Source organism: Nicotiana tomentosiformis, chromosome 3 (genome assembly GCF_000390325.3).
Source record: "Nicotiana tomentosiformis chromosome 3, ASM39032v3, whole genome shotgun sequence".
Taxonomy (NCBI): domain Eukaryota; kingdom Viridiplantae; phylum Streptophyta; class Magnoliopsida; order Solanales; family Solanaceae; genus Nicotiana; species Nicotiana tomentosiformis.
In genome coordinates this window covers 69184455-69254514 of record NC_090814.1, presented here as the reverse complement: position 1 = coordinate 69254514, position 70060 = coordinate 69184455, and the positions used below count along the sequence as shown (strand labels likewise).

Sequence of the window (70060 nt, the reverse complement as noted above, 5' to 3'; positions counted from 1 at the left end):
TCATGTTTGGTGTCTTGGTAATAATCCAATTCATAAAGGCTATGTCATTTTCCCTATACATTTTGGTTCCATGTTAATTTTTTAGGAAAGATGTGATGGGGAGTGAGGATCTAGGTATCTGTTTGAATTATACAATTGCACATTCCCGTAATTATATAATATATTAGTCTGGATAAACTCATTATAACTAGTCCTAACTACGAGCCATTTTCCTGTGGAAGTATACTTTCAGAAGAAGAGAGGGATCCATACAGAATTCCAACTAAACATAATATAAGAATGGCAATGCACTGGCTTGTGCAAGGATGTCAAGCAGGGGATTCTCTGGTGTTTCATTATTCAGGTCATGGTTCACAACAAAGGAACTACACTGGAGATGAAGTTGATGGGTTTGACGAAACACTTTGCCCTTTGGATTTTGAAACTCAGGGAATGATTGTTGATGATGAAATTAATGCAACACTTGTTAGGCCTCTACCACGTGGAGCTAAGCTTCATGCTATTATAGATGCTTGTCACAGTGGTACCATGCTAGATCTACCGTTTCTTTGTAGGATGGACAGGTCTGTAACAATGCGTACTTTTTCTGCTTAATGCCAAATTGTGTAATAGGCTAGGTGTGAGGATGAGAATAGAATAGATATTATTTTGCTCAATGCGCAAATGTCTAATAGTCCGTAGGTTCTAAAACTAGAATATAATAGATGGCTCTCAGTCTAAAACATATTCAGAAATATTTAGTATACCTGTTATCTCATATTTGATTCCCTTTGAATGTAGAACTGGACGATATGTATGGGAAGATCATCGTCCTCGATCAGGAGCATGGAAAGGAACAAGTGGTGGAGAAGTTATATCCTTCAGTGGTTGTGATGATGATCAAAGCTCAGCTGATACGGATGTAAAATTCCTTTATCCTCTTAAGTTCTGAATTCTGGATATGGATGTTAATCGATTCAATGTAATGGGAGACAATTGAATGACCTTTTGATTGATGACAGAGTTTGTCCAAGGTCACTACAACTGGTGCAATGACCTTTTCCTTCATCCAAGCAATTGAGCACGGACAAGGAACTACATATGGGGGCATTCTAAATGCAATGAGATCTTCCATTCGCAGTTCTGATAATGGTATAGGGGGTGGCATTGTCACATCTCTTCTAACAATGCTGATTACTGGAGGAAGTGTTGGTATTGGAATGAGACAGGTATTTTTTGCTAAAATAATATGTTTGTGTGCTTTATTTAAATGTTTAAATCATAATTCTAGCAGAAAATTTTAAGAAGATTTTTAGGACTGGATATGAAATTGGTTCATTTTTAACCAATTGCTAATGGTACATAGAATTGCATGATTGATAGCTTTTACCCATTTTTTTCTTCTCAAGAAACGTGTTTTTTTTTTCAAATGATAGGTACTCTTTTCTTTCTTCTTATCAGTATCAGCCCAATCATAAACATTGAAACATAAATATCTAGTTATATGGAACTGATATTTGAATGTCAAACTTGTCGTTGTCCTCTTTGGTTGCAGGAGCCACAGTTGACAGCCAATGAACTATTTGATGTTTACACCAAGCCATTTTCATTATAGCATCTTATCAAGCAACACTACCAACCCAGGTCTCAACTTTTCATATTGTTTTGGGTGTAGAGTTCCTGTACAGTTAGTCAGTTACTAAGAAGGTACTTGCAAAGTATTAAGATTTCGAAGTTCTACAATTTCATACAAGCTATTCATGTAAAATTGTTATTGTTGTAGTAGGAATTTCATCTGTATTGGAGTATTAAGATTATGAAGTTCTTCAATTTCATACAAGTTATTCATGTAAAGCTGTGATTGTTGTATTAGGAATTTCATCTGTATTGGAATATTAAGATTCTAAAGCTCTACAATTTCATAGTACTAGTTATTCATGTAAAACCGTGACTGTTGTAGTAGGCAGTTCATCTATATTGCTGGAGTATAAATCCATATCTCTGTGCTTTCCCAATTTCACATTCTTCTTCTCTAGGCTTACCCCCGGGGAAATCAATAGACCATCTAATAAAAGCTTAAGTGTAACTTGAGATAATTTAAGTTTAATGAGCACAAAGACGCCCAAAGAAAAAATAGAACAGATAATCAAACATTCATTCCAAAAGAAAGTTTAAGGACTCCCCTAGATCAACTGCCTTCTTTTCATCATGGGAGAGCTGAGACCATATTTTACTCAGTCTATTGCTTGTTTCTCCAACTGAACAAAGCTTGACTTTACTCCAAGTTGCCATCACAAAGAATGAGTATGAATTGCAGGACTTAACTGGAAAATTACACCGTTCAAGAACTCTAATTCCCACAAATCCCCTTTTCCTCCTTTTTCTGTTCCTCGAAACCAAAGTAAACCTCCTTGTGATAGAGAACTGTAAACTTGAATGGCTTCTCCACTCAAGAAACCGCTTAACTGGAGAGGAGTAACAGAGTTACATGGTGTTGAATCCATAAATTTGGACATTTTTACAAGGGGGTGTGTCTACAATTGAATCAGAATGGTTCAATCCAAGATATGCGCCATTTCGCGGTAGTTATTACTACAAGAAAATAACTGATGCGTCTTTCCAAACAGAGCAACTCCTCAGCCCTCGGTAGCTGTTTTTAAATCGACCTCCTGTAATTCTTTTTTCTTTTTTTTTTTAAAATCCTTTTATATCGGCAGAGTCCATTACTCAAATGGTCACTCAATTATCCCAAATTATCTAACAAAGTCATTTTCCTTTTGTTTGTAACAACAAAGTCACTTAACTATGCATATAACACTTAGAAGGTCACTCAACTTAATTTTTCAAATTTTTTATTGTCAAATACATATTTTACCCTCTAAAAAAAAGAAAAGTGACTTGTAATCATGAATTTTAAATTTCTTAAATTTGGCAACAATGAAAAATATACTTACGAGGTTGACCATTGAATTCACTCAACTCTCGTGGGTGATCCTGTACATAGAAAATGAAGAAAATATTTGTTCTTAATCAACCAAAATAAACATTTATCTGACGTCGAGATCAAAATATTTCTGCTTAGATCAGTCAAAATACTACACCAAGCTACCACCACAAAATTAAATAATATGTAGTTCGTCAAAAATAAAAATAAAATAGATAAAATTTGAAAAGAGAAGAAATAAAAGAAGTAAAGAACTAAAATTATGACTCTCGATAAGCGAAAGTACACTCATAAGCTGGAATGAAAAAAGTAATATACTCTCTTTTTTATAAGTGTTTACTCTTAAAAATGAATAAAAATTAAATTTGTACGCGATTTAAAAGACACGTGATTTAATTCAATACGAATAATCTAAGAACAACAAGTAATTAAATTAAAGAGAGAATAAACGATCAAACCAATCGCAATGCAACAATCAAGCCTGGTCTCAAGTTGAATACTAAAATTTTGCCTCGATCGAACCCTCGATATGGGCTCGGTTGCATTTAAAGAAAAAAAATAGCTAAAGAACACTTTGAATGATAGTTAGAAGACAAAAATGAATTTTTATTGCTTTGATAAGCGTGTCAACCATGTGTTAAAATGAGAAATTCTCCCCTTTATATAGTAGGAGAATTTCAATCCTCGTACAAGTCTAAATAAGGTAACAAGCTTCTTTTTCGAGTAAATGTCGATCCGCAGTTGATATCAGACGGAATTTGCATCGTAATATCCGGTCGAGGGCGAATATTACGGCTGCCCAACTTGTCATGCACAACCGCTTCTCTTTTTACCGTGGTCTCGAGACTTTAATCTGTCCGGGTTCGTTATTTTGCCATGTCCGATCCCGGATGCATCGTTCATTCCTTTCGAGTTCCGATACGAGGGATTTTTCGGCATTGCTCGTAGTTGCGTCGGATTGTGCTTCCCTCTCGTTTCCTTATTGGCAAATCAGGAAAAACGTTGCCCCCGATTTTACTGTATATAGATAGTGGCCTCGCTTTTCGGAAGGCAGATTTATCGAAGTGACGAGAAGCGATTAATTGACCCTGGTTCTTTTTTCCGTACGCTATAACCGGATCGCCGGGTCAGTGAAACGTCCCATCAGTCGAGTCATTCTAACATCGGTCGCCGATTGACCGTCCTCGAATGCGAAACATCACACATTAATTACCTCTTCTCTATAAAAGCTTCGGTTATTTTTTCACTTTTTTACTTTCCGATTCCAGAACTCCTTAATTTACCCCCGAACTTTTCACTTGTTCTTAACTCCTTCAAATCTTTATATATTGTTCTTCCCATCTTCAAAGCTTCATACTTCATCCTTAAATCTTCAAGTTTGACCTTCAAACCTTCATCCTCATCTTCAAATCTTCATATTTCCTAGAAGTCGATAGTGAAGACTTCGAAATATGTGCCCCAACAGACCGTCTCTTTAACTTCTAACCTAGCCATAGATGCTAAGGTGGTCGTTCCTGAAGTGGCCCCGAAACCTCCCCTGAAGAACTTCATCCCTAGAGGATGTTCTATAGAAAATAACTTCAAGGTCGAGAAAGCCTCCAGTCAACAAGATCGAGGTGAGGAGGTATGGAGGTATATATGCTCCATCACCGAGGACACGCTCCCTACGATTCGGGAGGACTGGAAATGGGAGGGCAAAGAAGTGGTCTTCCATGGTCCTGGTGAGGACATCACCACACATGTAGAGGGGTATCTAAGTGTTTACACATATATACCTCTTCACACTTGCCCCGGTGGATCCCATAGTCCATGATATTTGCAGAAGGTACGAGGTCTACCTTAGCCAGATTCACCCATCCTTTTGGAGGATCGTGATCCTCCTCCGCCACTTCGATAATAACACTGAGGCACCTCGGTTAACCATCAATCACTTGCTTCGTCTCTACAGTCTCCGAATCTTCCTAGGGGGACTAATCAAGCTCGTTCACCGGCCGAAGAAAGCTCCATTCTCGAGCATTGATGAAGATAGAGACTGAGGCTAGCAGAGGAGATTCGTTCGGGTAAAAATCGAGGATCTTATTCCTTCTGAGTTCATGTCGTTCCCTGAAAAGTGGAATCTAACCTATAAGTTCCTCCCCTTCTCGAGTATCTAGAATTTCTTGTAAATTTCTATTTTTGTTTTTCATTGACCGTTTCTATCATCATGCAGCGGTCGCTCGAGTCCCCAATGCAGTTCCCCGCTTGAAAGAGTAGGTCGAGGGGATCTGTACGCAGGTGTCATATTTCGAGCACAAATGGCGCAAGCTCTCGAAGAGCAAGTAGGAGGCCAAGCTTCTCGACCAAGCTTATTTACATATTCAGTTGTTTTTTTTCTAAATCCCTCTCTTTCTTTCACAGATTTGCCCAAGACCACTGAGCTTCAGGCATTGGACGAGGATGAGGCTTCGTCCCCACCCGATAAACCCTCCGCTTTGGGACAGTGTGAGGCTGCTGCGAAGAAGGAGGACAAAATGAGAAGAAAGAGAAAGTCTTCGGGTTCTCCGAACGCCGAGGCCAAGAAGAAAAGGGTTGCAGACCGGCCCCCAAATAGCAATAACAGAAGTACCCGGGCCAGGGTACCGGACACCAATTCCCTCCATCGGTTCAGGGACTATCCTGAAAATGATGATCTGGAGTTCATCACCCATGGGCCGACCATTGACGAAGTAGAGCAGGCGGCGACCGGGGGAAGCGACCGAGAGGTCAACCCATCTATGGCTCGGGAGCTCGAAAGAAAACCAGTGGTTATGGCTTCCCGAGAAGCTACTCCTGCTCCGATGGAAGCCACTCGTGTCATTGATATCATAGGATCGCGGTCCCAGATGGAGTCTTTATTCGACGATGCTCAGGCCATCAAGGAGAAACCAAATGAGATGTCGCGGGCAGCGAACGAGGCCTCAACCTATTTTATGAGGGTATGGACATGGGCGCATTGGAGGATTACACCGGGTTCGGTCACCTGGGGATCCCAAAAATGACATGCCATCGGAAGTAGGTGGGCCAATCTTGAGCCCGAAGCTGGTGAAGCAGTTCCCTGCTTCGAGAGTGGACCCCAAACATAAAAGAATGATTATGTTTATGATCCCGGCGGATACCCGAGTACTGTCTGGACCAGTTGGCATGGCCAGTTATCTTCACTGCTTGGTGACCAAAGAGGATTAGGAGAAGATGTACGAGGTGAGCGTACCGAGCCTCTTCAACGAGGCACAACATGCATTGAACCCGGTACGCTTTTCTTTCCTTGTGACCTCCGCGTAGTTCATTTAACCTTAGAGTTTCTTTATGACCTCATTACTTTGTTTTTCAGGCGTTGGTGTTTCATCATGAAAGCTTTTTCCGATCTCGAATGGAAGTGAGGCAGCTTAAGTTCGAGCTCAAGGAGCAAGTACGGAAGAAGGACATGTACAAGGCTCTTAGCGAGCAAAAATGTAAGGCCATGAAGGACCTCCCCATTCTCCAAGCTGAGCTGGAAAAAGCTTAAAAAAAGGCTCCGTTCATGAAATGGGAGCTCTCTGTACGGGTCGAGAAGGTAAGGGTATTTGAACTTAAAATAATAGGTTAAGCGTAATAGCTAATGACGCAACCTCGCAAGTCCAAGAGAAAATAGGCCTGATTGACCAGCTCCCTGCCGAGATCGTCGAGCTCAAAGCTTCGGCCGAGACGTTGAGAAGCAAGATGGACCTTCTGGTCTCAAAAAATAAGACTACTAAAGAGGAGTTGGCATCGGTTAAGGACAAGCTCTGTGTGATGAAGGATAAGGCCGACAAGTGGTCTCGGCTAAATGACGAGCTCCGAACACAACTGGGTTCGGCCATTTTGGAACGGGATGACCTCGTCCTGGAGTATACCGCGTTGAAGTCCAAGTTAAAGGAAGCTTCGATCGATTCCTCTGAGGTCAAGGAGATGCTGGCCGAATACAAAAATGACATGGAAATAGTCGAGGCCAACTTAATAACAAAGGCTGAGTACGTAAAGTGGCTATCCCGGAGGGAGACCCTCGAGGAGATTCATGCCTGTGGATTTGATTTGTCGGCGGAGATTGAAGAGGCCAATAGGCTTGAGGCCGGGGCAAAAGAGCTATATGAGCCCGAGGGTTCCGGTACTGAATCGGGCCCCGGTGAAGATTAGGCGGAGATGCTTAGCTTATTTTTTGTTTTCTTTTGTACATTTCTTTTTGTTTGTTTTGAGGCCGTTTTATCGTGCATTTGTAAATATTTTTGGAATATATAAAATTTATCCTTCGCCTATATACTGTGTCTTTTACTTTTCAGCATCTATTTGTGTAACTTTTTATTTGAAGATTGTCATTAATGCCTAAGTATAAAATCGGACATAATCTAAAGTACTCGTTGCCCCGAAGCACGAATGCGACATGGTTTCAATAACAACTCTGAGTTTCTTAGGCTTCGAAATACTCGATAAAAAATGAAGACTTTGAGATGCTTAAATGTTTCAATCGTACCCGACGGTATTTTTCGAGGGCAACCTTTTAATAGGTTTTATTCATATGTAAGGACTTTACTTTTTTTAGTACGGACTTGGACGTCTCCGAGCCATTTTGAGTTGGCCGTAGCCTTGCATGTTTGGGCCCTGCCTAATAGGCTTAGTGCCTCCGAGACTCAATTTCCCGAGCTATCCGATCTCGTTATCGGACAACAGTCCCCGAATCAGAGCGGCCCGTAGGCTCTAGGATTTAGGATCCGTTATTTTTTCTAAGTAACTCAACGAATGTATCGATGGTGCAAATGCATTATGATAAAATATAGAGGGCAAATTTCTTTCATTACTTTGCATGTAGAGTACATTGCTAAGTACATAAACAGAGGCACATATGCTTTTTGCCATGGAAAGAATGAGCTACATGGGTAAGGTTCATTTACCGTTTGACCCTTACAATGAATCCTAATCATCAAGCCTTGGATTTTAAAATTAAATAAGAACACCTTCTAAAGGTCCTAACTTAGGGCGTAATGCACCCCCCCTAAATATTTGAGATTGAGCTTGTGAGGGATCGAATACTATCAGTCCAGTATGGATGGTCAACAATTCTAGCTTCATGCCGGTCTTCGAAGCTAAGGTAGCACATTTTACTGTTGCCTCGTTAAACACTTTGTCGTAAAACCCACTTCAGGAAAAACTGGTTCAAGGAAAAAAGAGTACAATATGTGCTTTTAGACCTAGTTATCAAATTTATCCTCGACCAAACACCTACTAAGTTAGTCCAAAGCATAACAAATTTCAAAGGAAGTTGTGTTCGTACCTTAGCAGTAGTACCGCTTTAAGTGTGCCACGTTCCAGTTGTTCGGTAGTTGTACATCGTTCCCTGATTCGAGCTTATATGAACATTTCCCTATTATTCCGATGACTCTATACGGGACATCCCAATTCGGGCCTAGTTTCCCATCGTTTGGGTTCTTGGTGTGCAACGTAACTTTCCTTAATACCAAGTCCCTAACTTGGAAATGTCGAAGGTTAGCCCTTCGGTTGTAGTACCTCCCCATCTGTTGCTCTTTTACTTTGAATGTCTCGTTGACTTGGTTTACGACAAGGAGGGACTCACATTTGGCCTCGATCACTTCGGCCCCCAGGCTCTTAGCCAGTTCTAGACCTGCAATCATACCTTCATACCCGGCTTCATTGTTAGTCAATTTTACAATTCTAATAGACTGCCTAATTATGTTACATGTAAGTGGTTTTAATACGATACCAAGCCCGGACCCCTTCGCATTGGAAGCACCGTCCATGAATAGGGTCCAGATACTTGAGCTAATCCCTGAAGTGAGCAATATTTCCTTCTCGACCCCAGGGACCAAGGCCGACGTAAAGTCGGCCACAAAGTCTGCCAAAATCTGAGATTTTATGGCGGTCTGGGGTTTGTACTTGATATCATACCCGCTAATTTCTACGGCCCATTTGTCCCACTAGCTCGGGATCTCGGGCTTATGCATGACATTCCTCAGCGGGTACGAGGTCATTAAACATATGGGATGGCATTGAAAGTACGGTTTTAATTTCCTATAAGTGCTTAATAAAGAGAGCGCTAATTTTTCTAAGTATGGATACCTTGTTTCGGCATCGCCTAGGGCTCTACTAACATAATAAATAGGAAATTGTGTACCTTCTTCTTCACGGACCAGGACACCACTTACCGCCACCTCGAAAACTGCCAAGTAGAGGTATAGTTATTCATCCGTCTTCAGAGTGTGCAACAAGGGAGGTCTCGACAAGTATCGCTTGAGTTCTTCTAAAGCTTGTTGGCATTCCGGGGTCCAAGAGAAGTTGGTCTACTCTTTCAATAGTGAGAAAAACGGATGGCTATTGTCCGATGATCTCAAAATAAATCGGCCCAAAGCGGTTGCCCGCCCAGTTAGTCTTTGTACTGCTTTAACGTTGTCAATTACAATGATATCTTCGATGGCTTTTATTTTTTCCGGGTTGATCTCCATTCCCCGGTTAGATACCATGAACCCAAGGAACTTGCCTGAGCCGAAGTCACACTTCTGGGTTTAGCTTCATGTTGTACTTCATTAATATGTCGATGGTTTCCTGCAAATATTTCAAATGTTCCTCTGCTCGCAGGGACTTAACCAATATATCGTCAATATAAACATCCATTAATTTCCCTATTTGTTCTTTGAACATCGGTTAATTAGGCGTTGGTACGTGGCACCAGCGTTCTTCAATCTGAAAGGCATTACGTTATAACAGTAGGTGCCAAATTTGGTTATGAAAGAAGTCTTTTCTTGATCACCTCGGTCCGTCCAAATTTGGTTGTACCCGAAATAAGCGTCGAGAAAGCTCATTATCTCATGTCCGTCCGTCACATCGATCATTCGATCGATGTTAGGCAAAGGGGAAGAGTGCTTCGGACACGCCTTGTTTAGATCCTTATATTCTACACACATCCTAAGTTTGTTTCCTTTTTTAGGTATGACTACTACTGTCATGTCCTGAACCTGGGGGGTGAGACCAGCACCCAGTGCCTCACCTAACCTAGCGTACCAACTTGCGACTAAGGGACTCTAAACATATAATGTCATAATTTGGCCATGGGGCCACATTGCAAGACACTTTGCGAAGCAAAATATAAAACTGAATGGAAACTAGCGTTGACTAAACATCAATATAAAGCTGGGTCGACAAGGCCGTCATGACTACTACAGTTGACAAACCAACAAATTATACATACCAGGTCTACAACCCTAACATACTGCACTAGCTGACAGGATATGTTTACAAGCCTCTACTGATGGATGTATTGTGATCGGAATAGGGCCCCAACCTACCCATAACATATATACATACATACAGAAGATGTACACAAAACCCTAGACCCAGCAATTCCAAAGGACGTGGAGCTTCCCAATTAGGCTGAACTCGGGAAACACCTATTGAGGAGGTCTACCCGTCTGTCAATCTGAACTTGCACGCATGAAATGCAGTGTCCCTAGAAAAGGGACGTCAGTACGAAATAATGTACCGAGTATATAAGGCAATAACATAACTAAAAGCTGAAATTGAACTGATAATATAATAACTGAAAGTAACTGGGAGTTAAAGATGATCTGGAAATAAACTTACCTGTTGATACTGACTCAACTCCTTCAATATAGTAAGTAAAATAAATGTTCGGCCCTATAAGGCTCGGTACGTGTAACTGCTTGACTGTAGTAGGCTCGCTCATAGGCGCTCGGCCATACTAGGCTTTGTATCTCGACCATCCTGGGCTCGCTCATAGGCACTCGGCCAGAGTAGGCTCTGTATATAACTTACCATCTGATCAGAGGTTGCCCAATAAGGGCCTGCCCACCGATTATTGCTCGATGGTGGTAAAAATATTGTAATATTGTATATGTATAGACCCTCTGCTCTCTCGACTGGAAGAAGACAATTCTCAATTGAATATAAAGTCCCGATAAGGTAAAATACTGTAACTTATGAGACTAGGATAATGTATATAAATTCGGGAGTATGAACTTCTCTTTATGCCTCGTTATCAAACACATGTAGTTATGAGATCATGCCAAAATGAAGGAAAGGTTTATCCTTAACATACCTTATCACAATATTTCCAATCACCAAGTTTAACTCGCCTCTTCGCACCTTAATCTACAACAACGATAATAATACCATTATTAAGTTACGAAAGGTACAACTATCGCACAACTAACGACAAGCTTATTTTGTATTAAAACGGGCAGCATCTCCCCCACAATCTTTACTTCCTCCAAATTCAATATAACACCAACAACACCAAAAAACAACAATAACAACATATATACATTATTTTCCTACCTTATATACATCATAAAATACTACAAAACAGCCTAACACACCCCAATCTCTTCATACACAAAACGAGCAATGTAATAGTGTCAAAAAAACCCCAAAATATTACGTCAAACGACCAGCCCACCAACCTGCATTTATGTGGTGTTAATTCACACCATTACTCCTACAAAAATTCACAAAACAGTAGTAAAACACGCAGCCCAATAGCAACACAAAACAGTTCACAAAACAGTCAGCTACAAGTGAATAACTCGAACTCACGCTTTCGATCACCGTCCCGTGAGTTCTTACGAATATAGAACGACTTACTATGCATTTAAAGCAGAAAAAATGGATGAAATAGAGCATTAAACTTACCTTATTTGTTGGATAACTCAGCTCCTATCTTGGTTCTTCAAACTCTAAATTTTTACCTCCAATTAGAACATGAAAGGAAGAGAAAATCAATTGGGGTTTGTGGGAAATGTTTGGGAGGATTTTTGCAGAGCTTATGTATGGTTATTATGCCCTATTATCATTCTAATATATGAAGGAGATAGGCCTTTAAAAATTCCTCTTTGGATGACCCGAACTGGCCCATTTTTGGATTCTCGTTTAAGCAAGTAGGTGACAGTCTACGCAGTCTCGCAAAAAAACCCATATCTATCTACTCCGATATTGTATTGACAAACGGTTTAATGATTTAGAAAATAGACTCATATATATTTAATTTTATGGGTGGAACACCCCATAACTCTAAGTATATTGGGATAAAATTGCAGTTATATTTGACCCAAAGTTTCAGTAAAACTTATGAACGTAACATGTGATAACTTTCATCGACTTTTGTTCCACCACTCGCTTGACTTCAAAATATAATACACGACTATCATACGACTAACATAACTCATAACATAACCTCCTTATCATGTTAAAAACCCTGATCTCACCCCAAAAGTACATGTTATAACATTCTCAATTTATCGACTTTCGACGAAACATTATTTTCTTCAATTCCTTTAGCTTCTGAACCTTCTAACCCTCTTTGTACTTGTTGTTCATGATCTTCAATATTTGTAACCTCCGAGGTAACATGATTAATTTACTTTATATATTTTCAAAGATGATCTCATTTTTTGTCCTACATTAGTTTGCTCAAGACGCAGTTTTACGTATGAAAATATAGGGTGTAACATCATTCCCCCTTGGAAACATTCGCCCTCGAATGTTTACTCTTAGAAACTTTGGAAAATTTTTGCCAGAGTCTCCTCCATACACTAGACTAAAACCAACCTGCACGCAGCCAGAAAACATACTATACATGCCATACATGGCCAATATCTATAAATAACAACATTTTGCCTCACACAGTCGTAAATCATAATTAATGAAAGTCAGGAAATAAGAGCTTACATGATGACCTACTAGCCTGAATAGAGTTGTGCTGCAGCATCCCATATCGAGCCATATCTTCAGTTTGAAATAGGTGGGGTATTTAGATTTCATTTCTTCCTCCGCTTCCCATGTCATCTATTCCACATTCTTGCTTCTCCATAAAACCTTCACGGAGGCTACCCCTTTATTTCATAGCTTGCGGATTTGTCGGTCTAGGATGGCAACTAGAATTTCTCTCATATGACAAGTCCTCTATAATATGTACATCATCCGTGGGCACCACTTTGGTAGGATCACCAATGCACTTCTGTAGCATAGATACGTGAAATATCGGATGGACTGACTCCAATTCTGAGGGCAATTCTAACTCATAAGATACTTGGCCCACTCTTTGAATGATCCTATAAGGCCCAATATACTGTGGGCTAAGCTTGCCTTTCTTGCCAAACCTCACCACGCCCTTCATAGGGGATACTTTTAAGAATACCCAGTCATTAACCTCGAACTCTAAGTCTCGTCGCCGCATGTCAGAATATGACTTCTGACGACTCTGAGATGTCAACAGTCGCTCCGGGATAATCTTTACTTTCTTTACGGCCTGCTGAACTAGGTCTGGCCCATGTAACCCAGATTCTCTAACATCAAACCACCCTATAGGAGATCTACACTTACGCCCATACAAAGCCTCGTACGGAGCCATCTGGATACTGGAGTGGTAATTATTATTATATGCAAACTCGACAAGAGGTAGATGTTTATCCCAACTTCTTTTTAAATCCAACACACATGCTCATAACATATCCTCGAGCGTCTAAATTGTGCGCTCGGCTTGTCCATCGGTCTGTGGATGAAAAGTTGTGCTGAGATTCACTTGAGTCCCTAGACTTCTCTGAAATAACCTCCAAAAATGTGATGTAAACTGGGCCCCACGGTCAGATATAATAGATATTGGTACTCCGTGTAGCCGCACTATCTCCTTAATATATAACTTTGCATAATCTTCTACTATATATGTAGATCTGACCAGTAGGAAATGAGCTAATTTCGTGAGCCTATCGACTATCACCCATATAGAATCGAACTTACGATGAGAACGAGGTAAACCCGTGACAAAGTCCATATTTATCGCCTCCCATTTCTATGTCGGGATATCTATAGTCTTCATTAGCCCTCCGGACTTCTGATGCTCTACCTTTACCTGATGGTAACTAGGACAATGGGCGACAAACTCAGCAATATTCTTCTTCATATCGTTCCACCAGTACACATCCTTAATGTCATGATACATCTTCATCGACCCAGGATAAATGGAGTACCACGAATAATGTGCCTCTGACATAATCCTGTCTCGTAGCCCTGCTACATCTAGAACACAAAGATGACCCATGTATCTGAGAACCCCATCTCCCTTGAGTTCTAACAACGGCTTCTTCTGCTGTGGAACTCGCTCTCTCAACTCGACCAACTCTGGGTCCTCGTACTGCATTTTCTTGACTTCAGCTATGAGAGATGATTTTATAGTGTTTTGGAGTACAACTGCACCATCAGCGAAATCTACTAACCGAACCCCCAAACAAGCCAATTGATGAATCTCTCTAGTTAATTGTCTTTTCTCGGCCTCTACATGTGCTAAGCTACCCATAGATCGGTGACTTAAGGCATCTGCTACAACATTAGCTTTCCTTTGATGGTAGAGAATGTTAACATCATAGTCTTTCAATAACTCAAGCCATCGCCTCCGTCGCAAATTCAACTCTTTTTGCTTCAAGATATATTGCAGGCTTTTATGATCTGTAAATACATCAACATGAACACCATATAAATAATGCCGTCATATCTTAAGTGCATGGGCAACCACAGCTAACTCGAGGCCGTGGGTTAGATAATTCTTCTCGTGCTTCCTTAACTGCCTTGAAGCATACGCAATTACCTTCCCATGTTGCATCAGGACACATCCTAACATGATACCTAAGGCATCACAATACACGGCATAACCCTCTGGACCCTATGGAAGTGATAGAACTGGCGCTGAGGTCAACATGTTCTTAAGCTCTTGGAAACTCCGCTCGCAAGCCTTCGTCCACTAAAACTTAGTTGCTTTCTACGTCAACTTCGTCAATGGTAACGAAAGGGAAGAAAAACCCTCTACGAACCTCCGGTAGTATCCTGTTAAGCCTAGAAAGCTACGAACCTTTGTCGGAGTGGTAGGTTTAGGCCAAGATTTCATGGCCTCGATCTTCTGGGTGTCTACCTTTATACCTTCACTGGATATAATATGCCCCAAGAATGCTACAGACTTGAACCAGAACTCACATTTAGAAAACTTAGCATACAACTTACGATCACAGAGGGTTTAGAGTACCACTCACAGGTAGTCCGCATGCTCATCCACTGAACTTGAATAAACCAGAATATCATCAAGAAATACTATCACAAACAGATCTAAAATGGTCGGAATAGGCTATTCATCGAGTCCATAAATACGGCGAGTTCATTCGTCAACCCATAGGACGTGACAAGGAACTCGAAGTGTCCATATCAGGTCCTGAAGGTTGTCTTCGAAATATCTTTCTCCCGAACTCTGACATGGTGGTATCTCGACCTCAAATCTACCTTTGAAAAGAATCTAGCCCCCTGCAACTGATCAAACAAATCATCGATCCTTGGAAGTGGATACTTATTCTTAATAGTTACCTTGTTCAGCTGCCTATAATCGATACACATCCTCAGCGAGCCATCTTTCTTCTGCACAAACAGTACCAGTGCACCCCAAGGTGAGGTACTGGGCCTGATGAAACCTTTCTCTAGCAAATCCTTTAGCTGCTCCTTCACTCCTTCAATTCAGTGTGCCATTCTATACAGAGGGATGGATATTGGTTGAGTTCCTGAAAATAGATCAATGCTAAAATCAATCTCTCGCTCTGGAGGAATACCTGGAAGCTCATCTGGAAACACATTTGCATACTCTTTGACTAAGGGAATAGACTGAAGTGTAGGTATCTCAGCATCTGCATCTCTAACTTTCACAATATGATAAATGCACCCTTTTGCGATCATTTTCCTCGCCTTTAGATAGGAAATAAACCTACCTCTGGGTATCGCTGTATTACCTACCCATTCAAGGACTGGCTCACCTGGAAAACAAAATTTGGCTGCCTTTGCTCGACAATCAACTGTGGCATAGCAAGATGCTAACTAGTCCATGCCCATGATAGCATCAAAATCCATCATCTCTAGCTCAACTAGGTCGGCTGAGGTCTGACAACTACAAACTATCACCGTACAACCTCGGTAAACCCGTCTAGCAATAATTGGATTCTCTGACCAGTGTAGATACCACAAAAGGATCACTTAGTATTTCAGGCACTATACCAACCTTACCTGCAACTAATGGGGTAATATATGATAAAGTAGATCCTGGGTCTATCAAGGCATAAGTATCGTGAGAGTAAATGGTCAATATACCTGTCACAAAGTCTGGTGAAGACTCCTGGCCCTGTCGACCCGCTAAAGCATAGATACGATACTGATTACCACCTGAACTAGAACCTCTACCTCTGCCTCGACCTCTACCAGCCGAAGACTAAGACTCCCGCCCTGAAGGATGCACAGGCATAGATGATCTTGTTGCTGAACTCGCTGGTTATGCCATACCCCCAAAATCTCTATTTGGGCAATCTCAAATCATATGCCCTGGACACCCACATGTATAACAAGCATCAGAACCTACTCGGCATTGGCCCAAGTGTCCTCTACCACAGATGTCTCACCGCGGTGGAAATGACCATGTTTTCCTTAAACCTCGTTATGGTTGCAAACCCAATGCCCGTGAGCTCTCACCTGGTCCTGACTGAGTATAGCGGTCATACCTGTAACCCTGTAACTGAGGTGGCGAAGGCCTAGTTGGCTTTCCTAAGTACTGGGGCCTATAACTACCATGTGACTGCTCTTGGGACCTGGGAAATCTTATCCTCTTACGTTGTCCTTGCTCAGTCCTCTATGTACCCTGCTGCCAATGCCTACCCTTTTATATATTCTGAGCGATGCCTGAATCCGAGAGATATCCATACTATCTTGCAATACAGCAGTGGCACATACCTCAGTCAACCCTGGGGCTAGCCCTGCTATAAATATGTGGATCCTGTCCCGCATAGTGGCAACTATAGATGGTGCATATCTGGCTAATGAGTCAAAACGGAGACTATACTCTCGAACACTCATATTGCTCTGCTTGAGGGCTAGAAACTGATCGACCCGAGCCTGTCGGATCTCCCGTGATAAGTACTGGTCAAGGAAGGCATCTGAAAAAATCTCCCAACTATCTATAGGTGCATCACGTGCCTTGGACCTCTCCCATTCCTCGTACCAAAGGATGGCTATATCTCGGAGTCGAAAAGCTGCTAGCTCAACTGCCTCTTTCTCTGTGGCATGCATAACCCGAAAGATCCTGTAAAGTTGATATATGAAATCCTGCGGGTCCTCCCTCTGATCTGTACCCGTGAAGTTTGGGGGACTCAAAGCAATAAAATCTCGGACCCTTAAACTCCCAAACCCCTCAGAAGATCCTGCACTAGCTGATGCCCTAGCTTGTTGCTGGGTAGCTACTAACTGTGTCAACAAATGAACCGCACTCCTCAAGTCTTGATCTGATGGAAGTGGAGGGGGAACTGGGTGTGCGGTATCCCTAGGAAACTCCTCATGTGGTGGAGTAGCCGGTAATGGCTGAGTAGAGGTCTCGCCCTGGGCCTCAGACTGGGACCCATCTACTGAGGGTACCTTGCCGGTCCCCTCACCTATTGCTGCATCTCCCCTCTGGCTAGCCATAGTCTTCCTAGTCACCGTCATCTGTGTATGCAACACCAACACGTAAGTTGAACTCAAATTTTCTATAACTCAGTTCTACAGCACGATTTAGATTTGAAAGAAGAGTAACCAACTCTTAAATGCCCTGTAGTTCCCTATTTATATAATGTGGTGCATAACACATCTATAAACAAGACCCTACTAGACACGGCTTGTAGACTCCCTAGGACAGAACTACTCTGATATCAAGTTTGTCACGCCCCGAACTTGGGGGGCGAGACCGGCACCCGATGCCTCACCTAACCTAGCATACCAAATTGCAAATAAGGGACTCTGAACATATAAAGTCATAATTTGGCCATGGGGCCACATTGCAAGACACTTTGCAAAGCAAAATATAAAACTGAGTGTAACTAGCACTCACTAAACATCAATATAAAGCTAGGCTGACAAGGCTGTCATGACTACTATAGCTGACAAACTAAGAAATTATACATACCAGGTCTACAAGCCCAACATACTGCACTAGCTGACAGGATATGTCTACAAGCCTCTACTGATAGATATATTGTGATCGGAACAGGGCCCCGACCTACCCATAACATATATATATACATACATAAAATGTACACAAAACCCTAGACTCGGCAACTCCGAAGGACGTGGAGCTTACTGATCAGGCTGAACTCGGGAAACGCCTACTGAGGAGGTCTACCTGTCTATCTATCTGAACATGCACACATGAAATGCAGCGTCCCCGAAAAAGGGACGTCAGTACAAAATAATGTACCGAGTATGTAAGGAAATAACATAATTGAAAGCTGAAACTGAACTGATAATATAATAACTAAAAGTAACTGGGAGTCAAAGATGATCTGGAGATATACTTACCTGTTGATACTGACTCAACTCCTTCAATATAGTAAGTAAAATAAATGTTCGACCCTATAAGGCTCGGTACGTGTAACTGCTCAGCCGTAGTAGGCTCGTTCATAGGCGCTCGGCCATACTAGGCTTTATATCTCGACCATCCTGGGCTCACTCATAGGCACTCGGCCACAGTAGGCTCGGTATATAACTTACCATCTGATCAGAGGTTTCCTAATAAGGGCCTGCTCACCGATTATGGCTCGATGGTGGTAAAAATATTATAATATTGTATATGTATAGACCCTCTGCTCTCTCGACTGGAAGAAGACAATTCTCAATTGAATATAAAGTCCCGATAAGGTAGAATACTGTAACTTATGAGACTAGGATAATGTATATAAATTCGGGAGTATGAACTTCTCTTTATGCCTCGTTATCAAATACAAGTAGTTACGAGATCATGCCAAAATGAAGAAAAGTTTTATGCTTAACATACCTTATCACAATCTTTCCAATCACCAAGTTTAACTCGCCTCTTCGCACCTTAATATACAATAACTATAATAATACTATCATTGTGTTACGAAAGGTACAACTATCGCACAACGAACGACAAGCTTATTTTATATTAAAACGGGAAGCATCTTACCTATAATCCTTACTTTCTCCAAATTCAAGATAACACTAACAACACCAAAAAATAACAACAACAACAACATATATACATTATTTTCCAAACTTATATACACCACAAAATACTACAAAAAATCCCAACACACCCTAATCTCTTCATATACAAAACGACCACCGTAATAGTGTCAAACAATCCAAAAATATTATGACGAACGACCAGCCCACCAACCTATATTTATGTGGTGTTTATGCACACCCTTCCTCCTCCAAAACTCTACAAAACAGTAGTAAAATACGCAGCCCAATAGCACAACAGTAAAATACACAGCCCAATATTGTCCCGTGAGTTCTTACAAATATAAAACGACTTACTATGCATTTAAAGTAGAAAAAAATGGATGAAAGAGATCAATAAACTTACCTTAGTTTTGGACAACTCAGCTCCTATCTTGGTTCTTCAAACTCTAAGTTTTTACGTCTAATTAGAACGTGAAAGGGAGAAAATATCAATTGGGGTTTGTGGGAAATGTTTGGGAGGATTTTTGAAGAGATTATGTCTGGTTATTATGCACTATTATCAGTATAATATATGAAGAATATAGGCCTTTAAAAAGGCCTCTTTGGACGACCCGAACTGGCCCATTTTGGGACGACCCGAACTGGCCCATTTTTGGATTCTCGTTTAAGCAAGTAGATGACAGTCTGCGCAGTCTTTCTAAAACATCCATATCTATCTAGTCCGATATTGTATTGACAAACGATTTAATGCGTTAGAAAATATACTCATAGATCTTTAATTTTATGGGTGGCCTTCTCTTCTGCTTAACAGGATGGAACTTTAGATCCAAGCTCAAATTGTGAGTTGTTACCTCCTGTGGGATCCCTTTCATATCAAGATGGGACCAGGAAAAACAATTGGCATTAACTTTAATAAATTCAATAAGTTTTTTCCTGAGCTCGGGGGTTAGTCCCGTGCCCAGATATACCTTATGATCTGGTAGGTGCTCGATCAGTATAACCTGCTCCAACTCCTCAATCGTCGACTTGGTGGCGTCGGTGTCATCGGGCGCTAAAAAATAGCTCAGGATGCCGCAATCATCCTCATCGTCTATTCCGTGCTCCTTCTTTTTTTTCTAGCCCGGTTAAGGCCGGGATTATTGATTGCTATTTAGTTTCTTTTTCTTAGGTCGGTTCCCTACTTTTTGATGTCGAAACCGCGGGCACTAAGATTACTTAATCGACAGAAAATATTTCCTTTGTGGCCGGCTATTCCTGGTAAACTGCTTTAACTCCTCTCGAAGTGGGAAATTTCAGCGCCTGATGTAAAGTCGAAGGCATCGCTCTCATATTGTGAACCCATAGCCTTCCGAACAAGGCGTTGTACATCATATCCCTTTCGATCACGTAGAAATTTATTTCTTAGGTGGTCCCAATAGTGTTTACTAGTAAAGTTATCTCACCCTTCATGGTCTCGCATGCCATGTTGAATCCTTTCAATACCCGGACCGCCGATACGATTTGGTCCAGCAATCCCAGTTGTTCTACGACCCTCGATCAGATGATGTTGGCTGAGCTACCTAGATCAATCAACACACATTTAACCCGAGATTTATTGATAAGTACGGATATTACCAGTGCATCATTGTGGGCTGGACGATGCCCTCGGCGTCTTCGTCGCTGAACGAGATGGCCCCTTCCGGGACGTAATTCCGGGTGCATTCTTCCCTCGTGATAGAAACTTTGGTGAGTTTTACCATTGGCCCTTGGGGGACATCCACTCCCCCAATGATCATGTTGATCACGTGCTGGGACTCCTCATGTTCGACATGTTTGTTGATGTCCCTGTTTCTAAAATAGTTTTTGGCCCGTTCGCTTAGGAATTCCCGAAGGTGCCCATTGTTGAACAATCGGGCCACTTCTTCTCTTAACTGTCAACAATCTTCGGTCCTATGACCATGAGTACCGCGGTACTTATACACCAAGCTATGATCCATCTAGACGGGATCGGACTGTAATGGCCTAGGTCACTTGGTCTCTTTGATGCGTCCTATGGCCGACACTAAAATTGTAGCATCTACATTGAAATTATACTCCGATAATCTTGGTGCTTCCCTATTCCCGAGCGACCTATCAAAATCTATTTTACTCATCAGGACCGGCTGCTCGGTCCTTCATCATTTCTCTTGTCGTTCCTTGCCGAGTGGTGCCCGGATCTTTTTCCCCTCCGATCCACACCGTATAGATGGTATCGATCTCGGACCGGCCTTGGCTTCTGATCTATGACTCTCTTAGATTTGTCATTAGTTCTATTGGGGTAAACAGATACCGAAGAGGCCCCGAGCTGGTCGTCCTCGACTCTGACCGCCGGGTATTATACCAAGTTTTTCTTTAATTGCTGAGAAGAAATGCCTGAACAGACCAATCATCTGCGATCGGGGGTAGATCCATCTGTTCCATCTGGAACCTCGATACGAACTGTAATGACTCGGTTGGTCGTTTCGAGAGTTATAGCTTTGTTTCCCCCATTTATGCTTCTTTTTGTGTTCTTCAGCTATATTGTGATATATCATGTTAGTTGGTTCGGGTCCGGAGTGATTTCGGAGTAATTGAGACACTTAGTCTCATTATTAGAAGCTTAAGTATAAAAAGTCAACTGGATATTGACTTATGTGTAAACGATCTCGGATTTGAGTTTTGGTGGTTCTGTTAGCTCCGTTAGGTGATTGTGGACTTAGGAGCGTGTCCGGAATGTGATTTGGAGGTCCGTAGGAGAATTAGGCTTGAATTGGTGAAAGTTAAAAATTTGGCGACTTTGGTCGGCAGTGGAAATTTTGATATCGGAGTCGGAATGGATTTTCGGAAATTGGAGTAGGTTCGTGGTGTCATTTGTGACGTGTGTGTACAATTTGAGGTCATTCGTACATAGTTTGATAGGTTTCGGTGTCGTTTGCGGAATTTGAAAGTTTAAAAGTTCTTAGGCTTGAATCTGAGGGAAATTTGGTGTTTTGATGTTGTTTTGAGTTATTCGAAGGTTCGACTAAGTTCGTATGATGTTATGGGACGTGTTGGTATGTTTGGTCGAGGTCTTGAGGGCCTCGGGGTGATTCCAGGTGGTTAACGGAAGGTTTGAAACTTGGAAAATGCAGCTAAAGTTGCTGGTTCTGGTGTTTCCGCACCTGCGGAGTAGGAACCACAGGTGCGAGGCCGCAGGAGCGAAGGAAGATCCGCAGGTGCAGCTAAGGGAGACCTAGGCTCAGACCACAGGTGCGATGGAAATCCCGCATATGCGGTGGTCGCAGAAGCGGTTTGGGGGGCGCAAATGAGCAGATGGATCGTAGGTGCGGCTTAGGTCCCGCATCTGCGATGACCGCAGATGCGGTCAAGTGATCACAGGAGCAGAGTCTGGATTTTAATGAATCTCCGTAGAAGCGAAGCCCGGTTCACAAATGCGGCTCTGTAGGTGCGAAACTAGGACTGCATGTGCGTTTTTGCTGGGCAGAAAACACCAGCTCGAGGTTTTGTCTTTCAATTTCAATTTTGGACTTAAAGAATTCGGGAGAGAGGCGATTTTTCGAAGGTTTTCAAGGAGCAACGTTGGGGTAAGTGATTGTAACCCATAATGTTATAAATTTCGTTAATCCATGGCTTTATTCATCATCTAATTAGGGATTTGAACTAGAAATTTAGGGGATTTAGGGCTTGAGAATTGGAGAGTGGATTTTGGGGATTTGAATGACTAAATGAGGTCGGATTTTGATAAATTTGGTATGGTTAGACTCATGAGAGAATAGGCTTTCGGTTATTGTGATTTTTGTTGGATTCTGAGACATGGGCCTGGGGTCCGGTTTTGAGCCGATTTCGGTTTTGGCTATAATTTGGTATTTTTCTTGTGGAATTGAGTCCTTTAGCAAATATTGACATTATTGTATTTCTTGTGGCTAGATTCGGGACGTTTGGAGGCCGATTTGAGAGGCAAGGGCATCACGGAGTAGGATTTTGCTTGGTTTGAGGTAAGTAACGCTTCTAAACTGGGTTCTGGGGGTTCGAAACCCCAAATTATATGTTATGTGATTGGTATTGAGGTGACGCACATGCCAAGTGATGGGCATGCGGGTGTAAACCGTGAGAATTGTATCCTGGGTGATTCCATGGCACCGTTTAGTGACTCTATTTTATTAATATCCATGGTTTCATCATGTGGTAAAGTAATTGAGTTGTAAATAATGCTAGATATCATGTTTAGGCTTTATGCTGGTATTGTTGGGATCCTTAGTGTTCTTTTCTTGCTGTCATCTCATTATTTTCATTAATATTCCGTACTCAGTCATGTTCATGTACTTTTATATCATATCTCAATCTCGATTAGTTATTGAGTCATCATATCATTGTTCCGGGTTTATTTTCATGACAATGTGAGCCCGTGGGTGAGATTGGAGAGGTTGATGACTGAGTGAGGCCGAGAGCCTGGTTATGAGTGACATTTATGGGATCGGACTGCACACTGCAGCGGTTATATTAATGATTATGATAGCGCTTGGGCTACAGGAGCCCCTCCGGAGTCTGTAACACACCCCCAGTGAGCGCGAATGATATTATTGAGGGATGGATTTCCCTAGACATGGATTTGTCCGAAGTACTTAATACCTGGAGATGGATTTCTCCACAGGGTTGGATTGCCCCTTTTTCCTCGGTACTAGTGACTTATAGTCAGTGTTGTAGATGTTCCGGGGTGGATTTCCCTGGGGCGGATGGCCATATGCAGTACCGAGTGGTTGAATACTTGAGAGTGGAGCACATGGTGCATTTCATACAGTCTGTGCATTGGCATGTAGAGATAGCTGAGTTGTATACCTTACACTATTTAGATCTGTATTTCCTTTACTGTTTGAGTTGTATATTTGACTTGAGAGCATGCCTACGTTTCTGCACATTTATTTCTGTTATACCTGTTGAGGTTGAGTTCGTCACTACCTTTCAGTCCAAAGTTTGGACTTGTTACTTACTGAGTTGGTGTACTCACATTACTCCCTGCTAAGGTTGTCCAACAGGACGGGCCGTCCCGTCCCGTCCCATCCCACTTAATTTTAAACGGGATGAGCCCATGTTAAACGGGACACGGGATGGGACGGGATGGCCATTTCGTCCCGTTTATCCCGTCCCATTTCGTCCCGTCCTGTCTCGTCCCACCCATCTTGTTTGTCCCGTCCCATCCCGCGTCCCTTTTTTTTTTAATTATAGCCGTTGGGCAACGGCTATAATTGCAAAAATAGTCGTTCCCAACGGCCAAAAACGGTCATATTTGGCCCCCACCCCCCACCCCAAAACACCCCTACCCCCACAAACTTTTAATATAATCCCTAAGTTTATTAAATTATACTTTGGCCCTATTTTCTACTATAAATACCCCCATCCTTCTTTACTTTTTCCCACAAAAATAAATCATTCTCTCTCAAATCTCTTACATTCTATCTATATTATTCTCTCAATTTTTTCGCAATCAAGTGATAAGTTTCAAGTATTTGGGAAAATCTTTGGAGCAACTTTCAAGCTTCAAATTAATTCGTCAAGTATTTGGAGCAATATTTTGGATAATTTCTTCAAGTTTCAATATTTAATCACGGTACACTCGTTCCATCTCTTAATTTTAATATATAGTTTTTTCGCATTATTTTAGTGCTTAATTTTTCTGTTTACTTTACGTGTTCTATTTTCGTATTTCATTTGTGTTTTAATTTTTGTGTTCACTTTTTTAATTTAATTTTGTATTTGAATTATGGCACCTAAAAATATATTTGGTGTATTTAAAAATACTAGTAAAGGTGAAAGAAGTAGTAATCCTAATCCTAGTCCTAATCCTAGCCCTTCTCTTATAATTAGAAAATATATAGATGAAATGACTCATGTTGATGAAACTTCATTTTGCCAACCCCCCGCATGTTATAATATTAATTTCGGAGAACAACTAGATCGTGAAACTTTACAAAGATTATTTGGAAATGATATTTTTATTGAGGATGAAGAAAATGAGGATGAAGAAAATGAGGAAGCAGAATTAGATGAAACACCCACTAGTCCCGCAACACAAGCTCCAACTCAGAGTCAATCTCGGTCTAGAGCTTTACCCCTTGTACCTCCTGTAAGGGGTAAGCCTAAGGTTGAACGTCCCAAAACATCACTTGTATGAAAAAATTTTAAACATGATAAAGTCAATCAACGTGCTACATGTGAAATATGTAAGCAACGATTTGCGCACACCAAAAATGGTGGGACGGGGGGTTTATCTAGGCACTTAGCTAGGGACCACAAAGCTTTATGGATACAAGCTAAAATAGATGCCGGACAAATATCGGATCCTATCACCGGTACTAGCACTCCTAGTGGATCTGGCGGGGGTTCTAATTTTTTACAACAACAGCTTGACCCTGCTTCTGGTACTATTTTACGCCCTTTAACAAAGATAGAGATCGTGAGAACTTAGCAAAAATGGTGGTTGTCTGTGGCTTACCTTTTACTTTTCCTTCTCACCCTGCTTTTTTGCATTATATACTAGAAACTTATAATCCTGCTTTTCAAGGTTTTTCTAAGAATACAGTTAGAAATGATATTTTTAAATTTCAAACCGAATATCTTCAGTATATTCGTTATGTATTTTTTCACTTAGATTGTAAAGTGTCTATCACATCTGATATAGGTCGTAGTCCTAATGGTTGTGATGGTGGAGGGAGCGTGGGAAGGCTTTTCCAACACTTTTAATAATGGCCCGAGATATCCTTGCTATTCAAGCATCATCAGTAGCATCGGAGAGTGCTTTTAGCGCGGCAAGATTTCAAATCGGAGATCATAGACATTCATTAGCGGAGGACAGCCTAGAGATTTCCGTAATTCAGAGATTGGATTAATTCAGAAAGAAGAAATCTTGGCTTTGAAAAATTAACCACTAGGGAAGAAGAAGAATACAATGAGATACTTAGCACTGGGAGCGATGACGGCATGGAACTCATGGAACATCAATCAACATTACCAATTCCAGAATAATGTCTGAGAGAAATTATAGATAAGTTATAACGAAGTTATATAGGCGCTTATAAATATTAGTATTATAATTTGTAATTGGCTACTAAGAGGCCTAGTTCAAACAGAACCCTTCCTAGAAGGTGGCTGCGTAGATTAGGTGCTCTTCAAAAGAATTATATTTGTATGTGAGATTTGAAAGTTCTATTAATAAAATAAAAGGCTCTAAGCATTGAATTTTTTTATGAATTGTCTTACACTCTTACTTAGTTACCTAATGGCTTGAAATTATATTAAATAAATTATAACTCTATTATAAATTTATAATTACTAGAATATTTCATTACAAGTCTTTTGTTTTAATATTTTATAATTCTTTACATAGTTTTCTAATTTCCGTTTAATTTGTAAGTTTATTAAATAAGTCAAAAAACTAGATGTTGCAAACTTTAAAAACTTAGTCATTGTCAAAAGAATATCCGTTGCTAAACTCAATGCTTAAATAATTTTTTTTTATAACGGTACTTAAGGCCTATGAACCCGTCCCGACCCATCCTGTTTGTTAGCGGGACGGGATGGGTCTACCATCCGTTCCATCCCGTTTGTTAGCGGGACGGGATGGGCCTACCGTTTCGTCCCATTTGTCCCGTCCCGTTTCGTCCCGTCCCGGCTAAATGTCATCACATCCTGTCCCGTACCGTTAATTTTGTCCCATCCCGTTGGCCATACAGTCCCTGCACCTCATGTGCAGATCCAGGCAATACCGGTCGTAGCGGCGGTTGCTGATTGGGAATCCTAGAGTTTTGGAGACTATCAAAGTAGTTTCACTGCGTTGGCGGGCCTTGACTCTTCTTCTTTATCTTTGTCATACTTTCAGTTTATATCTCTAGACACTGTAGTAGACTGTATTTCTGATCTAGACGCTCATGTACTCAGTGACACCCTGGTTTTTGGGCTGGATTGTACCATTTTTGGATTTTCTTAAGTTTTAAATAGTTTTTCTTTAATGTTAAATGCTTCCATTAACGTTTTCAAACTCATTGTTATTGGTTTTGGGTTGTTGAGTTGAGGTTGGCCTAGTTCCACGATAGGCGCCATCACGACGGTTGATTTTGGGTCGTGACACGAACTCCCTAAGCATTTCGTTATCCCTTTGCTTGACTTTGAAAAGGTCTGACTTCCTTGTCTCGACCTTGATGGCACCGTCATGGGCATTTACAAAAGCATCTGCAAGCATAGCAAATGAGTCAATTGAATTTGGAGGCAAGTTGTGATACCATATTATTGCTCCTTTGAACAAGGTATTCCCAATTTTTTCAACAACACCGACTCGATCTCTTCATCTTCCAGGTCATTCCCCTTGATTGCGCATGTATATGAGGCTACATGCTCATTTGGATCTGTGGTCCCATTATACTTAGGAATGTCGAGTATTCGAAACCTCTTCGAGACCAACTTCGGTGCCGCGCTCGGGGGAAAAGGCTTCTGAAGGAACTTTTTGGAGTCCGACCCCTTCAATATCAGGGGTACTCCCGGGATCTGATCGACGCTAGAGTTGTAAGTTTTCACCTTCTTATCGTTTACCTCTATGTTTTTCTCACCAGACTCCACCCTCTTTGTCAATGCTTCGAGCATCTTTATCACCTCGAAAGTTTCCCCGGGCCCGAATTCATCTGATTCTGCAGCAACTTGTTCATCCCTTTGAGTATTTTCCCTGGTCCGCTCGGGCTCGACCCAGTTAGTGGCATGACTCTGGGTCTGCAACTGCGCTATTTCTGCCTGTTGATCTTGGAACATTTCAAAAATCAATCGCAAGCTCAGTTCATCACCTTCACCTTCGAGGGTTTCTCGAGTCGATGGTCGGGGTGCCCTGCGAACATTGTTTTCGAGGTCAGTTGGTAGATTGATATTGATGGAAACCTGTGAGTTAGCGTCGACCGGGTCGACGGCTGGGACACTATTATGGATCAACAGGGGGCACATCATTGCTAGGCACCACGTTATTGTTCTCGTCGTGGTGGCCTCACTAGACGTGAACGTTCAAGTGAGCAGACTGAGAATTTGACATCCTTAGGTTAACCTAAAATCAAAACTTCAAAGAACAAGTGTAAAACAGGGTGTGTTATGGAGATTCGTATCAAATCACCACTATTATCCTTTGCCCCACGGTGGGCGCCAAACTGTTTACTCTTAAAAATGAGTAACAATTAAATTTGTACGCGGTTTAAAGGACACGTGATTTAATTCAATATGAATGATCTAAGAACAATAAATAATTAAATTAAAGAGAGAATAAACGATCAAACCAATCAATGCAACAATCAAGTCGGGTCTCAAGTTGAACACTGAAATTTAGCCTCTATCGAACCCTTGATATGGGCTCGGTTGTAATTAAAGAAAAGAATAGTTGAAGAACACTTTGAACAATAGCTAGAAGATAAAAATAAACTTTTATTGCTTTGATATGCGTGTCAATCATGTGTTAAAATGAGAAAATTCTCCCCTTATATAGTAAGGGAGTTTCAATCCTAGTATAAGTCTAAATAAGATAACAATCTTCTTTTTCCGGTAAATGTCGATCTGCATTTGATATCGGACGGAATTTGCACCGTAATATCCGGTTGAGGGAGAATATTACTGCTCTCCACTTGTCATGCGCAACCGCTTCTCTTTTTCCGTGGTCTCGAGACTTTAATCGGTCTGGATCCGTTGTTTTGCCGTGTCCGATCCCGAATGCATCGTTCATTCCTTCCGAGTTCCGATACGAGGGATCCTTTGACCTTGCTCGTAGTTGTGTCGGATCGTGCTTCCCTCTCGTTTCCTTATTGGTAAATCGGGGAAAACGTTGCCCTCGTTTGACCCGTACACAATAAGTATAATGCAATTCGAGTGGAAAATAGGGATACAACTAGTACTGCAATTTGAATTGTGATATCTAAACCATTGAATTTTCCTTTCCAACTTTGGACTTGTATCTCACACCGAGAGAAAATTGCTTAAACTAGCCAAAAAGTATCAAGCAAAATATTGATATAATAAAATAATTCTACATCAACGAAGATCAATAAAAAGGGTTGGAGAAAAAAAGAAGAAAATAAAACAGAAAATCTGAGGTTGATCTCTGTGGATATAGGGCCTTTAAACAAGCTAATCGAGAAATCCTAAATCAAAAAGTAAGATCTAGGTGGGGCCTGCCCATTGCCATCTCTCCTGAACCGGATGCTAATTTTCATACCGACCGGATAAAACCAGTACCATATCCTCTCCCACCTCCAATAGTAAGAGCAGAGCAGTGAACTTTTCTCTCTCTCTCTATTATGGCTACTTTAACTCATCTTTGTTTCTCTCCACCAATTTCAGTTTCTTCTCTCCCTTCGCACCCAACCCAGAAAGTCGCTAACTTTCTTACTCCTTACCTACAGACCACCCAATCTCGAATTTGCACCAGAATTCATTGCAACGGGGGAGACCTATTGGGCGATTTTGGGGCGAGAGATCCATTCCCAGCTGAAATAGAGAGTAAATTCGGTGAAAAAGTTTTGGGTAATACTGACACGGAGCACAAAATTCTCATCCCAGCTGCTTCTGCTCTGTCCCTTGCTCAGCAAGACTGCATTGTCATCTCACCTGGTCAAACTCCTCTCTCGGAATATGAAGCTCGACAGCTCCTATTCAAGGTCAGCTATATGAATTATCCCCCCATGTTCTTTGCTTGCTTTGGAAATTCTGATTTATCTGAAGCTCATTTGCCGCTTGGATGAAATTGTTGGCCAGATAGAATAAATATTACTACTTCTCCCATTTTATTTGTTTGATTAGACAAAGATTTATGTATTACTAGTCTATTACATTTCTGATGGTGGAAAAAATATTTTCAAAGTTGTGGTTGGAAATTTAATTTGACAGTAAACGAGCTTTAAATTTTGACTGCTTATATGAATTTGAATTGTTGAAAGTTTTTAAAGTTGCCTGCCTACATAGAATAAAAATATTGCTGGATAACATCTTGGAACATTCAAAAAAGAAAAAAGAATCATATAAATTGAAACGATGGAGTTTCTTTTTGTTGACGTACTTAGGGGGAATGCATATGTTTCTGATGATTTCAAAAGGTTATACTCTCTTCAATCTGTGAGGATCAATTGAAAGAGCGGACTGTTAGTCTAGATATCTCTTCTTATTTCGGAACCTAGATTGGAGGAAAGCTGGAATTAAATAATGATTCTTGAGACGGTTTTCAAATTTGATTCATTTAGATGGTACCAGGGTACATTTCTCCTAGGAAAATCGAGAAATTTAAAAAAAAAAAATTAAAATGTGAGAAGCTAGAGCCCCTAGCTTCACCATTTTTCTTCTAACAGAATACACTTTAAAAAGACCTACATCGGACAGCAGGAATTTCAGAAGGTACTAATATATCAATGGCTGTTGATCGTTGGTTGAAAAAAACTATAATAGCATGTTGACTTGAATGAATTAAGTCTTGTACCTGGTTGTATCGGTGAGAACTGTGGTTTAATAAGTAAAACCTAAGATCTTTATTAGGTTGTATTGGATAACATACATTGTATAATGGATAACAAAAAGCATTCATGTTTTAATGTGCAATCTGTTCTTCAGGTTGTTGGCTGGAGACTGGCACATGAAGATGGGGTGCTCAAGCTACAATGTACATGGAAATTAAGAGACTTCGAATGTGGGGTTGAACTTATCAATCGAATAGGCAAAGTGGTGGAAGGCACTGGGCACGTTCCCACACTTCTTCACTTAGAGCAGTCCAATCAAGTTCGTGCTGAGCTATGGACTGCTTCCATCGGTTAGTACACTTTTTCAGTCGCTCCTCTCCTCCCTCCCCTTCTTTAGTCATCCCTATCCCTGGCATTGTTCACAGATTCATCTAATAGGGTGTTTTAAGTGTTGTCATTAATAACTTACGGCAGAAAAGGGTAAGAAAACTTATCAAATTAGGATTCTTGCCAAACTTGCTCCGCTAGGCATGAAAATGATAAGTTTCTTTATGAAACAGCTATAAGCATGTGTTCCTTTTAAGTAAAAGCCGTTTCAATAGAAACCTTAGGATAGGTGGTTAACGGGAGGAATGTTCATTGTTTTCAAAATGCGCTAGTAGAAGATAACACTGGGAAATGGTGAAAAACTTCCAGAGAACAGTAGTGGTTGTGTGACTGTGATCAGTCAGATCTTTTGAAGATTGGATCATTCGCCTCAACAGGATCCGAATCCAAATGTGGAATTTTGAAATGATACTTTCCCAAATGTCAAATATTTGGGAAATCCTTTAATCTATTAATGTCTATAACCAGACATACTCTGGTTCCTAGCTTTATCACTTGCCAATACAATGTGGTTTTTTAATAATTTTTTCGCGCAATAATAATTTTCTCGTGGAAATAGCTTTAATCTGATTCCTCCTTCATAGTTAAAGAATGTTGTCTCATAGTGGTGTACTCTTATTGCAGGAGGTTTGAGCATAAACGATTTCATTGTAGCTGCTAAAATAGATCAGATAAAGACATCGGACCTTGTCCCAAGAAAAAGAGTTTGGGCATAATCAGATAGCTTTGCATTTTGCACCAAATCCAGCTTTCGCAATTATATTCGATTGTTTTTTTGATTGGACCTCTAAAACAGATAAGTGATAGTGGTAAAACCTTGTCTTAAGCAAATGGCAAGGATTATCGCAATGATTTTGTATTAACCTTTAGAAGCAATAAAATAGCTGCATATGTCGTGATTGATTCTAAACAAGTAACTGAGTCAGTAAAGATAATGGTTTGCCATAGTCTGATTCACTGAGCCATAACAATTTTAAAACTTTCCAAATAAACATAAACGGGAAAGAAGAGAATAGAGTAGTTGTTCCGGTAATATATACTTTTGAAGTAATTGTTTAATATTTCTGGCAAAACAAATGAATGTCACCTTTGAAAAATACAATACTGTTCAGAAGAAGGTCTCACTTAATCTTAACTGTTTTATGTATACTTTCCTACAACAGAAATTAATTCGACATATATCTGCCCTATTTCATTTAATTACGAAAAAGTAATTTGAGACCTAATTTATTTTTGAATTATGATTAAATTTTTAAAAAGTCAAGTTCATAATCTATTTCCATTTATAATCAAGTTTAAACCTCAAATTCAACAGTCGTGACTAAAATCATACACCTAAACTAAGGAAATAAACTTTTGTTTTTTTAAAAAAAATCATCTTTTATTTTGGAAAAAGACCTTTGACGTTTGGAAAAAAAAAAACTTGGCTAAGCAGCAATGGCAATGATTTTCTAGCAATGACTTTTATTACTCTTTAAAAAATTCATATGTATTTTGAGCTTTGCATAACAAAGTGCATCAGAAGCTTTTTTGTAATTGTAAAGTAAATCAAATGAAATCAGGTAATTAAAATAGAAGTAATGGTCCACCATTAAAAAAAATAATCAAACTCCGAACCAATAACATAAATCCATAAAATATATTATTACATTCATCCAATAGTTGAGCAAAATAGAATCTTTAAGCCTCCAACAGCATAGCAGTAGCAAATAAACATTATTACATACCCCAAATGAATCTTTAAACCTCCAACAACATAGCAGTAGCAAATGGAGTAATAACTCCTTGATAGGAAACCGGAGGGACGAGACCATATTGAAGCCAACTTAAGGGATTATGACTTCGAAGCTATTAAACTTGGGAATGTTGCAAACAGGGCAGGCAGTCGCAGCAGCAGCACATTTTGCGCAGAGACAAACATGGCGACATGGCCATATCAGCATCGTAGCCTCTTCTTTGTCACAAGTCTTACACGGCCCAATCTTCCATGGTTCAGCTCTATGTGGATCAACGAAAGAGGACTCAGCGTCCTCTTGCAACGGCGCCTCAGGGCCGCCAACCCTGGCGCCTGCACCAGCATTGAGAGCGCCACGTAGTGTTGCATCTTGGAACGCTGCTCTCATTCCAGCATGCTGATTCTCTAAGGTTCGAACTCTGTTCTGTAGAAACTGTCCCTGATAAGTCAGTTGACCGACAACCGCTTCCAGTTCGGCTATCCTCATCTTTGCTTGCCTTAGTTCCTCTTCTTTCTCCTTCAGTTTCGTGCTTGCCTCCTCGTACGCACTGTTCATGATGTTCTTGTAGTGCCGCATCCAAACATCAAACAACATTTTCCTCACTTGGTCAGCCTGCATTAAAGTTTAAATTAGACGACGTACGAGAATAGAGGAATCATGCATGTGGAAAACAAAAAATAATGAAAAGACGTACGTGGGCTTTGGTAGTCTGTTCAATTTGGTCCTGCACGCGACGGAGACTAGCAGGGCCATAATCTTCTTCTGCTTCAGTTAATAAAGCAGTATACGAAGTAAAAGGCCTAGTCAAAAATCTGTCAAAATTGACGGGTTCAGAAGGCTGGGAAGGAAGTTGTTGGTTAGGCGCAGCAATGTGGACTGGGAACAAATTCATGGGTACTGTTGTTGGCGGAGTCACTGCTGCAGGAGTAGGTTGATCCACCATCACTTCTTTCATCTTCCTCTTTGAATTCCTTGCATCCGAATAAGGAGCCGCTGCACCAAATTCCAAAAACAAAAAATGACATCAAAATTCCGGACAAATTAAAGAAGAAGAGTTTAGAATGTGAATGGGGGGAACTAACATCCGTGCTTGGGAGGCATTCTTGCAGTTTTCTCTGGTGGATGCGCTGTGATAATTCTGCATAATAAAGAAGAAAATTAAGTGAGATTTTCAAGGACGAAACCATGCATTCGAAGAAAGAAAAGAAATGGCGCGCAGTTTAAACCTGAAGATGGAGAAGAACAGGGATGAGGAGAAACATCCATAGGGGAATTGATATTTAAAGAGAATGAAATGAAAAGGTGGCAACTCTTCGCCAACAGCAACGATGGTTTAGATGTCTAAAGACGACAACTGCTACTGTCAATCGGTATGATCCCTTCTTTGAAACAGTGCTCTCTTTTTCTTGTTCGCTTAATTATTTATCTGAAACAACACCTGTGGTTTTTTTGTTTTGTTTTGTTTGAACAATAAAATTTATCTTCTTATATGCTATTTTCCTAGGCAGCCCAAAATAACACTTAACACAACTTCAAACAAAATTTCTTTTTACAATGTTAATTTCCTAAGTATCATATTACCAACCAAAAAAAAAAAAAAAAAAACCTAGGTAGCCCAAAATATACCAAACAGTAAGGCCTTAGAGGAAACAATGCATTTATCTCTATCGAAAAATGTGAAGACTAGAACTTCTTTTTTTCTTTGGTTTTATGAAAAATCAAACATATTATTCCGAGCAGATGAAAACTTACTACTATTGGCATCAAGAGACTAGAATAGTGAAGTAAGAAAACGTCTTAAAATGTTCGATTTTAGAATTACCATATATTGTCAGATCATATTAAAATGAAATACCAAATTTTAAAGAATCCATATGGTCTTGTAACTCATGTTTGCTCCCCCTTTTATTTTATCTGTTGCACGCTTCTGACTTATATATACTTGCTGTAGAACCAGCATGGTTTAGAAGAAGGCTGGTACAACTAATTATTTTCGTTGTAATTTGAAGAACTCTGATATTCTAGTAATGCCAAGTATAATTCAGCAATTTCGTGTAACATTAAGACGATATATTCACTAGCGAAATGGCTTTCGAATTTATCTATTTCCAAGAAAAATATTTTTACTGAATACATTGAAAACAAGGGTATATTACATATGAGTCCATATCATCCAACCATGTAAATATAGACAATTAATATGAAATTAAATTACTCAGTCATTTGGGTGCTGCATGTATTGCTCGTCATTATCATTGGTCCGTATATTTGCCTTGTCATAGGGAAATATATCTAGGGCAATATAGACCTGTTCCATGTAAGTTTTTTTTATTGTTTTCCTAATTAATTGTAATACCTAAGTAAACACTTCATTAGTTAATAAATTATCCCTCGTTTCTATTTTGATAATATATTTTTGAACTAATTTCCTAATACTTGAAGCAAAACCATATGAAAATCGCCACTCATTTTTGTGTTCTTCGAAAAAATTAATATTACTGTATACGGGTAAATCGGGGATAGCTAGAGTCACTCCCGATTTTCCGTTGTGGAATAACGATCGACGTTATTTGCTACTGGCTCGAGTGAGACCGAAGGTACCCATAGATCGGAACCAGGGAAGGACAAACGATACAACGGGTCTCGAGCATGGCCGAACCAAGAAAGAATCGAGCTCGAGTGAGATGAAGAATCGAGGGTAAAGGTTGACGGTTAGAGAAGGCAAACGGGTAGCCGAAATATCCGCCATCAGCCGGATATTGCGGCGTGGATCACGCTCGGTATTGGCTGCAGATCATATTTTCATGGAAAAGAAGGAAGGAAAAGATTTTTACCTTATTTAGACTTGTATTAGGGTTAAAACTCCTCTATTATATAAAGAGGAGGTCCCTGCATTTTTTGACACTGTTTTGCATGCATATCAAGGCAATAAAATTTATTTTGACTCTCAGCAATTGTTCTAAGTGTTCTTTAATTGTTCATCATTTAGCTGGATCCGAGCTCTATCTCGAAGACTCGATTGAAACCGACTGTCAGCATTTAAGCCTGACGGAAGGCTTAATTACTTTGCCACATTGGATTGATCATTTTATCTCATTTTAATTCCATTACTTATTGTTCTTTGATCATTTGTGTTAAATTAAACCACATATCCTTTAAGCCGCGTACAAATTTAATTGTTATCCATTTTAAGGGTAAACAATTATATTGAAAAGGTAAAAGAGGGTCTCACATAATTACTTGAGTTTTATAAAATGTATTACTATGACCAAAAATTGTTTGATGGATAGATTCCCTCAACGTTAACCGGAGGTCCTGCGATGAAAAAAAAAATTAAATAGGAAACGCTTTCCCCACTGAGCCTTATATGGTGTGAATCCGAATTAGTCGGGGGCATATATTGTTATCCATACCGAACTCCAAGTGGAAAACCAGAATAAAAAAATATACTTCATATTTCCTAAATAGGTGTCCTACTTCCAATTTTAAGTTGCTTACTATTGTGTTTATTTTCCTACAACAGAAATATCAAACCCTCTGCGAAGAAATATATATTTACTTTTTCTTTTTAAATAAAAGTAAACATAATATTATCTTAATATAGGAAACTTTGTAAAAGCAATATATATATATATAACAAACACGTATAATAATATTTAAGTCACCAATTTCTTAAATATAGAACAACATTATAGAAGTTATTGACGATATGTAGTTAAAAAAGAATTTAAAAAATAATATATTTGAGATGTTTTAGAGTAATAAAACACTACAAATCGTAAAGTGTGCATAAATGTTTTTCATACATTAAAGACTTATCCTCGGACTCTACTCTTTTCCCCATAAGTAATAAGTAAAGCAGCGAAACCAATTTAGCAGACTCAATTAATTGTTTGGTTGCTCTTGCTCCTGATGATGGCCGCTACAGCTTCTACTACTCTCACCTCTGTATTTCTTCCTTTCCAAGGCTCGCCTCTTTTTCTTTCATTTTTCTTTATCCATTTCTCTGTATCTCTCTCCAAAGCACCTTTCTTTCAGTATTTTTATGCTTTGTATTTGGTAATGTAGGATTTCGTGAGTCATGTCGAAGCCTAAATTGGAGAACCCACAAGGTATTTATGTTTTCCCTGACGTATTTTCGGTTATATTTGATATAATATAGCCAAATAAAGGTCTTTACTTTGACAGTAGTTGAAAGATATCTTTAGTACACATGGTTTTCGACGAAATGCTTCAGTTGTGGTTGTGTATAGTTTGCAACATTAAGAACGAATTCTGTAGGGGTCTGGCTTTACTTTTTACTTATTGCTGAGGAGTTTTTTGGTTGCAGAAACAGTTGGCTAGAAAAGCTGGTCCTGTTAAAGTTACAGCTAAATTTGAGCTGACGCCACCACCTTATCCCATGGTAATTGTTCCAATTTTCAAAACCAGAATATCTCGCTTATAACTTCTTCCCCCTCCTCTCTTGTTCTCCACTTGCCTGTTGACTTAGTGCTTCTCCTTCGATATGCTTTGGCATTTGACATGTGGATATCCTGATGTAGAATGCTCTGGAGCCACATATGAGCCATACTACATTCGAATACCACTGGGGGAAACATCACAGGGCTTATGTAGATAACTTAAACAAGCAAATAGATGGAACAAAACTGGATGGAATGACACTAGAGGACATAATACTTATTACATATAACAGAGGTGATCTCCTTCCACCATTCAACAATGCTGCACAGGTGAGAAACAGAGAACAATATCACTCCAAACTTCCTTTTCCCTCTTTAGAGCTCTCCAAGTGCAAGGCCTGTTTTGAGAAGCAGGGGCGAAGCTATGTGTGGCCAAGGGCGCCGAAAAATTATACTGTGTATAGGATAAAATATTACTTGTTATTGATCAAAGAATAGACTTTGAACACCCTTGCATAGCCCACTGGCAAAGGGTGTTCAAATTCTGAACACCCTTATTGAATTTTCTGGCTTCGTGGCTGAGAAGGGGTTTGGCTGAAAAACCATACTCTCTTATCATTGATATTCTTAATGTGTTTGGGCTGGTCAATGAATAGACGTTCTTCATCAGGGCTACACTTTTTGCTTCTCAATTGATCCAAGTGCATTGTAACTGAACCTTAGTTCAGATGGCTGTGATGTTGGTGATGCATATTTGCATAAAATCACAGTTATGTGGTGAGAATGCCACATAATTCAGGTGACTAGACCTGCTTTTGGTTGTTTTTGCCCCATCTAATTCCAATTCTTTTGTATCCTCTTTCTCTATATAGGCTTGGAATCATCAATTCTTCTGGGATTCTATGAAGCCTAGTGGAGGAGGAAAGCCATCTGGTGAACTATTAGAACTAATTAACAGAGACTTTGGTTCCTTTGAAGCATTTGTTAAAGAATTTAAGGCAGCCGCAGCAACACAATTTGGTTCTGGGTGGGCTTGGCTTGCGTGTGAGAAACTCTTTTGCCTTCTATCTGCATATCTACTTTTTCTTAATCCTATCTATAATCTTAATGCTTCTTTTACTCACTTTGTAGACAAAGCAAATAGACTTAATGTAGGAAACGCGTCAAATCCCCATCCTACCGATGAGGACAAAAAGCTTGTAGTGGTGAAAACTCCTAATGCTGTAAACCCTCTCGTGTGGGATTACTCAGTGAGTAAAATTGCATAATTCTCTACTGTTATGGTTCATAGAGGTTTCAACTTCCTAGATTGGTAGTTTAAAACATTAAGTGAATCTCACAATTGTGTGTTATTGGTTGCAGCCTCTCCTCACTATTGACGTTTGGGAGGTAAGCGGAGCATGTTATTTTGTCAATATACTTGATTTGTTTTTGTCCTTGTCTTTTTACTTTTTGGTGATTTTTATGGTTACTGGTACCACATCTAATTCTCTAAATCTCTTATTTGAAACTGCAGCATGCTTACTATCTCGACTTTCGGGTAAGCCTAGCTGATAAAATGCTTAAATTTCTGAGATTTTCCTGCGGAAAAAATTGTGTGGGTTTAACAGTTGCATTGCCATTTTTTTTCTCTAGAATCGGCGCCCTGACTACATATCAATTTTTATGGAGAAGCTTGTATCATGGGAGGCGGTGAGTTCTAGGCTTGAAGTAGCAAAAGCTAAAGCCGCTGAACGGGAAGAAGAAGAGGAGAGGAAGAAAAGAGAGGAGGAAGAGGAATATAAAGCAGGTGGTGAAGTTAGAGAGATGTATGTGGAAAGTACAGATTCTGATGCGGAATAATGTGTGTTATCGATCTCAAGTTCGATAGTTTCGGAAATATGTATCAAGGCAAATTTTGAAAGTAGAAAGATGGTTAACTAGCATTTCAGTTGCTATAAATGTAAGGAGTGTAATAGCAAGATAAAACTGAGGTTTGGATGTTGGAAATGGGAACTACAATGTGAAAAGTCCATGTATAGCGGAATTCATCTGATTTTGATTCCTTACTGCTCTGGTGCCTATGGAAAGTAAAGGTCCATTTCTTTCCTAATAATTCTAAATAAAACCAACAATATCCTACTAATTTCCAATGATACAAACTTTTTCAGTATTGAAGGACAACTTACTTCACATTACAGAAACTCATTAATTACACTTTCTTTTTTCAAGCAGGCGAAAGGTAAATATGAAAGAAAGCTAGCCCGAGACTTCAATTCAAAGTAAATTAGGACTTTTACCAAAGCTTATAGTCTGGTGATACTGGTGGAAGTTTCGCACAGAATTGACATTCAATTCTCGCTATCTCCCTTTTCCTCTTTCTTTTCCCTAATCCCCCAGTGTAATAATTTATTTTTGGTCAAAAAAATGTAATGCAAGACCTCGAAAGGGTATCACGTATGAAGGTTATAGGCTGCATAAAGCAATGTAACAACAATTAAAATGATGGAGCGAGAGAACTGGGGAGGAGACACTGCAGTCTGAACATTAGGTAGCATGAAATTCAGCTGCTACTGAAAAATTTCTTTGAAACAATATACTTCTCATCACTGCAGTACAGAGGTAAGGATGATATGACATCTAACCACATATACGTTAGGAAAGCTTGTCCCCTGCATTTATTCAAAGTGATGCAGGACTAAAAACAGGTAACACAATCAGTTTGTCCTAAAGGGTTTGCCGCTTCCAACAGATACAGAAGGAAAAGAAAATTGATCAGAGACGGAGACTGTGTCCACTAGCTTAACCGGTAAGAGCAGCATTAAGGGCGCTGTGTACATCAACTCCAATCTGGGCCTCAGCTTTCTCTACATCAGTTGATGCAGTGCTTAGCTTCTGCGTGAACTCTGTGAGGCCCTTTTGAACCAAATTGGGGTCGATTTGGTCAAGTGGTACAGCTTCAATAGCAATTATATCTGCAAAAGAATTCGTATGAACAAATGCAAACCCACCACTCACAAAGTACTTGGTCACATCATTGCCTTCATGAACTGATAGGAGACCGGGCTTCAGCTCTGCAATTGTTGCAACATGCCCAGGCAAAACACCCATCTGTCCTGTAGTTGCAGGGATGATAACCATGTCAACCTGCAATGCGAAAAAAAAAAAAGAATATATAAGCTTGGACTCATATTTGCAGATAACATAATCCATGCACATTCTTCATAGAGCCAAGTCTTCTGGTATCACAATTCACATGAGACCAAATGAAACATCTAGCCACAAGATTGAAAATTGAACAGGATTTTAGTTTGTAACAGGCAATATTTCCAGTCTCTAATCCAAAACTTAATGTGCACCACAGTCAGATACTGGCATATGTTTACTTATGATTTCTGAAAATACCAACCTTAGAAAAATTGCCGAATTGAAGAGGAGCCTTGAAGCAACGGTAACGTTGTCTCCGTGTGACCTCATAAGTCACGGATTCAAGCCGTGAAATCATCCACTGACGCAAGCGTCAGAGTAGGCCGCCCACAACCCCCCATGGGGTGCACCCCTTTCCCAAGGATGTCTAAAAAGGAAATATTGCCACATAAATTGTAACAGGCATATTGCTATCATCCAACTTATCAGACATATTTTTAGCGGGAAAATATATATCTAATCAGTCAAATGATGGCAATATGCATTTGCGAAATAATAATTAGTTGATACAATCCATGTCTCGATTTAAAGATTGATGATACCCCCACCTCACCTTTTGATAAATCAAAACAACAAACAATATACACTACTCACAATAATCATATCAAGCTTAAGAGTATAAGTACACTTAATGGACTACAGAAGTTGTTTTATATAGTACAGTCAAACCTCTCTATAACATACTCGTTTGTTCCGAATATTTTTGGATGTTATAGGGAAGTGCTGTTATAGAGAGCATATATTATAACATAACATGAAAATTGGTTCCGGAAAAGCTTGGCTTTTATAGTGAAGTGTTGTTATATAAGGATGTTGTTATAGAGAGGTCTGACTGTAGTATAAAAACACTTATCTCTACTTGGTCCATCTAGTATACACAAAACGTACTAGCACAAGAAGATGAAACTATACCATTCACATAATCAAGATAAATTACATTTAATCTTGTGCTACAATCATTCTGATAGAGTGTACAGTTTCCATTTTAGATTGTGAACTTGAACTTTATAATTTATAAATATTGATGATTTAATCTTTCGTATATAAGCTAAAACTCTATACATTGAATTATCTACTATATAAGTAAACGAACGCACGACATATATATGATGTATTTAAATCTTTACTAAAATTGAATAAACAATTGTTCTATAATAAATATTATGTATAAATATTAATAGTATATATCCCAAGAATCTCTAACTTAGACTTTTCACCAGAATAATTGTTAGAATAAATACTAGATCTAAACGCATGGCTAATAGTATATATGCCAACAATCCCCCGCTTAGATTTATAACCATGCATCTACAACTTTCAACCATTTTCGCCATAAGCTCTTTATAAAAGGATCTTTCCAAGTTGTTTTCTTATGCAATCTTGTCCAGTATTGCTCGGTATTAAGCTCTTCAAGGATCCTATCATAAAGCTCTCCCAGGAGTGTACATCAAACCAATTTTCGTTACTATTCTCCCATTACGACCAAATACTACTAGTATAGTCCGACCATCATGTTCTTGAGTCTCAATATTCTATTCATTACCTTGCGATATTGGAATATTAATGACTTCTTCATGTAATGTTCTTTTCTCAACATTACTCCTACTACTTTGAGGTAGTGGATTTCCTTATGTTTATTAATGTTTCTCCTACTAGTGGGGCTGTATTTTTGGAACGTCTGAATTTTCCAATGACTTATTTGTTATTTCTTTACTTAGTTCCTATAACGCTAGTTCCTTTTTAGGAACGTCGTTTTCTTTCTGCTACACCTTTCCGTTGTGGCATCCTTGATGTAGGCAATTTGGATGTGATTTTCTATTCTGATAAGTAACTGGTAAACCTCGCAAAGAGGTACTCGCCACCACGATTAGATCGCATTGACTTAATATATTTTCCATGATGCTTTTTCATTCTATCTTAAATTCCTTGAATATATCAAGCATTCAAACTTTAGATGCATCAAAAAAATATATTCATATTTTGAGTATCATTTATGAATGTCACAAAAACTCAAAAGCACATCTTGCATGTATGTTCGTTGGACTACACAAATCAGAATGGTTTAATTCTAACTTATCACTAGCCCTATTTCCTTTTAAGAGAAAATGCCTCTTAGTAAGTTTTCTCTGTAAACAAGATTTATAAATTAGTAATGCCTCCACTTTCAATGAATCTTAAGATCCATCCTCGACCAACTTAAAAATCCTATCAAGATTAATATGACTTAGACGCAAGTGCACATGTTTCATTCAATTCCGAAGAATGTTTTATCTTCTGCAATAGATTAGTATTGTTCAGCTCAAGAGAGATACAAATAAGAAAACAGACCATGCATCAATAGGCCACAAGGGATAAAAGGTTATCAAACTCAATAACACAAGAGTTACGGAAAAAATAAATTGAACATCCATCTCTTATATTAAATAGAAACAGAAGTCAAAATCCTTCTAACGGAAGGTACATACAATGCATTCCCTCTAAATTAGAGTCTTATCACTATAACAAAAAAATCAGTTAAAGGGTAGGATGAAGTCTTTGTGAACTTGAGATATAAACACTAAATAGATCATGATAAGTCAAAAAACATTGAATGACAAAATCTAGAACACATATATGCATCTTGAACAGTAACTTTCGATGAGAAAAATACTGCTCGAGCAATCAATATAAATAATGCATGATTTATACATCCACAAAGAAACATAATTAACTCAGATGGAGCGTATACTATACTTCTAGTCGATTGTATATAATCTTTGAACACTAGTTATATTGATCCAACATGTCAACCTCAGATGGAGATGGTATGTTAGCAATTTTTTTATCAAGAACTAATAGCAATTTTACCTAATGAGATAAATTTATTCGATATGGACGAGAACCTAAAGTCAACATATAAATTTATTATCTCACATGTAAATGGTAATTAACATTGGACCACATGAATTAATTTCAATCACCAGTTTATCATGTCTATGTAAAATTTCAAAATTGACCCAACATGTGAAACTAAGATGGAGAGTTAGTACATGTATCAATTACTAGGAATTTTACTTAGTGAACTTATAATAAAGAAGACTTAAAATCAACATGTAAATTTATTATCTCACAGACCAAGGATTTAATTCCTATCACCACTTAATCGCAGACAATCTACACATAATACTTTGGGAATATTCAATGACCGATAAATAGAGCGCTTGGTGGAAGCTCTTTGTTAATCATAATTCTCAATCAATGTATAACATAATCTCACATGTATAAATCTATAAAGAAATTCAATGGTTCCAAATAAACAAATCACCTTGGCAGTAACTATTTATTAATCTTAAATTCTTAATCCAAATATGATATCGTACATAGATTAAGAATTTATGATTAATAAATAGTTACTACCGACATGATTTATTTATTTGGTTGAAAATTCTTAATACTTTATGTTGCCCTAGTTTGAAGGTTTTCTAAGTCAAAATTAATTCAAGATTTTCAACATCCTTTCCTAAATTGGTTTTTGAATTGTAATCTTAATTTGTTAAGACTACGTTTAATGCTTTCCTAGGTAGTTAGAATTTTATTTTCTTTCTCCTAAGGTTGTCGGAATTCCTCCCCAAGAATGTTATGATTTCTTTCCAAATTGTTCTTTATTAGCTAGCTATTTCTTAGTTCATTTTTACTTTGTTTTTGTAACCAAATTTGGTTAGAATTTTAGCTTGCATTAGGCGCCACCCTACTCTATACAAAGGGGTTTCGTTTTCAATTTTAAGATTAAGATTATTAATGATATGGTGAAATTTGGACCTCCTTTCTTGGACTTTTTAAGTGCTGAAATTTTATCCCCTAATCTTCATCATGTAGACACCAATTTGGGCCTTGAATAGATTAATTATACCACTTGTTAAATTGATCTTCCATTGGCTTGAGCTCTTCTTCTAACACAAGACAAGTCTAATTTGCAATTGAATCCTAATTAGTTTGTCTTGAGTTCCTTTGTCTTGGATCTTGTCATAGGCCTTCTAGAAGCTTCGGAAGCTTGGTTTTTTGTCTTCAATAGACTTCTATGGATGCTATAACTCCAGATGCTCAAAAGGATCAATTAGAAAAAGGATGGACAGCGTATTGAGATAGAAAAAAGAAGGGTAGCTTGCCTATCGAAAGCAAATTCTCTACTATAGCTTCACAATTCCATTTGTTTGTTCAAGAGGGTTTTTCCTCTTTCCTATTTTTTGTGATAATGCATATTACTTGTACTTGATATGTTTGAAGGTACAAAATATTGATGGTAGAGGACTAGTATCATTAGACGTTTAAAGAAGCGTCAAACCAAAAAGATTGCGGAGCAGAAGCTCAACTCCGTGCTCTTTCTAATTCTGTAATCCATGCGTGCAGAAAGTTACTTTTGAACAATGTATGGTCAACATGACGGGGGATGGGGGCATATCACTTAAAAAAAAGTCAGTCAGCAAGTGCAGGAAGAAAGCAAGGCATAGTCCCTGCATCAAGCATTTGACTCCCTAATCTTCAATTCTGCATAAGTCTTAACACCACAACATTTGTAATCTACTTGACTAATACAATTCTCCAATGGAGTGAATTTGCCAGCATTGATTTCCATGTCATTCGTCCAAATTTGTGCAATAAAATTAAAGCTTATCTAGTGTAAGATTTCTTGAAAATACTCCTTAAGGATTTATTTACAACCTAACCGTTCCAAGCTATAACATGATAAAATTGACTAGCATGACATCTGCAAGTCATGAGCTACTTGATCTTCAATGTGTCTCGTGTGTTCTAAGACTTAAAGCAACAACATAAGGAAAATTAACGAATTTTTACAGTTGGTTCCGAGACTTGAAACTAAGCAAGCACCAAAACAATACTGCAGTTGGTTTCGATTATTGAAACTAAGCAACCACCAACAATTTAACTCAGTCATTAGAATGGGATAAGTTAGAAGTATATAAAATCATCCATAACACAAAAGATCATCTTAATAAATCAAAGGTTGTATGCATTTGTAATCCAACCGATTCTCATTTTTCTCTGCCCAGCTCGTTAATTGTCAACAGTCAGTTGAAAAGAAAGAAATCTTAACAATAAATAACTTCCTATGATGGCCTACGTAATTTGGAATCAAGGCGCAGTGATTGATCGATTTGATTGATCCGAGGTACAAAATTAAAGGTCATAAATTAGGGCAAACCAAATCGAATTCTTTCCATTTCAGACAAAAATTCTCTCCATTTCACAAATAACATTTAAAGACTCTAATTTTAAGAAGACCCCATCATGAATAAGAGCGAAATTTTAAAAATTAAAAAGAGAGAGAGAACTTTGAGGTGTAAAAAATCATACCTCTTTACCGGAGAGTTCAGAGGAATAAGGAAGGACAAAGTTGACGGTGAGCTTTGTAGGAATAGATGAGGGAGTTGCAGGCCTAGGGTCCATGAATGCAGAAGGAGTCTTAGGTGGTTCCGTGTTGGGTATTAATTTCTTCCACGCTTCTACGAATGTGGAATCTACGCGGGGCTCCGCTGGCAGGCCGGTTGAAAATGGGCGGCGCCACCTCATCGTGGTTGCTCTAGCTAGGAGCTGTCTTGAACCGTGTCGGAACATGATCGTTGGTCGTGGTTTAGGAGGCGGATATCGGCGGCGATTGTGCAATCTGATCGGAAGAGGGAGGATGAGCGCTCTGAGATCGAGTGAGGCAGGTTGCAGCTCGCTCTTGTTCGTAGTAGAGAGTCAAAATTGGGCTGTGCAAACAGGGTCTGGCTATTTGGATCAAATTACAGGCCCAAAATAGGGAATACTTAAATAAAAGATTTTTAAAAAGAGCATTAAACTAATAAAACTGAAATAAAATAATAAAAGAAAAGAAGAATATTGCAAAGAAAAGAGATAAAATTCTATTGATTTTAAGATGAATTACAATGAGATAAAACCTCTCTATTTATAGGGAAAAAATGACTTAGCCACAAAGTAACAAATTCCCTAAAAGATAGATATTTACCTAGAATACAATTCTATTTATAACATTCCCCCTTGAATGTCTATTCAACAAATAATATGCCTCGTTAAAATCTTAACTAAAATAAAACTCGGTGAAAAAAAATTTTAGTGAAGGAAAAAGAGTACACATTTTTAGAAACGCGTCTTTTGGTTGTCTCGTTAAAAACCTTGCAAGGAAAACCTAATGGGACAAAATCTAGTAAGAAAAAAAGAGTACAACGTGTATTAACTCCCCATGATGAGAGCATCAATTCACATCTTTGAGCCTTCGCATCCCAATCTTGTACACTAGCTTCTTGAAGGTTGACATCGGTAGAGATTTGGTAAACAAATCAGCCATATCACTTGAACGAATCTGTTGCACATTAATATCACTATTATTTTGAAGATCATGTGTGAAAAATAACTTGGGTGAAATGTACTTTGTCCTGTCTCCTTTTATGAATCCTTCATTCAATTGGGTTATGCATGCTACATTCTCTCCATACAAAATCGTGGGTAGCTTGTCACACTTCAAACTATATTTTTTTCGAATAAAATGTATTCTAGACCTCAACCACACACATTCTCGACGTGCTTCATGAATAACAATTATCTCAGCATGAATAGATAAAGTAGCCACGATTGATTGCTTAGTCAATCGCCAAGATATGACAGTGCTTCCATATGTAAACACATCGCTTGTTTGAGATCGATCATTGTGTGGGTCAGATAAATACCCAGTATCGGCATAACCAATAAGACCGGGACTGCAATCATTGCCATAAAATAATTCCATATTGATAGTCCCTTTTAGATACCGCAATATGTGTTTGATTCCATTTCAATATCTCTTTGTAGGAGCATAGCTATATCTTGTTAAGACATTAACTAAAAAAGTTATGTCAGACCTTGTAGTATTAGTAAGATATATTAGTGTAACAATTGCACTAAGATATAGTACTTCAGGACCAAGAAGCTCTTTATTTTTTTCTTTAGGTCGGAACAGATCCTTATTCGCATCAAGTGATCGAACAACCATCGGAGTACTTATTAGATGTGCTCTATTCATATAAAACCGTTTAAATACCTTTTATGTGTAAGCAGATTGATGAACAAAAATCTCATTTTACCAAATGCTCAATTTGCAAATCGAGACATAATTTTGTCTTTCCGAGATCTTTCATCCCGGATTTTTTCTTTAAATAATCAATTGCCTTTTGGAGTTTTGTAGGAGTTCCAATAAGGTTTATGTCATCAACATATACGGCAAGTACAACAAACTCCGATTTTGTTTTCTTTATAGAAACACATGGACAAATGGCATCATTTATATAACTTTCATTTAATAAATACTCACTAAGGCGGTTATACCACATTTATCCTGATTGCTTTAGACCATACAAAGATCTTTGCAATTTGATTAAAAAATATTTTTTGGGACTTTGAATTATGTGCGTTGGGCATTTTAAATCCTTCGAGAATTTTTATGTATATCTCATTATCAAGTGTGCCATAAAGGTAAGTTGTAACCGCATCCATTAAATGCATGTCAAGCTTTTCATGGACAGTAAAACTAATGAGATAATAAAATGTTATTGCATCCATAACATGTGAATGTGTCTCTTCATAATCGACATCAGGCCTTTGTGAAAATCCTTGTGCAACAAGGCGTGCCTTATATCTTTGTACCTCATTTTTCTCATCTCTCTTACGTATAAAGACCCATTTATAGCCAACATGCTTAACACCATTAGGTGTTTGGACTACAGGCCTTAAAACTTCACGTTTCGCAAGTGAATCCAACTCTGATTGGATTGCTTCTTGCCATTTTATCCAATCATGCCTTTGTCGACATTCTCTAACAAATTGAGGCTCAAGATCCTCACTATCTTGCATAATGCTTGATGCAACATTATATAAAAAAACATAATCCACCACTATATCAGATCGATTCAAATTCATCTCAATATCGATTGGATTTGTTAATAGTTCCTTATTTTATTGAGTCTCAGGCTTAGTTATTTCCTCGTGAATCTCAAGATTGGTTATATCATGGATTTATTTATTAGATTCTTTCATAGTGTCATCTTGATCATTTCTTTTTCTTTTTCTAGGATTTCAATCATTAGAACCCAATGGTCTGCCACGCTTTAGGTGTGCTTTTGATTAGTTATGATACTAGAAGATTACCCAACAAGGACATAATACGGATTAGAACATTCGTTGCACGGATATGTGATTTCGTTATCCTTTTCAGATCCGTAAATGCGTCTGCATTTGGTTTTTTATTTTCTGCAAATAAATAATGTTGCACATATTTTTCACAAATAGGGCACGTGGATCAAAATGAGACAATGATGGATTTTTTTACAAAATTTCTCGTTTGATTTCACAATTTTCTCCCCCTAAATTTGAAAAAAATATCTCATCGAATTGACAATCTGCAAATCGAGCAGTGAATAAATCTCCCGTTAATATTTCGAGGTAGCGAATAATGGAGGGCGATTCAAAACCAACATATATTCCTAATCTTCTTTGGGGACCCATCTTGGTGCGATATGGTTGTACTACAGGCACATATACTACGCATCCAAAAAAAACTTAATGGAATTTGTTAGGTTCATGACCCAAAACTAATAACAACGGTTCATGAACCTAAACAAACTAGCATTATTGCATGCAAAATAGCATGGTCCTAAACAGAAGTGGGCAACCTCATTTTCATGAGTAATGGTCTTGCTATCAATTTCAGACGTTTAATCAGAGACTATGCAAGGCCATTTTGAGTGTGAACATGAGCTACAAGATATTCTACTTTTATTCCAATTAATAAGTAATAATCATTAAATACTTGGGATGAAAATTCATCAGCATTATCAAGTTGAATATACTTAATTGTATTATCCTAGAATTGTACCCATAATTGAATTATTTGTGCCATTAATTTTACAAATGCTAGGTTGTGAGATGATAATAGGCACACATGAGACCATCTAGAAGATGCATCTATTAAGAAAGATCCACTAGATGGGTGAATAGGTCCACAAATATCCCTTTGTATATGTTCAAAAAACGCAGGGGACTCAATCCCAACCTTTGTTGGTGATGGTCTAATAATTAACTTGCCTTGATAACAACAAGTGCAAGAAAATCCATTATTTAAAAGAATCTTTAATTTCTTTAATGTATGCCTATTTGAGTTTTTTTTATAATTCGTCTCATTATAATTGATCCATGGTGTCCCAATTGATCATGCCAAAGTACAAAAGTATTGGAATCAATAACCTTTTGGTTTACGATAGAATGGCCTCAATTGCATTAAATCTTGTCCAATACAGGCCACAAGACAAAGATAGGAACTTCTCAATTACCTTTAATGCCAGAGACATCTTGGTAAAAATGAGATATTCAAGATTATTGATGATAGGCTATAATTGTGTATTTTAGTCGCTTATTACACTCTAATTTACTGCACTTTAATTGAGTTTGAGCTTTAATCGCTAGTATTTTGCACTAATTGTGTGTTTTACGCCTTGTAGGAGTAATTCCGAGCTATATAAATGATATGGAATGAATTCAAGCGATTTGGAGCTTTGAAGTATGAGTAGAAGCCCAAGGAATTAAGCCGGGATCGTGTTCGGGGATCAACAGATGATAGTTAAGAACGAACGAAGAATCGAGTAGGCATATTGTGCACTGTCTAGTAAAATGAACATAACTTTTCTCTACAAACTCCATTTGGGCTCCACAATATATGGTTGGAAATTTAATTCAAAGAGATACAACTTTTATGTTTTACGTTTTACCAAATTCCAAATAGAACAGGGTGAAAAATGCGCGACAAATACGCGGCCGCGCACTTGCCGCGAATGTGAGGCAGAAACTGGCCAAAATTCGTGGCCAAATCCGCGGTTGAATCCGCGACCGCGGACGTACTGACCTGGAAAAGTGTCCTTTTTCGCGTGGAGAAGGTATAATTATTTGGGCCCGACCCTACTTGGTATATATACATGGAAAAAACGGTATTTTGAGGACTTTTTTTGACATACTTTTGACATAATTTAGACCTAAGGAGGCTAAGGAGACTGAGGATTCGACCTAAGGAGGCAAGAATACGCGAGAAGCAAGGAGGAAGATTCAACCACGATTTTTTCCCTTCTTCTTCTTACTTTTCATTATTGGTTATGACTTTTAGTATTGTAAATTTTACATACTATTATGAGTAACTAATTTGTTATCTAGGGTTTTGATGGAACCTCTTGGAGGATGAATTATTGTTATGTTTTAATATAATTTAGCTTTTGAATTTATCTATTTGTTCAACTCCGTGTTTATTTCAGTTGATTGAATGGCCATCGATTGACTGTGCCTATTTTTAATGTGTTGCTTGAGAAAGGATACATATTTAGGTGGTTGTTGAACAACGTCATTCCTAACGTTTGTGAGAAATCAATACAATGGGTTTAAAAGTAGGTTTAGAAATAACAAAACCTTGACGTGGTCATAATGAGCGGTTAGATAAAGCTAACTAGTGTAGTTCGAGAGAATATGCCTAGTAAATTGTTGTAGTTGCTCGAGAGAGAATTACGGCACCTAAAGTGCTCATGATCAGTAGAGAATACATAGGCGAAATTGCAGGGAACATAGCGGGAAGGATTCTGACAATTGGGGAAATCATAACTCTAGACCTCCTTAATTTAGTCTCCAACCCTTTGTCTCGTTAGTTGATAATTTTATCACTTTCTAGTATTTGCTAGTTAATTAGATAAAAATAAATATTATAATCTTTATAATTAGGAAATTATTTGGACTTGTGTTTCTTAGCAATATTGAACAATTATAGCTAAGCCTTAGTTCTATGTGGGATTCGACTCCGGACTCTTAGACCGGATTATATTTGCACCGACCGCTTATCCTTTTTAGGACTAGAGTTGGGCGTGATCAATTATTCTCATCTATCGTCTCAATATGATATCCATTTCGGCAAATATTTTTAAAACTCAACAAGTTCCTCTTGGACTTGGAGGAGAATATTGCATTATCTATGATAAGTATTGTTCCTCTAGGCAGAGTTATAGTAGCTCTTACATAGCCTTTAGTTAAATTACTACTTTCAAAAATTATAGTAACATCTGCCTTATACATATTTAAATGAGAAAAATATTTCTTCTCTTTGAATATCGTATGTGTCGTATATGAATCAATTAAATACATATTTTTACAATTGAACTTTGATCCAAGTTTGCTTTGAGAGATATCCATATTTGCGTAGTCTTCTCAAAGAGGTTCTTGAGATGATAGACTCTCGTGTTGATAACGTATTTGTACTCTTTTTGAATCATCTCGTAGGATATTTTTTTTTAAATCTTCTTGTATATGATGGTGTTTACTAGAATATTGGAATATTGATTTTAATTCATATAACAATCTTTTTGTTTTCATTTTATTAAGAATTCATTTATACAACATTCACAATTTAGATGATACTCTTTTTTCAACCATTAGTAAAATTAGTTTGAGATTTTTTTAATACAACCTACTTTTCAACAATAGTTTTACGTAATAATTTTTTCAGTATCCACTAATATAGTTAAATTGTATTTTATCAAACGTTAGTCATATAAAATGAGACAAATGCAATATATTATTAATAATAATAATTAATAAAGAAATAAAAAGTTATACAAAAAATATAATTTTGTTAATGAAATAATTTCTGAGTAACCTACCAAAATGGTAGGAGGGGTACCAAACTCGCCATTAGAACAATATTCTGGTGAAAGTACTTTTCTTCCTCTTAATAGGTTGACCCTAGGTGTTCGCAGAAAACTAAAAAGTCGAATCAAATGGATAAAAAATCGATAATATTGCGATTTAACGTAGTTTTAGTTTTAAATTGAAATTTTAAAAATAGATCAAATTTGACTTGGTTTTGAGTTTTAGCAAAAATAAGGAAAAACTGAATCGAATCGAATCGAAAATTTGAATATGTCCCATTTGTCAATAATTTTTTTTTTCTTTTTTTCAAAAAAAAATTCAAAAATATATTTGTCCTTGAAAATTTGTAACTTTTTAATTTTTTTCGAAAATAAGTTTTTCAAAAACAAAAAGTGATTTTGACCACTTTTTTAAAATTTTGGAATTTTTTTTCTCCTAACAAAAATATAACACATTTTCAAATGAAATGCATTTCAAAACTTAATTTCAAATTCTAAAATAGTATCGTTGTTAAACTTAACTCCAAATACTATACTTAGTTTAATTTGACTTTGATATTTGAAAAACCGTGAACACAATTTTTTTCTCACTTTTGTTCAATTAACCTGCAAACACAAGTGTCAAATGGCCTGAGCGGGATTTCATTTCATGGCGATTGCTCTTTTTTCGTCACTACTACCAGCAAAGTCCGCCATCTTCACAGCTCGTCATTTCCAACACATTTGTACTACTTCCACATTACTCCCATACCTTCTTTCATCTCACCCTCTCTCAACTCTTTCACAGCTTTTCACCAAACAAACCGCCAATCCCACCAAGACCAACAAACCCAAAAATGGTAAACAACTCAATAATCCTCCCAAGCCCAAATCATCATCTTCTTCTTCTAAATCCAAAACAGCTGCAAACATGGCCAATCTCATCAACACAAACACATGGTCATCTAATCTTGAATCTTCACTTTCCTCCCTCACTCAACCTTCTCTCTCACACACAACTGTTCTCCACACACTCCGCTTCATCAAGAAACCTTCTAAAGCTCTTCACTTCTTTAACTGGACCCAAAAATTGGGTTTTTCACACACCCATCAATCCTATTTCCTCATGTTGCAACTCCTTGGCAATGCCCGTAACCTAAATTCAGCAAGAAACTTCCTTTTCTCTATACCCACAAGGTCTAAGACTACTGTACCCCTTCAAGATAAATACTTTAATACCTTGATTCGAAGTTATGGTAAAGCTGGGCTTTTTCAAGAATCATTGAAGGTGTTTAAAACGATGAAGTCACTTGGAATTTCACCCTCTGTGGTTACGTTTAACAGTTTGTTTTCAATTTTGCTTAAGAGGGGTCGAACTGGAATGGTCTACGACTTGTTCGATGAAATGCTTAAGACGTATGGCGCGAAACCTGATTTGTATACTTTTAACATTTTGATCAGAGGGTTTTGTATGAATTCCATGGTTGATCAAGGGTTTAGGTTTTTTAAGGAAATGGAGAGGCATGAATGTGAACCGGATGTGATTACATACAATACGATTATTGACGGTTTGTGTAGGGCGGGGAAAGCGAGGATTGCACATAATGTGTTAAAGGGTATGGTCAAGAGGGGTCATCAATTGAGTCCCAATGTTGTAAGCTACACCACTTTGGTTAGAGGGTATTGTGAGAAGCAAGAGGTTGAACATGCTCTTGATGTTTTTAAGGAAATGATTGATCTTGGTCTAAAACCGACAAGTATTACTTATAATACTCTTGTACAAGGTCTTTGTGAGGCTCAAAAGTTTGACAGAATAAAAGAGATCTTGGAGGGGACTCTAGGAGGTGGAGGATTTATTCCAGATACATGTACTTTTAACACATTGATTACCTGTCATTGGAACGCGGGAAATTTGGATGAAGCAATGAAAGTTTTTGAGAGTATGTCAGACTTAAAGGTTAAACCTGATTCAGCAACCTATAGCATCTTAATACGGAGCTTTTGTCAAAAGGGGTACTTTGATAGGGCACTGAAATTATTTGATGAACTAAAGAAAACAGACGTTTTGCTTTGTGATGATGGATGTAAACCAGTTGTTGCAGCATACAACCTCATGTTTGAGCATTTGTGTAAGATTGGCAAGACAAAGAAGGCCGAGAAAGTGTTCAGGCAGCTAATGAGAAGAGGAACTCAGGATCCTTTGGCTTATCGAATCTTGATTATGGGGCACTGTAGAGAAGGCACATTTAATGATGCACATGAACTCTTAGTTTTGATGTTGAGGAAAGATTATGTACCTGATATTGAAATTTATGAGTCCCTAATTAAAGGTCTGCTGCAAAAGAATGATCCTAAAGTTGCCTACGATACTCTGGAGAAGATGTTGAAAAGCTCCCATCTTCCGAGATCTTCAACTTTCCATCAAATCCTTACGGAACTCATCAAGAAGAATTGTGCTAGTGAATGTGCTTCCTTGGTGAAACTAATGTTAGATAACAAAGTTAGACAAAGCATTAGCCTTTCAACTGATACTGTGAGGATACTCTGCCAAACAGGATTAAGGGAGAGAGCTTTTGAGATTGTTAGGTGTCTTTACGAAAATGGATACATGGTAAATATGGAAGGCTTGGTTGTTTCCCTTTGCCAGTGTAGAAAGTTATTGGAGGCACGTGAACTATTGTTATTTAGCTTAAGTAAGGATCATATTCTGAACGTAGATACATGCAGTACTCTTTTATCTGCTCTATGCAAAGCGCGTAGAGCTTCAGAAGCATTTGAGATTTACTATGAGTTGCTCGAGAAAGGAGTCCAACAACCTTTAAAATGCTTAGAAGAGTTGGGACTTGTTCTTGAAACTGAAGGAAGGACTAAGGAAGCTGAATTTGTTAAGAAGAGAATCTTAGGCCAATCACAGTCAGATGGATTGGTTCAAACTTGTGCATCTGAAAGAGATCCTAGTAATCTGTAGTACATAAGAGTTCTACTGATTCTTCAATTATTATCTTAACCACATTTTGTTCTGAAGAATAATGGTTTGCATATGGTACATGGCGATGCTAGCTGGGGCTAGATGCCTCTGGAATGTGATTAAGAGTGCCCTGAGGTTCGTGCTTTCTGTTTCTCTTGGCAATGGAGAATGATCTGCGCAGCCTTGAAAAACATTAAAGGCTAAAAGAAACTTAACAGTCCCTGAGGTCTCTGGTTCAACTTTCGGAGCAAATTTGCTGCTTGATAAATTTGGCCTTTCAGGCAGTTACTAAGAGAAATGACACAAGCCCAAGCGGAGGGGACAGATTCAACACTTAGTGGAATACTGTTCTTTGAAATTTAGCCAACTTAAGCACCATAACAAGCGTTGTACATCTTAAGCAATCAAAATCTCCAGATTTCTCAGATGATTAATTTGACGCTGCCTTGCCAACTTTTATTTTGTTTGTTTCTTCAATATTCCGTTGTCACTGAGTCATCTGACTTTCTTCCAAGCAAGCTATTGAGAATATTGTGTATTATATCTGTATTTGTATTTATGTAGTTGAGGGGTAGTTTTGTAATTAGTCAATAATATAGTATGTGTATATGTACTGTACAATACAGATACACTACACTTTACTTTCATTTTCATTTCATCAAAGAGTTTCGTTTTTCTCTCTTTCTCTCTCTCCAGAAGTTTCCATCATTTTCTTCTCTCCTTTCTCGTTTGATCTCTGCGAAGCTTCGACCGCCACATCAATGGCGATTTTCGCTCGCATTTGAGTCTCTGTTTTCTACATGGTATCAGAGCAGGGTCATCTCCTTCATTACTGATCCCTATTCGTTCCTTTTGAAGTTGTAAGGAAAATCGGGAAACCCTAATTTTTCACCCACAATTTTTCAGATTTGTCGATTAATTCATCTTATATCATGGCGATGGATAATGATGCTTCAGATTCAACTAATACAAACAAAGATACATTAGATTCGACCAATCCCTTGTACATGCATCCTTCAGAGAGTGCCGGATCGACACTAGTGCCGGTGGTGTTTGACGGAACTGGTTATAGGTCCTGGAGAAGAGGCGTCCTCAGAGGTCTCTCAGTGAAGAATAAGGTCGGTTTCATCACCGGAAAATGTAAGAAGCCAGATTCCGACCATCCGACATTTGAGCAGTGGGAGAGATGCGACGACATGGTCACATCGTGGATTCTCAACTCACTTTCCAAAGATTTGGCAGATAGCTTACAGTATGTGGTCGATGCCAAGGAATTGTGGCAGGAACTGGAGGATAGGTACGATCAGACAAATGGAGCAAAATTGTACCAGCTCGAGAGAGAAATTAACGATCTAAGTCAGGGAACCCTAGACATTACAGGATATTATACAAAAATGAAGAAGCTTTGGGAAGAGTTAAACACATTGAATGCACATGCACAATGTAAGTGCCAGTGTATTTGTGGTGCCAAGGCAAATATGCACAAGGCTGAACAAGACAGAAGGCTAATCAGGTTTTTAATGGGTCTAAACGAGGTCTACACAGTTGTGAGAGGAAGCATTTTAATGATGAATCCGTTGCCCAGTATTGCACAAGCCTTCTCTATCCTGATCCAGGAAGAAAAACAAAGGGAAGTTAGGCCCAGTAACCATCTGATGATGGAGTCTGCTTCAATGAATGTCAGTGGTCTTGCAAATCCTGCTTTTAGGACAAATTATATTCAACAGAGGAACAACAGCTCATACAGAGGCAGTTATCCATCCAACAGGTCACGCTTGTTTTGTGACTACTGCAAGAAGCAAGGACACACTAAAGATAAATGCTACAAACTACACGGATTTCCTCAGGACTTCAAATTCACTAAAGGAAAAAGTGTGGCTTCCGCTGCGAGTGTGCATAGAGGACCTGAAGGGATAATTCCTGGAGGATGCAATGAGGTTGGTGCTAGAAATCAAAGCATGGGGATTCAAAACCTGACAAAGGGGCAATATAATCAGCTGCTGCACCTGTTGGAGAACTTCCATGGTGGAAGTGCAATTGAAGTCTCAAATAACATCACTAGTGGGGCAGCAAACTTTGCAGGTATATTGGCTTGCTCTACTCATAAAGAAATCATTGGTAATTTTTCATGTAAATGCTTCAAATCATCTGCTGAATATTGGATTTTAGACTCCGGAGCTTCTAATCATATGTCCTATAACAAAGCCCTATTAACCAACATTAGATTTCTACCTTATCCTTTCCTAGTAACCTTACCAAATGGATACAAAGTTAGAGTGACAGAAATTGGTGATGCAGTCCTTAGCCCTAAGCTGACTTTACACAAAGTGTTGTTTGTTCCCAGTTTTAAGTTCAATTTGATCTCAGTTCATTGTTTAACATCATACCTTAAGACAATTGTCCAATTTTCTGATACTTCATGCATTTTACAGGCCCCTTCAATGAAGAGGCCTCTGGAGATTGGTAGAGCAAGGAATGGTTTGTACTTCCTCTGCTCAAAGTGTCAGTTCCTTAGTTCAGTTACTGTTCCCACTTCTCTCGTTTCAAATTCATGTCCTGCTTCTACTGATAATGACAACTTGGAAACTTGTCCTGCTAATTGTCTTTCATCATCATCTGTAAATGTTCCACTCTCAAGCAATAAGAAAGGTTCTTGCACCACTTGTTATCCTACTAATGTGTGTGGATCCTTTTCTAATTCTTCATCTTATGGAAATTGTGTTGACTATTTGTGGCACAACAGATTGGGCCATGTACCTTTTGTGAAAATGAGGGGAATATCATCTATACCTGTAAGTTTTGCACCCAAACAACCATTCTTATGTTCAATTTGCCCTATGGCCAGACAAACAAGATTACCATTCCCACAGAAAAATACATCATCTACCAATATTTTTGAACTATTACACATAGACCTCTGGGGGCCATACCACACAGTCACACATGACAACTACAAATATTTTTTTACCATAGTTGATGACTTCAGTAGGTCAACCTGGACATATCTTATGAGTTGTAAAAGTAATACACTTCAAATTCTAAGAATCTTTGTGTCTATGATAGAGAACCAGTTTAATTCTTCCATTAAGTCCATGAGGTCTGACAATGGACTGGAGTTTGTCAACAATGAAACTTCATCATTTTTTCATTCCAAGGGAATTATACACCAGAAAACCTGTCCATACACACCTCAATAAAATGGTGTGGTGGAAAGAAAACACAAATATTTATTGAAAACTGCAAGAGCCTTACTGTATCAGTCCAAGTTACCTATAAAATATTGGGGAGAATGCATTCTCACAGCCACATACTTGATTAATAGACTACCCTCTACAATCCTGAATAACAAATCACCTTTTGAAATACTTTACAAAAACAAACCCAATTATTCACACCTTAAAAGCTTTGGATGTCTATGTTATCCTACCACTCTTAAAACTCATAAAGACAAATTTGAACCCAGAACTGAGCCTCATGTTTTTGTAGGTTACACCTTTGGCACAAAAGGTTACAAGGTACTGAACTTAGCCACTAAAAGAATACACATTTCCAGAGATGTACAATTCCATGAACATGTTTTCCCTTTTGTAGTGTCTTCTGATCACACTTCTCTTCCTTGTGTTTTGCCATCTTTTCATTATGATCTTGCATGTGAAGGTCATAGAGATGCTACCTTGAGTAATAGTCAGTCACAAACTGGAACTTCACCAATTTCTGTCACCAACTTTTCTTTACCAGATAATCAAAATATTTCCCCACTTGTTGATCAAAGCAACCATTCACCTGTTGATGCAGGTGTTTCTGAAAACTCACCTGTCATTTCAAATACCTCAGACCAACATACCACTAATACTTACTTATTCCCAAGTCCTACAAGACCATCCAGAACAGTAAAAACACCAAACTACCTAAGTGAATATGTGTATTCCCTTCCAAATCTAAAGAACAATACATCACACACTGTCTTGCTCAATTTTCCCCTTTCAGACAATCGACACATTTGTTTTACTGCTTTAAACAAGGACAGTCAGCATATGATGAGAAACATTTCTCATGAATCTGAACCATGCTCTAATGAGGAAGCAGCCTTAAACCCTGCATGGCAAGCAGCCATGACACAAGAATTTGAAGCTTTGCATGCTAACCATACATGGGATTTAGTAACATTGCCTGCAGGTAAGAAAGCCATAGGATGCAGATGGGTATATAAAATCAAACACAGAGCAAATGGGACTGTTGAGAGATTCAAGGCAAGACTGGTGGTAAAAGGATACACACAACAGGCAGGAATAGATTATACTGAGACATTCTCTCCAGTTGTCAAGATGACAACTGTTAGGACCCTTATCAGCGTAGCAGTTAAAAGGGGCTGGAACCTTTTCCAACTAGATGTGAACAACGCATTCTTACATGGAGACCTACATGAAGAGGTATATATGGAGGTACCACAGGGACTGCAGACTGAGGTCCCTAGTCTAGTTTGCAAGTTAAACAAGTCCTTGTATGGACTGAAACAAGCAAGCAGACAGTGGTATGCTAAGCTGACTGAGGCACTGTGCACCAGGGGTTTCAAACATTCAGAAAATGACCACTCACTGTTCTGTAAGAAGGATGGTTTTTCAATAGTATTTGTGGCTGTCTATGTTGATGATGTGATTCTTACAGGTACAGATGTAGAAGAAATTAAGGCACTAAAGGTTTTCCTCCATGATCAGTTCAAAATCAAGGATTTAGGAAAGCTGCACTATTTCCTGGGACTGGAAGTGCTCTACAAGGATGATGGAGTCCTCATTTCACAGAGGAAGTTCACTGCAGATCTGTTGAGAGAATATGACAATCAGTATACTACAGTCTCTTCTCCTCTTGACTGTACTGTCAAGTTGAAGGCAGAAGAGGGAACCCTACTGGCAGATCCCACTCACTATAGAAAGTTAGTTGGGAAACTTAACTTCCTCACCAACACAAGGTTAGATATTGCCTATAGTGTTCAGCACTTGAGTCAATTCATGCAAACACCCAGAGAACCTCATCTTAAAGCTGCCCTTCATGTCTTGAGGTATCTTAAGAATGATCCAACCTTGGGCATTTTCTTTTCCAACAACCCAGATTGCACTATGAAGGCTTTCTATGACTCAGACTGGGCTGCATGCCCTGATTCTCGACGATCAGTGAGTGGATACATTGTCTTATTGGGTGATAGTCCTATCAGCTGAAAATCGAAGAAGCAGGAAACAGTCTCCCTCTCCTCTGCAGAAGCAGAGTATAGGTCAGTAAGAAAGGTAGTTGGAGAACTAATTTGGCTTAAAAGATTGCTAGAAGAACTGACAGTTCCTTGCTTGCATCCTATCTCGATTTTTTGTGATAGCCAAGCTGCGATACACATGGCAAGAAATCCAGTGTTTCATGAGCGTACCAAGCACATAGAGGTGGACTGTCATTTTGTACGAGACAAGTTACATGATGGCCTCATCACTTTGCATCATATTCCCACAGACGCTCAGCTAGCAGACATATTTACGAAGGCCTTAACAGGGATCAAACATACTTCTATTCTTGGCAAGTTGGCAGTGAGTTCCTCACCTCCAACTTGAAGGGGGTATTGAGAATATTGTGTATTATATCTGTATTTGTATTTATGTAGTTGAGGGGTAGTTTTATAATTAGCCAATAATATAGTATGTGTATATGTACTGTACAATACAGATACACTACACTTTACTTTCATTTTCATTTCATCAAAGAGTTTCGTTTTTCTCTCTTTCTCTCTCTCCAGAAGTTTCCATCATTTTCTTCTCTCCTTTCTCGTTTGATCTCTGCGAAGCTTCGACCGCCACATCAATGGCGATTTTCGCTCGCACTTGAGTCTCTGTTTTCTACACAAGCAATATCGATGATTTTGGATACAATTGAAAAAAAAGAAGAGAAAAGCTTTTGCTTAGATACCCTGCCTGTTGCAGGACATTGTTTCATTGAAGGGCCTGATAGGTTTTTACCTTAAATTTTATACATTTTTGTCTTTTGTAAGCAATCTCCCAAATAAGAAGTTTCAATATTTTTTTGACTATAACATTCTCCAAGTATGCTTCTTATGGCGAGTGGTTGTTATTTCTGGAATTGAAGTAAATGTACTATAACTCTTTCTACCATATGATAAAATTCTATTCAGGCATACTGACCTTATTCACCAGTAATGCTCGCTAACATTATCATCTCAAAGTTCAAGCAACTAATTATCTCACTGCGGATGCCTTTAGAGACAAGAGATTATCCAAATCTGTATTGTTTCCACTGTCATCCTGCGGGGGCCCAAATATCTCCCAGAACCTAATAGTCTCATCTGCTCCACCTGATACCACAGTCAAACCATTCGGGCTCTGCATGAAAGGGAAATAATGTTACAGTCTCAAATTTTGAAAAAAACTATTATTCCTATAATGTTTGATGTCTAAAGTCTCACCTGGGTGAGATGCAGAACTCTTGATGAATTAGCATGACGCAATGGCTCTCCTATTCTAGCCATGGAAGGATAACTCCATAAGCACAACCTACAACCACGTTCAGTCGTTCCAAATCCATGGCCACTCAATATCTCTTTGTGATGTCTGTTCCATTGAATCCCACAAATCTGCCAATTTTCATTCACATTAACACCACATATATGAGGAAAACTTGTGTTAGTCAAAAGTGATGTTTAAACTTGCCTGAGATCCAGTTTCAGTGGTACTGATGCATGTCCCTTTCTTAGTGTTCCAGATCTTAAGACATCCATCATTTATTCCCCCTCCAGAGGCTAATACATCACTCTTATATGGACACCAAGCTATGGCTTTTACTGCAGCATTATGCTCATTGAACTTGTGCATATAATGCCTTGAGCTCATCTTGCAAAAATCCCATATGTACACAAAATTGTCATTGCCACCACTAGCAAGTACATTCGCCGTGCTAGACCACTTCACGCCACAAACTTCCCCTCTATGTGCTCTCATAAGGGAGATCAAACTGTTTCTTGCTCTCACTGCCAAAAGACGCGCAAGTAAGATTAGCTGCTGTGTTATAAGAGAGATTTATTAACTATATCAGTATAAAAGAAAATTCTGCAGATATAGACTTAGTTACCATCATGATTAATAATAGCTTTGTCTTTACTCCCTGAGGTTAAAATATGACCATTCCATGCAACACAACCCACTCTACTCTGATGACCTTGCAGATCTCTCACCTAATAATGTGATTAAAGGAGTCGATTACTTAATCAAAACACGACCATATTTTTCTACCATAACATGAACAACATTAACTACTAGTACTTACAAGTTTGGAAGTCTCAGCATCCCAAAGCTGCAGTTTGGAGGATATACACCCAACTGCTACTATTTTTGCATCATCAGACCAAGCTACACTAGTAGGATAATCGTGTTCGCGCTTCACTTCCGTCAGTACCCTTGCTTTTTTCACTTCATCATTCCAGATATATAGCTTTCTTCCTAGAACAACGGCAAGTAAGTTGGATTTTCCCCAATCCATGACATTTGAGTAATAGTCATCTGACAATAGAGGAGCATCTAGAATTCGAGTTTCTTTCTGCAAATTAATCTCCCAATACGTTAATACGTGCATCCCTTAAAACAGCACACTGAAACTAGCAATTATTTTCAAAAGCAACAACTACAACAAACTCAATATAATCACACATAGTGGGGTCTGGGGAGGGTAGTGTGTATGCAGCCTTACCCCTACCTTGTTGTGATAGAGAGGCTGTTTCCAATATACCCTAGGCTCAGGGAAGTATAAGCACTACATTAATGAAGAGAAAAACAAGAAGCGCGACAACAAAAAGCCATGTAAAAGCAGCATAAATACACTACTAGAAATTCGGCAAAAACCGACCAAAGTCGACCGACCAACTTTGGTCGGTAAAAAAACCGACCAAAAAACCGACCAAAGTTGGTCGGTTTTTCAAAATATATTTTTTTTTTTTTTTTTTTACGAAACCGACCAACTTTGGTCGGTTTTCTTTGGCGCAAAAATGCGGGAAACTATTTTTGAGTCCCGCGAAATTTATGTTTCAAGAAACCGACCAACTTTGGTCGGTTTTTCAATTAATATAAATAAAAATTAATATTAAAAAAACCGACCAAAATTGATCGGTTAATTCGGCGGGTCATTTAAAAAAACCGATCAACTTTGGTCGGTAATTTTACTTTTTAATAAAACCGACCAACTTTGGTCGGTTATTTTCGTGCGAAAATACAATTAAAGAGTATAAATCAAATAAAAGACAGTCTTAAAACAAAATGTACAAATGGTCTAGTGGTAGAATAGTATCCTGCCACAGTACAGACCCCGGTTCGATTCCCAGATGGTGAATTTTTTTTACATAATTAAAATACCGACCAACTTTGGTCGGTTTTTTTTTGCAATATTTTTTTTTTGAATTTAATTGACCGACCAAAGTTGGTCGGTAATTTCCGACCAACTTTGGTCGGTATTCCTTTCCGACCACAAAAATACCGTCCACACGTAAATGGTCGCGTTTTGGTCGGTTTTTGCCATTACCGACCAACGTTGGTCGGTTTTTTTGATCGGTTTTTACCGAATTTCTAGTAGTGATACAAGGTAACATGAAATTTTACCAAGGGAAACTTGTGATGTCGCCTATGGTCATGAGTTTGGAAGGGAATTTCTTCATCACTACGGCGCATTTCATCAATAAGACGGGTAGATTGTCTACTGGATTTGGGACTCCCTCTAAAAACCAACATTCTGAATGGTCTTCCTTCCACATCCAACTTTAGATTTTCCTCCATCTTCTTTCTATATTCATACTATATTCAAACAGGAACGATCAAGCAATCAACTAAGTAAATGTGGGATCAGAAATAGAAATAGAAGAAATGAAACTAACATTGAACTTGGGTTTTCCGAGAATATTCTTGGTTCTGTTGGTGAGTAAAGTGTGTGCTTGATCAAGATCCATCAGGCTTCTATTGGGTATAAATCTATCTCCCTACATCACAAGACACTCAAAATCATATAGTATTCATTCAACAAATTACAGAACTAGTAGTAGTAATTAACAAAGGCAATAGGCTAAAACAATTTAAAGAAAAGGGAACTGGGAATTACAGGGAAGTCATAGTCCACAGGATTACTGAGAAGACGAGTTGGAGAGTACCAATCTGGTTCAAGTCTTCTTAGGGGGCTGTCATTAATCTCATTCATTATTGAACATTTCTTGAAAATCCCAGCAGCTTTTTTCTTTTCAATCTTCTTTGGTTAATTTTTCAGAGTTTCGGTTGCAGTTAAACAAAGAAGACAAGAGGAGGAAAGCTTCTTGAGAATGAGTTAATGGCTATTTCGCGCCAAATTAGTTTGTTTAACGGTTATGCTTAAGGAGACGTCGGTTCGTTTATTTTCCCCAATGGTAAGGTAGGCCATTTCTCTTCTTTTTATTTAAGATTTAAGACGAGGAAATATTAGGCAAGCCTTTTGTAATTTTGTTTTTTCTTTTTCCTATTTTTTCCATCAACAGAGAATCGTGAGTTTCTTCTCTTTTGTATAATTAACAGGGAATGAGGTCTAATTGGATTGTACAAATGAGACCGTTTCGGCCTCGTGATTTATAAAACAGTAATCTTCTGTTTAATAATTGCAAAAAGAAACTCTTACAAAACATTATTCAATGACAAATTACTGAATTTATCCCTCAGCAAGAAAAAGAAAAGAATAAAAAGTAAGGTTTGAGAAACAAAGAACGAGTATATGACAGTGCCAATTTCTTCGTCATGTATTTAGATCTTCCTTGTTTCCCTATTTAAGCCATCTAATTTTGTTTTTCCTAGATTTTCAATTCCTCATTTATGTAGTTACCCTCGTATAATTATGAAAGAGTTCAATGCCCTTGGTTTGAAATATTATCCAACCTGCGCTATATTACACAACGTGGTGAATATTTTTCCAAATAAATTTTCATTTATACTGTAGTGTTAAGTGGCCTGTAGCGAAGGATATATTTAATATATTTAATCTTTCATTGTGGCTTTGATCAACAATAACATATTCATTGTAGTCCCACGAGTAGGTTCTGGAGAGGGTAGAGTGTACGCAAACCTTACCTCTACCTTTAAGAAGACAGAGAGGATGTTTTCGGTAGACCCTCGACTCAGGAAAGATAAAGAGAAGGGGCAATAACAAGCAAAATAATCCGACAACCGAAGCAAAAATACAAAACTAATACTAGGTCATTATGGTTTTAATCATTGTTCTATATCTTGAGTTAAATATTGACTCGGTGAAAACTTTACTAATAAGTAATAATAATAATAATCAAGTGTAATCATAAACTCAAGATATTTATCGCTAGTAGTGCGAGTCAGGTCAACTTAAAATTATATTATGTTCACATATCGCGCGTTAAACTTGTTTTTATTGCTCAAAATGATTGTTAAAAGCTTAAAATACTATTTGAGTTCTAATAGAAACATTATCTTATGTTTAAGAACTACAGTGAGGGCTCGTTTGTTTCGTGAGATAAAGGATAACTAATCCTGAAATTAAATTTGAGATGAATTTATCTCACGTTTGGTTGAAATAAAATCGCGGCATAACTAATCCCGCGATTAATTATCACGGGATGCGGTGTTATTTTATCCCCATGAGAGGATGGAATAACTAATCTCAGGATAACATAATTTCCAACCAAATGACCCCTGAGAGTACAATTAATGAAGTTTTACTCTTTCTAGTCTTCCTTTTCTCGTAAGAAATAACACATCTTTTTAACACTTTGAGGGAGTTATTCTGCAGTGTTAGATTCGTCCAGAGGTTAGAATGATAAGGAACAATTTCCTTTTATATATATCTACACTTATATTTCAGGCAAATAAATAACTTTTTCCATTAAATTAATAAAGTTACAATTACCTCCCAGTTTAAATTTGTGTAGAAACTGACTTGATGTGAGTTATTGACTACAAATAAATAACCTGGTAGTGTTAAAATCACCGCTTAAGGGACTTCCACAACGCATTTCCTCTTGGAAATTATTTAGGAACTGCCCAAGGACAGTGAAGGCAATAAGATTGTACAGATTTGTAAAAGGTTCCAATAGAAGAACAATACAGAGAGGACAATACTCATCTACATTCAGCTAATGCAATAAGCGATGAAAGAAAAATAGAAGTGCAACCTACAGATGCGCAAAGAACAAGAATGACATAACTTAGTTGCTAATCAAGCATCCAACCATAGTATCCAAGGCACAACGCCACGCTCAGCAGACAAAAGTTGAAATCCTACTGCCGCATATCACTGGTGTCTCTGGCTACTAACAACTAATACTTTACCCAAAAAGTATAAACTGTAAGCTGATGGCAAGAAAATGCCAACTAGACAAACGAAGTCCGCCCCCATAATTGCTTATGCCCATGAAGGGCTGCTCTCACTTGCAATATCATACTTGATCCACTTCTGGATCCTTTTCACAACAAAGAAATACTGCCAAAGGTACAACAAAAGTGGGAGTTGTTAGCCGTACAACAAATCCAATAATTACTAATGCACAAAAAGTGTTTTCAGATTGAGAGCTCACTTGGAATGCTAATATAAAAGGAATTAGCACTTTGCCCCTATTGTTGGGGTTTGGACCTTCGATCAATTTTTGGTCAACCAAAATACCCTTGCTTCCACTTAAAACAACATCTGTAATGGTTTGGACTAAATTGGGTATCCATGCAGTTCCACTTGGAAGTATCTGTGAATAATACAGACCATTTTAAAAAGCTTAGTATACTGAAGAAAATTCACAAAAGGATGAAAATGAATTGAAGAATAAACCTACCTTTTCGTCACTTTCATTCTTGTTGCATCTCCCACTATTCTCAACCAAAACAACAGGAACTGCAGCAGCCTAACAGCAAAGACAGCAATATATCAAAGATGAAAGTGTAGTCGTGCAAAAAGCATCACAAGAGCAAACAACTTGCTATCGCTGGGAATCCATGTAAACTTGCAAGCAAGATGTCAGGTTCGCTAGCAAAACTCCTCTGCCACTTACATTCTCTCGCTTCACAGAGCAGGAGATTGATTCTTTGCTATTGGTTTAGTTTTCAATATATTAAATTTAACTATCAAAAAGAAGGGTAAGACAGCCTTTAACTTTTGTGTCAGTCCCTCCCCAAGTTTCTGAACTGAAGTTCAAGTCACGTTTGTAAATGCAAGCACAACATATATGTGTATCAGAGAACCTTGACCCCCCCCCCCCCCCCCCCCCAAAAAAAAAAAAAAACCAACTCTTTTTGATCAGTATCACAGACCCTGACCAATACAAGTATATATTTAAATTAGGGTCTTTTTATACACTACAGTGACTGGCAGATAAACAGATTGTCTAACAAAGACAGGTACCAGAAACAAATTAACTTTTGCATAGAAGGTTAAGGAGCAAAGGCTCTCATTAGCTGATGTTGGGCGTGATGATTATAACTCTCACTCTCTCACATGCATGCATGTCATGCACACAAAAAAAAACATGTAGTAAGTATGTTTAGAGTCAAAGAAAGGGAGGAGTCATGAATACCGTCAGACAACAGTGTGGGAAGGTCAAGACCATGAACTAGACCAGAAGCTGCCATGTTGTAGAATGTAAATAAGCACATTAAGTGAATTTCAGGGAGAAGAGATGGTTGGTTATCCCTGTTTTCCAATGAACATAAGCAGGAAGACACTCGACATGGAAAGGAAGCAAGTGCGGAGGCTGAAGCGACTTCTTCCTAATAATGGTGACAAAGACAGGCCATCTTTGAGGTGAAGGACCTAAAGAGAGGCACTACCATGTATGTCCTAGAGTGTCAACAAGGAATACATGACTCAGGAGAGTACAACAAGGAAGGATCTACATTCAAATTGTGTGCAAGAATTTAGATTCAAGAGAACATGAATTGTAGAAGATTGTGATCCTACTGAAAATATACTTCGAGCAAGAAGAGGAAGTACACTACTGTGACCTAGCACCTACCTGAATCTCTTGTTTCCTAATTCGAGCCCCCATCCGGACAATTTTCAAAAGTGCCTCTGATCTTCGGGACGTGAATTCGTCATAAGTCAATCCATCAGGAGGAGAAAGTTGAGCATGACTGAGAACCACAATTCCTCGGCGCCATATTTCCTTGCCAAAACTTTCAGTAATAGCCTTCACAATCTGTTTGTCCAAGTTATCCACTCTATATGCATCCAGACGATCCACATAGAGCAAAACATCAATTGTCTTGTTCAAGAGGAACCTGTTTGAGGCCAATTACCAGAAGATCATTAGATGAGAATACAAGAAGTAAAAGAGCAGTCAAACTGGGGGAAAAAATACATGAACAAGATCAAGCACCTAAATATTTTCAACATGCTAGCACTTACTTCTTAATGAGATCAAGAGCCTGGTCATTGACGTATCCTCCTTCAACAAGCCCTGGGGTGTCAATTATGTTTAATGTAAACCCAGCTCGAGAACGCGAAACCATCACTGGTCTTGGTGTTTCTGACTGAAAATCAACAACTTTATTTCAGTATCCATAACAAGAAGAAAGGCCAGAAACCTTTCACTTATTCAATCCAATGCTGCCACAATAGATACCTGAAATGCGCTAACAGCAACTGCTCTTTCCCCGATAATTGAGTTCACTGTTGAAGATTTCCCAACACCACCTTTCCCCATTACTAGGATCGTCAGGGTACAGACATTCTATGACAAGTTAAATAAAGGGAGTTGCATCATATCAGATGTAAATTGTACTAGCAAGAAAACCAACCATTTTGCACTTATAATGCGCAAAACAAATGAATATTAACAGCAAAATACTAAAAATGGATAAACTAGCCCTATGTTCGGATGTCACTTTGGAAACATCCTGCAATATTTTCTTATGATTACCTAGTAGAGGGAGTACGCGGAATCGTTGGAAAAGGTTTACTTTCCTCTATGAGCTCAGTTTTACAGGGGCAATGAAGAGCTACACAAGAATCTGCAGACCATCTACCCTATCAACTAAGGGGAATGGGATGCCGATCACAAGGTAAGAGAAACCTATAACACGAGGACTAGTGACAGTTCTTCTAATAGATAACCTGGTCAGCGAAAGAAATCAATTATCAGCACCTATCCTGACCATTTGCTAGACCATTCAGATTTGAATGTAGAACATGAGCAACTGCAGAATTTGGTTTAACATAACTATGTGCCCTTTCAAACACCGTGATATAAAATGAAACAAACAATATAAATCAGCATGGCACGTAATGAGAATTCGTTAAAAGAGAGATGTGCACCTCCTGTTTCAGTTTCCCCAGTAATTCAAGCAACTTTGATTGAGTGGCAGCAGGAAACTGTTGTATTCCAGCCCATTCTCTAATTATTTGAGATGCCATTGATAGCTAACAGCCAAAACAACTCCACGTTAGAGCTAAAATCACATTAAAATTAGAAAATTCACAGGAAGTAGACACTTGAAGAAAAACCAAAGGAAATAAAAGGACAAAAATATAATACAAAACCTTAACCCTGGACTAATTCAGTACGTTTTGGCGAATAAGTATCTAAATTTAGGGTTTTGCACACAGTAACTAACCAAATCCATATAACAATATAACCAGAGAAATTTTAATGAAATCCAACATAAACCGTATAGCTTGGTCTCGTAGAGAAGAATTTTCGCGGGTACCAAGTAAACCAGTAAAGCAGAAAATTATGATGATTAAGAAGAATGATAAAGCATAAAATATTTGAGTGAATGTTTGGGAGAAAGCTTACCAAATGGGTAGAGAGAAACGCAGTTGATAGGGAGAATTATCCTTGCAAAATCTGCCACAGATGACAAATTGTGGGGGTGTTGAGGAAGAGGGAAAGGGTTTAAGGGGAAGCCTCTCTTCAGCTTTTTTAGCTTTGAAAATCTTTTTTCGGACCGCCTTATCGTCTTCGTATTTTGGTCCGCCCTCTCCCCCCCTCTCTCTCTCTCGCCCCCTCTCGGCAAATATGATTTTAATCATTTTATACTATCTTCCATTTGACAAATTGTGACATTAAATAAACGGAAAATGGTCAAAATTGTCCCTAACGTATTTAAAATAGTTCACAAGTAACTTTCATTAATATTTCGGTCCGCAAATACCTTTAACGTTTATTTTTAGACTCAAACTTACCCATATATCTAACAGAAAGGTCAACAATACCCCTAACATATTGAAAATAGTTCAAAAATACCCTCCATTAACCTTTTGGTCCGCAAATACCCCTAA

At 38.4% G+C, this 70060-nt stretch overlaps 9 protein-coding genes and 1 pseudogene across 10 annotated transcripts; 5 read left to right on the top strand and 5 right to left on the bottom strand.

Annotated features, from left to right (window-relative positions):
- LOC104104673 (metacaspase-1-like) overlaps positions 1–1906 on the top strand; it is a 4466-nt pseudogene extending 2560 nt beyond the window's left edge.
- A 14688-nt stretch (positions 1907–16594) lies between these two features.
- LOC138907965 (uncharacterized) lies at positions 16595–17473 on the bottom strand. The gene has a single exon (XM_070198592.1). The coding sequence runs from the start codon at positions 17471–17473 to the stop codon at positions 16595–16597; it is 879 nt and encodes a 292-aa protein (XP_070054693.1).
- An 11678-nt stretch (positions 17474–29151) lies between these two features.
- On the top strand, positions 29152–31711 carry LOC104095092 (probable pterin-4-alpha-carbinolamine dehydratase, chloroplastic). The gene is made up of 3 exons (XM_009601138.4): positions 29152–29622; positions 30566–30761; positions 31423–31711. Exons 1-3 carry the CDS (start codon positions 29263–29265, stop codon positions 31512–31514), a joined length of 648 nt encoding a protein of 215 aa, XP_009599433.1. The 5' UTR covers positions 29152–29262; the 3' UTR covers positions 31515–31711.
- A 695-nt stretch (positions 31712–32406) lies between these two features.
- LOC104095093 (probable BOI-related E3 ubiquitin-protein ligase 2) lies at positions 32407–34086 on the bottom strand. Its single transcript, XM_070199411.1, has 3 exons — positions 33617–34086; positions 33229–33527; positions 32407–33146 (listed from the first exon to the last, which is right to left on the bottom strand). The coding sequence occupies exons 1-3, from the start codon at positions 33633–33635 to the stop codon at positions 32625–32627; spliced, it is 840 nt and encodes a 279-aa protein (XP_070055512.1). The 5' UTR covers positions 33636–34086; the 3' UTR covers positions 32407–32624.
- A 2241-nt stretch (positions 34087–36327) lies between these two features.
- LOC104095094 (superoxide dismutase [Fe], chloroplastic) lies at positions 36328–38985 on the top strand. Of its 2 annotated transcripts, none has more exons than XM_009601141.4 (9): positions 36328–36501; positions 36603–36646; positions 36865–36939; positions 37079–37267; positions 37810–37981; positions 38069–38187; positions 38300–38326; positions 38454–38477; positions 38573–38985. In XM_009601141.4, the coding sequence occupies exons 1-9, from the start codon at positions 36447–36449 to the stop codon at positions 38777–38779; spliced, it is 912 nt and encodes a 303-aa protein (XP_009599436.1). In that variant the 5' UTR covers positions 36328–36446; the 3' UTR covers positions 38780–38985. The 2 variants fall into 2 exon arrangements, with proteins under 2 accessions (XP_009599436.1, XP_009599437.1); XM_009601142.4 differs by having other exon boundaries at positions 36345–36482.
- A 472-nt stretch (positions 38986–39457) lies between these two features.
- LOC104095095 (ATP synthase subunit delta', mitochondrial-like) lies at positions 39458–45903 on the bottom strand. The gene is made up of 2 exons (XM_009601143.4): positions 45476–45903; positions 39458–40063 (listed from the first exon to the last, which is right to left on the bottom strand). Exons 1-2 carry the CDS (start codon positions 45734–45736, stop codon positions 39719–39721), a joined length of 606 nt encoding a protein of 201 aa, XP_009599438.1. The 5' UTR covers positions 45737–45903; the 3' UTR covers positions 39458–39718.
- Positions 45904–52421: 6518 nt separating this feature from the next.
- Positions 52422–55466, top strand: LOC104095096 (pentatricopeptide repeat-containing protein At1g02060, chloroplastic). The gene has a single exon (XM_009601144.4). It carries the CDS (start codon positions 52478–52480, stop codon positions 54773–54775), a length of 2298 nt encoding a protein of 765 aa, XP_009599439.1. The 5' UTR covers positions 52422–52477; the 3' UTR covers positions 54776–55466.
- A 241-nt stretch (positions 55467–55707) lies between these two features.
- Positions 55708–59988, top strand: LOC138907964 (uncharacterized). Its single transcript, XM_070198591.1, has 2 exons — positions 55708–57424; positions 58262–59988. Exons 1-2 carry the CDS (start codon positions 55708–55710, stop codon positions 59986–59988), a joined length of 3444 nt encoding a protein of 1147 aa, XP_070054692.1.
- A 1461-nt stretch (positions 59989–61449) lies between these two features.
- On the bottom strand, positions 61450–62395 carry LOC104095098 (cell division cycle 20.5, cofactor of APC complex-like). The gene is made up of 3 exons (XM_009601145.4): positions 62090–62395; positions 61895–61997; positions 61450–61793 (listed from the first exon to the last, which is right to left on the bottom strand). Exons 1-3 carry the CDS (start codon positions 62393–62395, stop codon positions 61450–61452), a joined length of 753 nt encoding a protein of 250 aa, XP_009599440.2.
- A 3464-nt stretch (positions 62396–65859) lies between these two features.
- Positions 65860–69786, bottom strand: LOC104095099 (translocase of chloroplast 34). Its single transcript, XM_009601146.4, has 8 exons — positions 69576–69786; positions 69095–69199; positions 68403–68510; positions 68186–68310; positions 67794–68058; positions 66618–66686; positions 66369–66530; positions 65860–66274 (listed from the first exon to the last, which is right to left on the bottom strand). The coding sequence occupies exons 2-8, from the start codon at positions 69191–69193 to the stop codon at positions 66197–66199; spliced, it is 906 nt and encodes a 301-aa protein (XP_009599441.1). The 5' UTR covers positions 69194–69199; positions 69576–69786; the 3' UTR covers positions 65860–66196.
- Positions 69787–70060: the final 274 nt, after the last annotated feature.

What these genes read in the sequence shown, in the direction of transcription:
- LOC104095098 (XM_009601145.4), bottom strand. Translation starts at nt 62,395, where the DNA reads ATGCACGTATTAACGTATTGGGAGATTAATTTGCAGAAAGAAACTCGA. An exon ending in ATGCTGAGACTTCCAAACTT is followed by an intron (nt 61,998 to 62,089) that starts GTAAGTACTAGT and finishes TCACATTATTAG; the next exon opens with GTGAGAGATCTGCAAGGTCA. An exon ending in AGCTATTATTAATCATGATG is followed by an intron (nt 61,794 to 61,894) that starts GTAACTAAGTCT and finishes GTCTTTTGGCAG; the next exon opens with TGAGAGCAAGAAACAGTTTG.
- LOC104095092 (XM_009601138.4), top strand. Translation starts at nt 29,263, where the DNA reads ATGGCTACTTTAACTCATCTTTGTTTCTCTCCACCAATTTCAGTTTCT. An exon ending in CTCGACAGCTCCTATTCAAG is followed by an intron (nt 29,623 to 30,565) that starts GTCAGCTATATG and finishes TCTGTTCTTCAG; the next exon opens with GTTGTTGGCTGGAGACTGGC. An exon ending in GCTATGGACTGCTTCCATCG is followed by an intron (nt 30,762 to 31,422) that starts GTTAGTACACTT and finishes CTCTTATTGCAG; the next exon opens with GAGGTTTGAGCATAAACGAT.
- LOC104095093 (XM_070199411.1), bottom strand. An exon ending in AACAGACTACCAAAGCCCAC is followed by an intron (nt 33,147 to 33,228) that starts GTACGTCTTTTC and finishes ACTTTAATGCAG; the next exon opens with GCTGACCAAGTGAGGAAAAT.
- LOC138907965 (XM_070198592.1), bottom strand. Translation starts at nt 17,473, where the DNA reads ATGACGGTGACTAGGAAGACTATGGCTAGCCAGAGGGGAGATGCAGCA.
- LOC104095095 (XM_009601143.4), bottom strand. Translation starts at nt 45,736, where the DNA reads ATGTTCCGACACGGTTCAAGACAGCTCCTAGCTAGAGCAACCACGATG. An exon ending in CTGAACTCTCCGGTAAAGAG is followed by an intron (nt 40,064 to 45,475) that starts GTATGATTTTTT and finishes TTCGCATTGCAG; the next exon opens with GTTGACATGGTTATCATCCC.
- LOC138907964 (XM_070198591.1), top strand. Translation starts at nt 55,708, where the DNA reads ATGGCGATGGATAATGATGCTTCAGATTCAACTAATACAAACAAAGAT. An exon ending in ACTCTCAAGCAATAAGAAAG is followed by an intron (nt 57,425 to 58,261) that starts GTTCTTGCACCA and finishes ATGTTTTTGTAG; the next exon opens with GTTACACCTTTGGCACAAAA.
- LOC104095099 (XM_009601146.4), bottom strand. Translation starts at nt 69,193, where the DNA reads ATGGCATCTCAAATAATTAGAGAATGGGCTGGAATACAACAGTTTCCT. An exon ending in TTAGGAAACAAGAGATTCAG is followed by an intron (nt 66,687 to 67,793) that starts GTAGGTGCTAGG and finishes CTTTGCTGTTAG; the next exon opens with GCTGCTGCAGTTCCTGTTGT. An exon ending in AGAATGAAAGTGACGAAAAG is followed by an intron (nt 66,531 to 66,617) that starts GTAGGTTTATTC and finishes TATTATTCACAG; the next exon opens with ATACTTCCAAGTGGAACTGC.
- LOC104095094 (XM_009601141.4), top strand. Translation starts at nt 36,447, where the DNA reads ATGATGGCCGCTACAGCTTCTACTACTCTCACCTCTGTATTTCTTCCT. An exon ending in TGTATTTCTTCCTTTCCAAG is followed by an intron (nt 36,502 to 36,602) that starts GCTCGCCTCTTT and finishes TTGGTAATGTAG; the next exon opens with GATTTCGTGAGTCATGTCGA. An exon ending in CTCTCGTGTGGGATTACTCA is followed by an intron (nt 38,188 to 38,299) that starts GTGAGTAAAATT and finishes TATTGGTTGCAG; the next exon opens with CCTCTCCTCACTATTGACGT.
- LOC104095096 (XM_009601144.4), top strand. Translation starts at nt 52,478, where the DNA reads ATGGCGATTGCTCTTTTTTCGTCACTACTACCAGCAAAGTCCGCCATC.